General features: G+C 33.0%; 3 protein-coding genes, 1 long non-coding RNA gene and 1 pseudogene across 8 annotated transcripts in view; 3 read left to right on the top strand and 2 right to left on the bottom strand.

The window, feature by feature from the left end:
- The first annotated feature begins 6,118 nt into the window (after window positions 1–6,118).
- LOC146925895 (uncharacterized) lies at window positions 6,119–7,190 on the top strand (annotated as a pseudogene).
- A 5,287-nt stretch (window positions 7,191–12,477) lies between these two features.
- On the bottom strand, window positions 12,478–13,457 carry LOC146925894 (uncharacterized). The gene is made up of 2 exons (XM_085703813.1): window positions 12,744–13,457; window positions 12,478–12,483 (listed from the first exon to the last, which is right to left on the bottom strand). Exons 1-2 carry the CDS (start codon window positions 13,455–13,457, stop codon window positions 12,478–12,480), a joined length of 720 nt encoding a protein of 239 aa, XP_085559939.1.
- A 20,322-nt stretch (window positions 13,458–33,779) lies between these two features.
- LOC146925893 (uncharacterized) lies at window positions 33,780–37,589 on the bottom strand. Its single transcript, XM_085758306.1, has 5 exons — window positions 37,142–37,589; window positions 34,968–35,021; window positions 34,802–34,864; window positions 34,597–34,665; window positions 33,780–34,438 (listed from the first exon to the last, which is right to left on the bottom strand). Exons 1-5 carry the CDS (start codon window positions 37,457–37,459, stop codon window positions 34,178–34,180), a joined length of 765 nt encoding a protein of 254 aa, XP_085614432.1. The 5' UTR covers window positions 37,460–37,589; the 3' UTR covers window positions 33,780–34,177.
- An 18,640-nt stretch (window positions 37,590–56,229) lies between these two features.
- LOC146925892 (uncharacterized) lies at window positions 56,230–57,358 on the top strand. The gene has a single exon (XM_085708054.1). The coding sequence runs from the start codon at window positions 56,230–56,232 to the stop codon at window positions 57,238–57,240; it is 1,011 nt and encodes a 336-aa protein (XP_085564180.1). The 3' UTR covers window positions 57,241–57,358.
- A 14,247-nt stretch (window positions 57,359–71,605) lies between these two features.
- LOC146925890 (uncharacterized) overlaps window positions 71,606–72,089 on the top strand; it is a 5,468-nt gene continuing 4,984 nt past the window's right edge. For all 5 annotated transcript variants that reach the window (XR_015033974.1, XR_015033971.1, XR_015033972.1 and 2 more), the window contains exon 1: window positions 71,606–72,089. This exon is cut by the window's right edge. This is a non-coding gene — a long non-coding RNA (uncharacterized LOC146925890).

Raw genomic sequence — 72,089 nt, 5'->3', positions numbered from 1 at the left:
GGGAAATGTCAAACAAAATAGATGTATTTCATTCAAATATTTAAGAGCAGTGTAATTCTCATCTAAACACGTTTAACCGCAGAGTTTTGATGAAATTTGTTGCATTATTAGTGCTGTTATGATCTTGAGTAAGACTATATTGACAACACTTCTCATGTTTACGCAAGGCCGATCTAATGCATTTGTAGGTTTAAAGTGAATTTGAATTGAGGTATTTTAACTTTGTTGACTAAGAAACATAAAAATTAGAAATCTTAAATGTGTAATTTTATTTGATGCATGTTGAGTATTAAACATGAGTATCGCGCGTTTGAACATTGAATTAGAAGGTTAACAAAAAAAAAAAAATTGGTATCAAACTTGCAAGATGAACTACAAGTTTACAACTCTCCATTTCACCAAGTTAGACGCAAAAATGTTTAAAGAATCTGAGTCACAAAAATATATGTAAAGCGAAAAAGATTTGATGGCCTAATGTAAAGCCTAAAAAATTTGAGGGTCTAAAACACTTGCTTTAACGGCAACCCCTTGAACCGGCCATGTGTTTATCAACCAAACATGCAATAAACATAGCACTTAAACTTATTATTAAGAAAAAACAATAATTTTGACTTATGACGAACCAATAAACTTTATTTCAACTCTTGAGTACTGCATTTCCCAATATGTATAAATCTTTGCAAAGAGATGGAAAGAAGATAAATCAACAATAAAAATGAAGAAGTTTAATTGTTGGTATGAGCAAACAGTGGAAATTTCAAAAAGCAACAAAGGTCAAGTGGTATAGTAGTAATGAATGTATGTATAGTACGTAGGTGTATAGTGATAAATTGATGCGATACAATGAAGTGAAGGGAAGCGTCGTCAGGATGTCGTCAAGGAAAAGATTGTTTGACTGATATTAAGTCTGAGCCATTGCATTATATCAATATGCATGAGTGATGATGATATGATTGTACAAAAACTACAAATCTTTTTCTTTGCTTAATAGGCATTGTGCAGATACATTGAAATAACCATAGGGGAAACACCTGATGCCAGACCCGTAAATCAGTGCGCATAATGCTGCTGAGATAAATGATTTCTTTTTACAATGCTAACAATTCTAATTTTTTACTACCTCCGTCCCGGTATAATTGACCTACTTTGGTTTTTCACACAGATTAAGAAAAGTGTATAAATAAAGGGGAAAGTGGAATATATTGTATTGGGAATGATAAAAGTAGTATTATTTAGTGTTATATTGTATTGGGAATGATAAAAGTTGTATTGAAAATTGAAATGGGTCAGTTATTTTGGGACACTTTTTTTTAGAAAATGGGTCAGTTATTCCGGGACGGAGGGAGTAATGGGATAATAGTCACTTTGCTCCCTGAATGTGTAATAATTAGTTACTTTGGTCCTTCAATGTACCAAAATTTCAAAATAGTCTATGATTGTACACTTTATTGAAAGACTAATCTGACAATATTAATGAATCATTTTAACATTAGGGACTATTTTGAATAACGAAGTGCACAATCAGGGATTATTATGAAATTTCGATACATTGAGGGACTATTTTGATTACTCATTACACATTCAGGGACCAAAGTGATTATTACCCCTTTTTTAATTAATATAATTGTATTTTAATATTATCTTTTATTACCCCATTGGTTCCTTTAGAAAAATGATGGATTGTATTGGGATGACACTAGTTTTTTTTGTAAGTAATCTGTCGATCGGAATAAATTCTCCTTTTTAGAAAATAAATGGAGTTTTTGAAGTTGGAACTCCGACCCTTGTATATATATTATGTAATATCTCTATTAACTGAGTTAAACTTACGGGGACAATGTTTTTGATGACATTGTTTTTACCTCTTTTTAAATCAATCGCTCTCTCTTATCTGAATAATTTATTTTAATGATTCATCTATCATTCTCTCTCATTTTTTTTTGAAAGAATCTAACATTCTCTCTCATTTAAAATACACTAATATCACCAAATACTAATGTCGTCCAAGTATTTTTCAAAAAAGATGTGGTGTTTCTAAATTTGATAAGAAGGTAAGTAAAATATTATCAAAAGTTATTTCAATTAAAAATTGAATTTCTTATTAAGAGAGATTTCTCTCCACTTCTCTATCAAAGGGTTTCTTACAAAGAGATACAAGGGTTACAAGAAATTAGCATTTGACAAACTCTTTAAGAACAAACTTTAATTTCTATTTTTTTCCCGAATCTTTTCACGTGGCAAGAGACTCAATGATTTCTCTATCTAAGGTGTTACAATTGTTTCCCAAACCTAGTTTCAATACCAGAAGGAATCAACTCTTAACATTTGATTTCCTAAGGATTTTATCTTTTGGTAAACCTTATGTTTGTCTCATTCTCGCCTCTAAGGCACCGACCATTTCTCAAGAGTCTCTTTTGGTTCCCCAAGAATCACATCTCTCTCTCTCTCTCTCTCTCTCTCTCTCTCTCTCTCTCTCACCCAAAACCCGAGCCTTGAATTTATACAGTTTGTTCAGCCCTTAAAACATGACGATTAGGAAAACAAAAATATCATGCGCTCTGCGATGCAAGTCATTCCCCCGATGTCGCGAGTTAGACAGTGGCTGGACATCCTGCAATGCTTCGGGTTTCCGCGTCGTGAGATAGTAAGAACTGGAACATTTTCATATACACACGAGATTTTAAGGCATATCTAACAATATCAAATGGATTAATGTGCCCCGGCTCAGCTGATTGACACATATAATAGGACTAAATTGGGCTAATGCACTTCTGACATAAACTATGCGACCTTGTGGGTCTTCCAAACAATGGCTTATGATGCAAACTTATAAGCTAGCCGGACAATTTCTTATATAATCATTTTTATCATAAAAAAAAATAACAGAGATGTAATACACAGCAACACCACTTTGTTTTTTTACACACACCAAAAAAGATAAATGGCTTAAACTGTTCTTTTGCAAAACGATGTTTACTTTAAAAAAAATGTTCTTCATGTGAAATTTGATTTCACGATAGATGCAACAACATTATACTCGTGTGAAAATCAATGCAAACACATACCACATAAATTAACTTCTATCAAATGTCTTCATAAACTTTGTCAAGTAGAAGTTAAAATATCAATCTAATCAACTTGCATATGAAGTGTATACCACTCAACCATTTATGCAAAGAGTAATGATTTCCGTACAAGCATTTTCAGATAACTTTTGGGACAATCTTCTTCTCTCTTTCTATTGGTAGAAAATAATAAAGAGAAGGAGAAAACGAGAGTAACACACACAATGAGAGTATGATAGAGAGAGAGAGAGAGAGAGAGAGAGAGAGAGAGAGAGAGAGAGAGAGAGAGAGAGAGAGAGAGAGAGAGAGAGAGAGAGAGAGAGAGAGAGAGAGAGAGAGAGAGAGAGAGAGAATTGTCAAATGCTGTCCCAAAATGGGTGTATAGAGTATTTTTCACAGCTCACAAACTGTGGTCTTAGAAATAACAAAATGTGACCTTACATAACAAATCAATTATCAGCATAACAATTTTAAATAGATAACTTATTGGTCTAAGTCCCTTGATTCTTGAACATTTATGTTACAATAGTATCTCTTGATTCTTGAACATTGATTTTGTAGTTTCTTTGCTCTATCTTAAAGTTGGTTTTTAATATTGATATATTTGTTATAATAGTTTAGACTTAGGCCCTCTACTTTATGATGTATTAACACTTACACATTCATATTTTACATGAGTGTGTAAACCTTTGTTAAATACATGAACCTACTTTAAAGTGGAAACCATATTTTACAAAGGTTGAGGTTATAGTGTGGTTTTAAACTATTTCAAAAGTATTTTTTAAGTTCAAATCTCATAAAGACCAATTTGAATCAATTCAGTGCAAATAAAATGGTTTAGGATCATTTTGAATCTATTCATTTAGTTCATTACTTAACACATACCACATTTTGTTACACACAGTTCGTCAAGTCTAACTTTCCTCTTTTTCCAAAAATTAATGTAATGATATATCAAGTTCAAATTTCATCCTATGTATTTCGTCCATTTCACAATCAAGAGTGAATATTTAGTAATTATTATGCTTATACATTCAACTATAATAATAAATGTATTTCTGAAACATATATTGATCCACACATTGAATCTTTGTTCAAAATTGATTGTTTTCATGGAACTAGGAAAAAAAAATCCACTCTCTCTGTCCTCGTGTGACTGTTGATAAAAAGGTTATTCATTTTTCACATACTTTTTTTAAAATTATTTACCATGACAAATAATAATTAAAATCTTGATATCGTTATTAGATTGTGCACATAAAGACGTTAAGAATTAATTGGAGTCAGAAACAAATGGATTCACCATCAACGTGGGTAGTTTCACTAGCCTTTGTGGTATTATTTAAAGTTTAAATATTAAATATTAAAAATTTATTAAACATGTAAATATTTTTAATCTACATTGTTTGGCGTTCTTTAGAATGTTGTCAAAATGTGCAATACAATATAGGATCTTGTTGAAGAATTTGTAGTTGATTGGATGTGCTCTTTTGAAGATATAAAACATGTATATTCGATTAATGTCCAAAATTGTATCCCATTTCATTATAATTGATATAAGATTATCTATAACCTATGTGTTAGAGTTTATATTTAACATGATGCAATGATAAAATCAAATATATATACCAATTGAAGATTGTTGTGGTTGGTGACTAGGATGAAATTGACAATGAGTCTGTTACTAGGTGATCATAATGAGCTGAAAATTAAGTTGAAGAAGATATTGCACGAGCTTGGTGCACTAAACAATTTTCCTAAACCAAATTTTGCCTTGGATGATTCATCAAGTTATGAGCATTGTTGTTATGTAATTTAAGCTTGTTTATCTATTTTGATTAAGACCATTATGTTTGGTTTTGTAATGTCATAGCCATTTGAATTTTGTTTAGTTATTTTAATTTATCGGGCAAGGTTATAACTTCAACGTAGACAATCATTTGTATCATATGGTCTTTTTTTGTGTTTATCGGGCAAGGTTATAACTTCAACGTAGACAATCATTTGTATCATATGGCCTTTTTTTGTGTTTCAAATGTACCCTTTGTCATAATATGTTAAGTCCCTACCTTGTGTCAAGTACAATGTAGTAAATTTTATCATATTAATGATAACCTGTGTCAAGATGTCTTTATCTATTATAACAATGTTTGAGTTTAATAGTGATATCAACTATGCTTGGTCTATATTCAAACTAGATATATTAGTTATTCAATGAATTTAAATAGTAAAATGTTCCTTATAATTCAGACCGGATGGAGTACCAAAGAGATGGATTGAATTTGTGCACCTTATCTACGTTGTATTTATTTATTTATTTATTTATCTACCACACAATTCACCTATGTATAGGTCGTGTAAATCATTGTTTTCTTATGAAATGAGAGTGTCTTTGATTGGTTGCAATTTCATCCCACAACAATATATTTACTACAATTAACTACAACTAGCCAATGTGATAAAAAATCACAACTAATATACGTCCACAGTAAATTGTTTTTCTATACTACAAAAGAAAATACTTATTTACCTATCAACAGAAGGTGACATAGTTATCTATGTTGAGCTGACATCAATCAAAATCATTCATTTGTTTTCAACTATCTATATTATATCAATAAAATAAATAGTGAAAGACAAATTATTTGTGTCAATTTATCATGGTAACTCTATCCATCGTTTTTTTATGGGTAATATCTTAGGAGTTGGTGGTGTTAGTGCAAACTTGTACAAAAAGTTACATTTAAAATTTTGAGAGGCAAGAATGCTATTCAATTTATAAATGATAATTTCATCTTGTCACTATTCCATTTTCATTAGTTGTAATTCTTTACACTACCATATTTCTTAACAATGTTAAATATTCTTTACAACAACAATGAAGTTCATATACAAAAACCAACATATGTACCTTTAAATCTTCAATATTTTTAAACTTTTTTTGTGCCTCAAAGTCGTTGTATAAGAAAAAAAAACTCGTGACTCTATTTACATCAAACATGTTATATACATAACCACATAAAAATAGATCAATAAACCAAAAAAGGGTTATGATGAAATTAGAACAACACCCTTATCTTCGCAGTGCTTACAATATTCAACCTTAATGAAACAATTAACAACCAAAAAACCAAAAGAAACCGTGAACTTTACCAAAGATTGAGTTTTTGATGATAGTGTATCTTTATAACAGAAAAAAAGTTTAGGAAAACATTTCAAAATTATACAATAAAGTCACAAAAAAAAACAAGTTAGAAGAAGGATTTATACTAGTAAACCATATCGAAAAAGGGTTCTAAATATAGTTGATGCTCTAAGAGAAATTGTCACTACCTTGAAGTTTCATAGAGCAGCGTGGAAACAAGCTAGTGATAAAGAGCAACAACAAAAGCATCGACAACAACACCAATAAGAATCATCATTAATAGTGTCTTCTGACCAACTTTCACATGTTTTCAAGTTATGACTTTGAGCAAAATTTAAGGTTCAAGCATAGGAGGAATCATAGGATTTATATATCATGCATAAACAAATTTTCAAATGATTTTCCTATTCTTATTTTTCTCATATTTTACTCTCACTTTCAAACTCTCACGCATAACCTATTTCTTCATCATTTTCTACAACTTATTTGGTTGAAAATTCAAATTTTACCTTTGCAAATCAAACTTTAGGTTTGAACTTTAGTTTACATAATTTCAACAATTTAGATGGAACCTTTTTACTTAACAACAACAACAACAACAATAATAACTCTTCATTTTGTTCTTACTCGTCTCAAACATGATAACTTCTTTCACTTTCCTTAGCAAGTGATCATGAAGCTCCTTCAATTAATGTAATATCAAAAAAGGAAGATATAACATTAGAAGTTGATACCATTAAATCAATGGTTACAACTAAGCTCAATGAAGTATGATCTCATTCAGTCGTGGATGGTGAACTTATGGAAGAAATGTGATCATTATGAGAACAATATCAAATGGAGTGGAATAATACCAAGAATTTAATTACAACAACTTCATGGTTAAATGTCTTAATGAAAATGGAACATGATGCATATGCACCACAAAACGATGATTCATGTCATGTTTTTTATGAATCATAAATTTCCAACTTGGTTGAATGGACAAGAAGAAAACTGCTTAGAACAGTGGTAAGATGATCACTTCATAGAACTCAATCCTCAGCTTACCTTGATAAGTTCAACATAAATTTCATAACTTTTAAAAATAGGGTTAATTAAGTTTTTAGTCCCTATAAATATTCACAGTTTTGTTTTTAGTCCCTACAAAATAAAATCACACTTTTTAGTCCCTGTGACATTTTCCTTAAGCATTTTAGGGACTAAAAATGCTGATGGAAAAATTTTATATGGACTAAAAATGCTGATGGAAAATTTTACAGGGACTAAAAATGTTGATGGAAAATTTTATAGGGACTAAAAAGTGTGATTTTATTTTGTAGGGACTAAAAACAAAATTCTGAATATTTATAGGGACCATTTACTCAATTAACCCTTAAAAATAAAATTTTGTTTAAGGAAGTTCTCTTTTGTTGTACTTTTGTACCAGTCAAAATAAAAGGTACAAGACAATACGTGCAATTTTGTTTAAACATAATATTGAGAAAGGATTGTATATCTCTTAAATTGTGTGAATGTGTACGTTAGAATTCTCAGAATTATAAAAGTAGATTTGCCTCCTATAAAATGAAAATGTACAGTATCATAAATATAAAATACAAACATATAATAATTACTTGAAGCATATATAATTTTTATGCACACTATACTTTTTCTTACATTTTTAATTAAAAAATATATAACTTATATGTATACTATATATATTTTAAACGATATCCGTCAATTCAAATTGGTAGATTACATCATAACCAAATACAATCATGTACCATGAGAATCGAATTATAATACTATTAATAATTAATTAATTAATAGTTCTATTAAGTTACCTGTTGATGTGGTTTTTAACCAACTAGGAGGCCTATGAACTATTTTTGTGTTCAATTAAAGTATTTTATTTTTCATTTGGTTCATTTTATTATAGCTATTGAGTCGAATGGAGTTATTCGCAAGCTTGAATCAAGTCAAGTTCAAGTTAAAAAGAAACAGTCGAGTTTCAAGTCGAACTAACTCTTCTTTAGTCGGGTCGACTCACTTCCATCCAATTTTCAATCCTATTTTTGGATCCGTCCTTAAAGACAATCACACAAATCAAAATACCAGCAATCAATATATGCAAATATTATACAGTATTGGAAAAAGAAAATGCAAAGATTGTTAGATTGCATGTAATGATATATGAATGATGTCAGGGCAATGGGTCATTCTAAGGTCAATAAGTAATAATGCATGGCTGTTAGATTAGATAGGCCAAAACCAGCTGTATTGCTAACCAATTAATGCAGTGAGATTTCATTTGGATTTCCGCTCCAGATGCTTGATAGGTCCGCAAGTGAACGGAAATATCGGTTTTAGTATAAAAGATGTCGAATCCCACAGAGACCAATGTCAAGTACCATTATCTATTGTCACATTGTTTATCTAAGGCGATGCAAATTAATTTGCTTGCAAAATTGGGAAACTAACTTGTTTTTAAATACTTTTAAAGACAAGAGACCGGAATATAATTCACGTCGACCGTGAGTACTTGTTAAGTTATATTTTATTATTGTAACATGACAATATTTTCGCGCGTAAAAAGAATTAAATTAAAGGGGTCGTTAGCTTTCGCATGTACGACACCGAATTTCGACTTTATAATCTATTCGACCGCTTTCGCGTGTACGCCTTACAACTTCAAAACTCCGTTTGAAAACTAATCAATTTACGCGCGAAAAGTTATTTTTAGTAGAAATTTTAATTTAAAGGTACCGCGGCTTTCGCACGCCCGTTACCAGATTTTAAGCTTATAACTGTCAGCTTTCGCATGCACAGTTACAATTTTAAAATCTCTTTTTGGAAATTAGTAATTACTAAATTAATTATAAAAACGCTTTCGCTGTATTTCAAAATCAATTTCTGAATTTTCTAGGTCAGATACAAGTTTCACTCTTTCGATATGAAACAGGTATCACGTTATTTCAGCTTTCGCCGTAAATATTCATCGTTAAAAAAGCAGAATTTTTAGACTTAAAAATAATTTCTGTTACAATTTATAATCATACAATTTAACAGAGTACCATTGGTACGACGTTCATCACATTCCGGACTCTATAAAAATCTACTCAGACATAGTAATTATAATAAACATGCTTTTGTTTATAATATTCATCATCATTGAAACAACAGAGAATTAAAACAAACAAATATGAATCAATATAAGCAAAGTGGACAGAACCTGTTAATTGATGGAAATTGGATATAAACAGAGAAAACCACAGGAATCAGCTACGGTCCAAGAAATCAGCACAAATCCAATTCAAATGATCACTAATTTGAAACCTGCAGCAACAAGGATTTTGAATTGAATGGTATTTTTTTTGGTTACAAAGCTAATAAAAAGGAAAAAGAGAAAGCAAACAAAAAAAGAAAAGCCTAAGCTCTATGGAAGGCAACTCCCATGGCGTCGCTTTTGATCACAGGGAGGAGAGCAGCTGGAGAAGAATCATGGATTGTAAAATCTTCATTCGAATTAGCACCGAGCTTTGCAAAAAAATCCGCACATTGATTTCCTTCTCTAAGACAATGTTGTATGGAGAAATTCCTTGTAGACAAAAGATCCTTGATATCTTGAATTAGAACAGCATAAGCATGATAGGTGGGAGCATGCTTGGTGAGGAGATGAATAGAGGGCATAGAGTCTGAATAGCAAATCATCTCTTCAATACCTGAGTCTATGGCCAGCAGAAAACCACGGTGTATTGCTGTGAGTTCGGCAAACAAAATATCTGAACTAGAAGCAAGATGACCAGAGAAACCTTTAATGAAGAAGCCAGCCGAGTTTCTAATGATACCACCAAAACCAGTCCGAATAGGAGTTCCTAAGCAGCTTCCATCGACGTTGAGGACCATACCATTAAAGTTGCTGCTGTTCCAGCGAACAAAGCGATCAGGTTTGGCGACGGTTTCAGCACGCAAGGCGGAATGAATTGTCGCAACCGTATTTTGAATGTGGAACTTGATGCGGATGGGAGACCAGGTATCAACACTAAGATATGTTTGATTTCTATGCCTCCATGTCCACCAAAGCCCGGCCGAAAGGTGGTTGAATGAGCACCAGTGGCGTGATTTTTAATCCAGATTGGTGCGGCATCTTCTGAAAAGAAATCCTGTTGCATGAAACCGAGTTGGAGCCAAATGTTTTTTGAGTGATTGCAGTCTCGAAGGCAGTGGAGCAACGTTTCTTCTTCATTCTCGCATCTGGAGCAAGTGGCAGATGTAGTAATATTTCGGTGGTGCAGCAGAGATAGAGTCGGGACAGCATTGTGGCAAGCGAGCCAGATAAGGAATTTGAACTTTTCAGGGACTTTTAATTTCCATATCCATGTCCAAGAAGCCATATGAGGAGGATTGTTGTTGGGAACTGAGTTACTAAGTAGCCAAGAGTAACCAGACTTAGCCGTATAAACTCCATTAATGTTATCTTTCCAAATGAAAGCATCTTGGACTCTATCATTGAAAGTGGGGTGATAATTGTTAATGAAATCAGGAATAGATTCGGGGAGAGTGGTATAGAGAACCTGTGTGGGTTGAACATTTTGAGTGAAAACGTCTCGAACCGTAAGTTGAAGATCATGAACATCTATGATGGGGACAAGAGCGCCAATGAGCCCATGGGGGCTCCAATGGTTGAACCAAAAGGACGAAGATCCTGAACCCGCTCTCCAAACATAACCATGACGGAGGATATCTTTAGCCTTGATGATGGAGGACCAGGTGGGGGAGGAGTTGCTAGTAGCGGTGGCATGAAGGATGTTCGACCCTGATGTGTACTTATTGGAGAGAACGTTAACCCACAATTTATTTGTTGATTGCACCATATCCCACACCAGTTTTCCTAGTAAACTCGTGTTTGCATCTCTTGCAGTTCGAATGCCTAAGCCGCCAACACTCTTTGGACTACTAACTTTCTTCCAATTCACCAAATGGATTCCTTTATTATTCGTGCCTTTCCAAAGGAAATTCCTATTTGTCTGATCAATGCTATCACAAATACTTTGGGGGAGCCAATTAATTTGCATATAGTATGTAGGAATGGAAGAGAGAACAGAAGATACAAGAGTCAATCTACCTGTTCTTGTTTAGAAGTCTGCTTTTCCAAGCTGCCAACCGAGATTGCATTTTATCGATGATGAAATTGAAATCACTTTTCTTAGGTCTGCCTTGAAGCATAGGGAAACCTAAGTACTTTCCAAGAGAATTTGTGCTTTGGATTCCAGAGATGGAGGTGAGACTATTGATTTTTCCCTGAGGGGTACCTGAAGAGTAGTAAGCTCTCGACTTAGAGATGTTGATTTTCAATCCAGATGCTCGGCTAAATCTTTCAAAGAGATTGTGGATGAAGTGAAGCTGAGATCTCTTCGCTTTGGTGAAAAGGAGGACATCATCTGCAAAGAGGAGGTGAGAAACCTGGGGCCCCCTATTTGTAATTTGAATCGGTTCCCATCTTCTTTGGTTGACAGCGGAATTGATGGCAACAGAGAGCTTTTCCATGCAAAGTATGAAAAGGTAAGGGGACAAAGGGTCACCTTATCGGAGACCATGAGTAGGCTTGAAAGGAGGGAGCTTATTTCCGTTCCATAAAATAGAGTAGCTTGATGAAGAAACACAGTGCATGATGAGCTTGATTGTGATGTCCGGGAATCCAAAATCATGGAGACAGATTTTTAGAAAATCCCAATTAACGTTGTCGAAAGCTTTTTCCAAGTCAAGCTTAAAGGCCACAAATCCCTTCTTCTTTTTGGATCGCTTCATGAAGTGAATTATTTCCTGCAAAACAATAGAATTATCTGAAGTACCCCTACCAGGCAAGAAGCTGCTTTGATAGGGGCCAATAATGTTAGTGAGAATAGGTCTAAACCGATGAACCAATACCTTCATGATTATTTTGTAAGTGATGTTGCAAAGGCTAATAGGTCTGAAATCTTTATAAGTAGTGGGGGGTCAATTTTTGGAATGAGTGCAATGAGAGTGTTAGAGATCTCTGGATCAAAGTGGCCATTTTGGAAAGCAGCTTTGACCATTTTGAAAATGTCGTCACCTACTATATGCCAGTATTGTTTGAAGAAGATGCAATGGAAACCATCGGGGCCAGGGGCTTTGTAAGGCTTCATGGAGTTTAGGGCAGCGAAGACTTCGGGTTTGGTGATAGGGGAAGTTAGAGCAAGTTTCCCCTCGGCATCAATAAGTGGGTGGGCGCCTTCATTGAACGTGCGGTCATGGTTTGGTTGATTACCACTGAAAAAGTTTTTAAAATAGTTTTGGGCCTCATCTTGAAGAGTGTCGCTATCGGAGGACCAAGTACCACATGGGAGCTTGAGACTATGTATGCGGTTTCTTTTTCTTCTAATGATAGTTTGAGTGTGGAAGAAAGCAGTGTTTTTGTCTCCAAATTTGATCCACTTTTCCCTTGATTTTTGGTACCAAAGCATCTCTTCTTGGAAAAAAATGTGGTTGTATTCTTGTTGAAGTTCTTTTTCAAGAAGGGAATGACGAACCGAATCAACTCTTTCAAGATAATTTTGGATACCTTTAAGGCGGCTTTCTATATGCTTCTTTCGTTGGAAAATGTTGCCAAAGACTTCACGGTTGAAAGTGATGGAATTTTCCTTGACTTTATTCAGAGACGCAGAGATGTTGGGGAAATGCCAAGAGTTTTTAACCAGGTCCACATACTCATGGTGATCGATCCATGCAGCTTCAAAACGGAAAGGCCTCGGACCTCTGGCTAACGGAAGTCCACCGAATCGGAGAAGGAGAGGATTATGATCAGAGTGAAGCCTACACAATACCTCTACAAAAGCTTCTGGAAAAGCCATGCGCCAGTCAACATTTGCAAGACTTCTATCCAGTTTTTTTGATATGATGTGGATACCATTGTTGTTTCTGTGCCAAGTAAAACGACCGCCAGTGGTTGTGAGGTCAAGAAGGTTGCAAGCGGTCATGAAGTTTGAGAACGTGGCAGCCCTGTTGTGGTGGAAGATGCCACCTCTTTGATCACTGGGAAGGAGAGTTTCATTGAAATCGCCAATGAGCATCCAAGGTCCATCAATGTTTTGGTTTATGTTCGTAAGGTGGGTCCAGAGGCTAGGTCGAAAGGTGTGGTTAGGGCTAGCATAGATACAAGAGCAAATGGCATTTGCACTTCCACGGTTAACAGAGAAGGTTATTGAGTGGGGGGTAAAATCAATAACATTAGTTGTGATGTTCATGGCTGAGTGTTGAAGAAGCCAAATACCTCAGGAGTGGCCATTTGCTTCAATGATATGGATGGGGGTGTAACCGGTGTTGGTCCAAAAGGAGGAGACTCTACTAAAGGGAACATGAGTTTCGTAAATTGCCATGAAAGTTGGGTTATATTTTCTCATCAAATCTTTCAAATGTCTTTTTGCATTGCTGTTTTGAACCCCTCTGATATTCCAAGAGAGGATTGATACATCTAAGAGGGCTTCCATAACAAAAGACATTGATGATAAAGGAAGGATATAACAATTACGTGACCATGTCTTCGTCATGGATATTTTGTAAATCTTGGTCACTATCAGCAAGGACGAAAGTGTCATGATGGTCCTTTTCTTGAATGTCACGGCTTTGTGTTTCATTGGGGTTATTGGGATCAGGTTCGGTTTGAGTAGCTGGGCAAGTGTTCATGTCGCTTTGGTTTGAAGGTTTAGCATGGATAGTTGAGCTAGGGGTTATATCACAATGGTTGAATTGTTGTTCATGTGTCAGTACATTGCTTGCAGGTGGGTCATATTTGTGAGAATCATTGGTGGCTTTTTGGTTGTTGGGAATTGTTGGAGTGGTTTTTGCCACATAGGCGTTCCTGGTTAGGGATTTATGATTTGTTATTGCTTGCGTATGATTTTGGTTTAGGGTTAAATTGTCATGTTCTTGGCTAGGGCTTTGTTCATGTCTTGGACGCTTTGTTACTTTGTGCATATAAGGGGCACGTGATTGGTCATGGGGGATGGGGCGTGATAGTGCAGTATGATAGGGTGAGCTAGGTTTGTTGGAAACATTCAGGTTAGCTAGGGCAGTAAAACGGTTTCCTTTAGGTGTAGTGGTTTTGGAGGAGAATAATGTAGGGTTATTGGGAATTTTCTTTTTTCTAGTAACAACAAGCCAATCACCATGTAACTCATTATTTTCACCATCATTACTAATTATTTTGTCATCATTAGCTAATGATTCTTGAGTTAAAGTAGTAACTGCCTTACCGTTTTGAGATTCCGGAATTAAATGTGCTTCATTGCTGGTAGGATCTGGTTGTTGCGACTTCTGACTGTCTCCATGGGAGTTGGCTGCGGCTGGTTGTGGTGGGGGTACGGTGGTGTTGTGTTTTTCCGGCGTGGTGGGGCAGTTTCTTCCCAGATGTCCGTAGCATCCACAGTTGGTGCAAATAAGATGGAGTCCCTCATACTGGACTTTGTACCAATGTCCGTTGACCCAAATTTTCCCTACGACCGGCAGAGTGAGGTCAATTTCAACACAAACCCTTGCAAATTTTCCACGTTCAATTTTGAGGGTGTTTGTATCGACTTTGATTGGACGGCCAAGAGCAGACGCCATGGCTAGGAGGAAACTCTCATCATAATACACAAGATTCAGTCCTGGAAATCTTACCCATACGATTGTTTTGTCTACTTTAGCAGTTGGAGAAGCAAATTCCGGCGTCCAGTGTGCAACTGCAAGACAGTGATCGAAGATTAGCCATGGCCCTCCTGTTATGACTTTTTCTTTGTCTGCCGCTTCATCGAATTTCACCATATCTGTTATCGTTGTCCATGATTTCGAAACCTCCTTGGGTTCTCCAAGTTTTTTGTAGGCGCTCTCTCATGGTGTGGTATCCTATATTCTTCCCGAGCAGCTTAACGACGATGGCGTCCTTCCATGGTGTACATAGTTCTTGAAAGACTGATTGTTCTAGGTGAACCTTAGGTAACAGACGATTGCCGTTTTCATGTTCTATGCGGACAAGCTTCTTCTCGATCATGTCTTCTTTTTCACGGATTAGGGTTTCTTGTGATGGTCCAAGCAGTTTGTCACGGAAAGAGATCTTCGGGGGCGGTTGTTGATGGGGATCTGGTGGTTTTTTGGTGGCTTGGAAGTTTCGGTCGCTTTGAGCAGAGAAAACGAACTCTCTCGTTGCACTCATCGCAAAAAAAAGTTCTTGTTTGAAAAATCACAAGTTGTTCTCTAACAATGCTGAAACGAATTGAATGGTATGATATTAATTAGGGACCAGCAGCCAGCAAGAAAACTCAATTAAAATGGTATGTACGTGGCAGTAGCAATAACAATTCCTAATTGGAATTGAAGTAAACAAGTGCAGCAACAACTGGAAAATAATAAAAGAAAAAGGAAGCCTAAATTGGAATGGAAAGGAATGGATTTCGATGAACAACAAAGATATAAAGTAGCAATCGAAATTAATTTGTGAAGTTACAACTTAATTCCAATCTTTGCAAAGTAGACAAAGGTTCTAAAACTGTACGTAGCAAAAAACAAATAAACTGAAAGCTTCTAAAATTCTAAATTGCTGAATTTATCTCTAAAAAGCTTGGTGTCCACAAACTGATTCTTCCAGGTCTATTTATAGGCCAAAAACTCCAACTGAGGTGCCTCTAGTCGTGTCCTTATGGTGGAGGAAATGCAGGAAAATAGGAAACTGCTACTGAACGTGGGGAGACTTTTTCAACTCAACACCATGACGGGCGTCACATGGGGTGACAGTCTTCCTGTCATGGGTTGTGACAGTCTGCCGATCATGGGTCATGACGGCCGTCATGCCTGACTTTGACTTTCTCATCTAATTTGTTGACTTTCTGGTGACTGTGAGCTTTCTTACTTTTTTTTCACCGATTTCCATCATTTTGACGCGCGGCGACCTTTAATCAACAAATACCTGAAATAGACACACAATACCAGCATAACATTGCAAAAATCTATAAAACAAAGATCAAAACATGTATAAGTCGAGCTAAAACAGTAGTGTATTTTACGTGTTATCAATGCTTACCAATTTGATTGTAATCTCAACGGTTTAAAACAAACAAAATAAGTGATCAGAATTTCTCTATCAGATTTCATCAATTATTACATTGGATAAAATATTTTATTTTTGTTGTTTTTAACATGAATATCCCATTTTTTAACCCGATATCTTTTGTACGTAACAGTAGAAACTAATCTATCAACACTGGTAAAAGTGTAATGAATGATGATGCTACACTTCTCAAGAGAATTTAACACTATAGCCTTTCTAATGATGGATTCAAACTTGAGACCTATTGCTTTTCTAAATATGTATTCATTCATGCTTTACACTTATTTACCAATTATTCAACTATACTAATTACTAATTATTCTCATGGAAGTTGAATGAGGAATTGACTAGGATAAAGTTGACAATGAGTCTGTTACTAGATAATCATAATAAGCTGAAAATTAAGTTGAAGAAAATATTGCACGAGCTAGGTGCACCAAACAATTTTCCTAAGTCAAGTGTTGCCCTGGACAATTCATCGAGTTATGAGCATTGTTATGTAATTTAAGTTTGTTTAGCTATTTTGATCAAAACCATTATGTTTGGTTTAGTAATGTCATGATCATTTGAACTTTGTTTAGTTATTTTAATTTATCGCTCAAGGTTATGGCTTCAAAGTAGACCATCATTTGTATCATGTGGTCTTTTTTTGTGTTTCAAATGTACCATTTGTCATAATATGCTAAGTTCTACCTTGTGTCAAGTACAATGTAGTAGATTTTATCACATTAAAGGTAACTTATGCCAATATTTCCTTATCTATTACAACGATGTTTGAGTTTAATAGTGATATCAACTATGTTTGGTCTATATTTCAAACCTGATATATTAGTTATTCAATGAATTTAAAAATTAAAATGTTGCTTAAAATTCAGACCGGTGGGAGTACCAAAGAGATTAATTGAATTTGTGCACCTTGTCTACGTTGTATTTATTTATCTATCACATAATTCACATATGTATAGGTCTCGTAAATCAATGTTTTCTTAAGAGATGAGAGTGTTGGAACAAAATGTGTTTAACATTACCCTTTGAGAGTTTTGATGATAACAAGGTATTAAAAATTGTCAATTGGATAAACTAATATTTGTTCAAGTGTACATGACCATAGACAAAAATTTGACATCTTAAATAGGTCCTGGAAGAACAAAAGAGAGCTAAGGAATCAACAAAAAGGAAGCTTGAAGCATCTGAAGAGAAGTGCTCCTGAAGTCAAAGTGCTCCTGAAGTGATGACGTCATCAGAAGCAAGTTCATCAGAAGCGTCTCATTAGAAGCTGAAGTTCATCAGGAGATGCAAGACTTAAAGCTTCAAAGGTTGTTCAAAGGATTTAAATCTCGTCTAAGCATTGCAGAAGACTGGAAGAGTGAAGCAACGACTATTTTGAAAGGATTTGAAGGCATTGGATGCTTGTTCTTTAAAGAGCGTTGACAAAGTACAATTGTACGAAGTGTACAACCACTACCTCCGCTACTCTATTTTTGTCCCTGCTACAAGACAAGAAAAACAGCTCTGCCTGCAACGATGTTCCTTCACAATTGGAATGGATTTGAAATTGATCCTTCATAGAACAATAACCATATCAGGCAAAAGATCATTGGTGATTGATCAAAGCTTCAAATGACTCTGTTTTGATGTGCTAGCAATTCACAACGTCTCTTTCACACCTCTATATAAAGGAGTGAAGACTTAGAGATTGGCCAGGACTCAACAACAATTTACAAGTGCCAAAACTCTGCTGAAATTGTTCTGTATTCAAAAATTCACTTAGAATTTCTTATCAACTTTCATATCTTAGAAATTCTAGAGTCTTAAGAGTCTGTATCTGATTTGAATTGTGAACACCACTGATTGTATATCAAGTGTTCAACCTCAAACATTTTCTTTGTAATTCTGTTTGATTAGAAGTCTCTTGCAGTTGTGCTTGAACATTAGAAGTCTCTTGATTGCAGTTGTGTTCAGGAACATTAGATATTCATCTTGATAAGAAGATGATGAAATGCAGATGAGGAACTGAGAGAGAGTGAGAGACCCTTGAATTGAAATAAGAAAGAGACTTAATGGATACAATGAAGAGATGAGGAACTAAGAGAGAGTGAAAGACCCTTTAATTGAAATAAGAAAGAGAGACATAATGGATACAACTGTAAAATTAATTTACGTATTTCACTTTTATTATTATTGGGTAAAGAGAAAGTGGGAGACCCTTTGACAATTTTACTTTTACTGCTGAGCCACGTGACTAAAGTTAAGAAGTAATAATGCATGGTTGTTAGATTAGATAGATGGAAACCAGCTGTATTGCTAACCAAGGAAATTTTGCAAGGGCAGTTAATTCCAATTTTAAACATTTAATCGATAAAAAAAGAATTTATTAATTTATTTAATTTTGATGTTGATTCTATCAATTTGAATGAATGAATATCGTTTTGTTTTTGTAAAAAAAACATAGGGTTCAAACTCGCGTCACACACGAGTTAACTTTCACTCATAAAACATAAATTGTTTTGGATGTAAGTTATTATTTTTTTAAGAGTAATGTTATATCTCTAGAAAAATAACATCAAGAATTCTTCAAGAATAAAGAATAGCCAATCACAATGCACTATTTGTCACAATTCAAGGAGGTGTGGCTGAAAAATAGGAAATGGACAAATAAATCATCCAATTAAAATTTGCCAACTATTTCTTGAAAAATTCTTGAAGCTTATTTTTCTTGAGAAGTAGCATTTTCCTTTTTTTAATAATTATTTTGTTGCTTAGTATGATAAAGTATTTATTTTTTAAAAAATAAAATCAATATAAAAGTATAAGTAGGGGTATGCTTATCCAACAACACAAAAGTTTAAAAAAAAAAAAAAAACTCCTATAAAAGGGGTCGAGATTCTCTCCCGTGAAAGTGCAACCAGTTAAATTAGAGTCATCCATTTTTTTTTTGTTGCAAACAATTATGTGCTAAAAAAACATTAAGTGGTTGAGATTGCCACCGGACCCCTTCTAGTTCAATTTTCATGGGAGTGAATCCGGTTCTATATAAAAGGCAAGACAATTGAAGTCATGGCTTAAGGCCTCACGAGACCCTAAAATTGAGAGTAAGTAATTCTATCCTAAAATGAGTGATCGATTTGGAAAAAAAATTATTTCAAAATGATATTTTTTTAGGGAAACATGCACATTTCATTGTTATTAATCAAAATGGTTCTTTTTTAATTTTTAATATAACATTAATTGTATTTTTTAATTATAGCATCTAATTAATACTATTTGCATCACTTTCTATTCAAAGTCCACTAAGTTTTGACTTCTTCAAACACTTCTACGCCTTTCAAACATTTGTCTCAACATCCATTAAAACCGTTTCAAGGATTTATATATGAAATTTTCACCATTAAGGCACACCCACATTCTAAAAACCCTCACGATTAAAAATAATAATCCCGTAGTGAATCATCAAGGATTTTCATTTTACTGGTGTTATTGCGGCCGCTCCAAGATTTCCAAGAAACCTCTTCATCGCATCGCTTTTACCTCCAACAACTTTTTAACCTTCATCGCTTTTATTCTCTGTTTCCTTCTATGATCTCTTATGATTTCATAGGTAGTTGATTCCTGGTTTTCTCCCTGTTGGGTCTGTGTTTTACACCTTGTGGTGCTTTGGCCTGTTACCCTTGTTTTTCCCTTATCCTTTATCTTGTCTATAACGCTTCTGCTCCTGCTCTTTTCTCTTTTGCCTTCCCTTCTTGGCCTTCTTTCTACCCTTGGTTCCTGGTTCTGTCTCTGTCCCTTTTCTCATCTCTTTTCCTCGTTTTCCATCCTTCTCTCCTCACCATGGATTCTCAAACTGAGCAGGGTGTTGTCTCTAACAACATAAACTCTGTTTTTCCAAATCCTGGACCCTCTGAAGTGAACCGCCCCTTCAAAATACAAAAACTCCAACTTCCCCCTCCTAACCAAATTGGTTTCTTTACCTCCTTCCAACAACATCAAGATCCTGGTGAAGGGACCAGTGGTATACATCAAGATGAAGAAGCAGAAAATCAAGAACCTGCACCAAATACAAATTTTTATCAACAAGCAGAAAATTTAGAAGAACCAGATGCAGAGCCTTTTTTCTTTTATCAAGATGTGCATGTCCAAGAGAGTCTTAATCAGTGCAAAAACAGTATTCTTGTTGGTCACAATGTGGAAAACTGCAGAAATACCCCTCTCAGATTTGAAGGTGGAACCAATCCTAGAGGTGCTTGGCTTAGGTCAAGAAATTATGGAAGAAGACTCATTGAAAAAAAGGAGAAAGATTTCTAGAGCAACCCTCTGAAATCTCTCAGCGGAGGGCAATTCAGTCCCATCCCCAAAAGTCTCCTTGATCAGATGGCTGCTATGAAGCTTCACAAAGCAAGCACTCAGCATAATGGCCAAGCACATCACCAGAATACCAACTACAGTCCCTCTACTCAGAATTTTCACACAAACTCTCCTCAATCTCAAAAGGTCTATCAAGGAAAGCAAGGTGGTCTAACTATCTACAAGAACCAGAACAGTCCTATCACTCCTCACAACAACTCTCACAAAAGGAAACAGAACAACACAATCAATATGGAGGTGCTTCATGCTAAGGAAGTTTCACAAGCAACTATTAAGGCAGGCCTTGAAGACAAGGCCAGCCATAAGCAATGAAAATCCTATCTTGGAACTGCAGAGGGCTTGGGAAACCTTCTGCAGTGAGAGCTCTTAGGAAGCTCATCAAAAACACTTGCCCAGACCTTGTTTTCTTAATGGAAACCAGACTTCATTCTACAGATCATACAGCTAAGTCTAGATTAGTGCTTGGGCCTCTTAATAATAAATTCATTATTGATTGTAATATGTCTAATGGAACCAGATCTGGGGGGTTAGCTATTTTGTGGAATAATGTAATCAATATTGAATTTCTGAATGCCAATAAAAATATGATTGATATGTATATTACGTCTTGTAATCATAATATTTCTTATTTTGCTACTGGTATCTATGGATTTCCCTGTTATTCCCAAAAACATATTACTTGTGATATGATTGAAAATTTATCCCTTTCCAGAACTATTTCTAATTGGTTGATTTTTGGTGATTTCAATCTCATCCTTAATAGTTCTGAAAAGTTGGGTGGGAATTATATAGATTTCCATCATACTAGCCTGTTTAATGACACCCTTAATAATTGTGATTTAAGGGATCTGGGTTTTCACGGAACTAAGTTCACTTGGGCTAATAATCATCATGATGGCACTCATATTAAAGAAAGACTTGATAGATTTTGTGCTAATTCTAGTTGGATTTTAACTTTTCCTAGATTTATCAATAGGCACCTTTTAAGGTATGCCTCTGACCATTGCCCAATTTTATTAGAGTTCTATGAAGCTAGTGATGTCTATGGCACTCAAAGACTTGTTAAGCCAAAAAGGTTTGAGCAGCTTTGGGCTCAAGACCAGGAAAGTAAGCAGATTGTTTTCAAAGCTTGGCAAACTACAACAGGTGACAGTGCTCAGAAAATTAAGGAAACACTCAACAACTTGTTTGAGTGGGGCCAATCAAAGTTTGGAGACATCCCTAACAAGATTAAGCATCTCCAAGTCAAGCTTAACAATCTTAAAAATAAGGTTCCCTCTCAAGAAACCATCAACAAAATCAAAGATTCAGAGCTGGATCTGGATAATCTTCTCAAGCAAGAAGAACAATGGTGGGCTCAGAGAGCAAAAGTTGAGTGGCTCAAGCATGGGGATCTAAATACTAAGTATTTTCATCATAAAGCAAGTCAAAGACATAGAAAAAACTTTATCCACTCCATAAAGGATAGTGCAGGCAACACTTGGCAGGATAGTGACCATATTCATGCTACTTTCTCAAATTATTTTAAAGTTATGTTTGATAGTACTGCTACTAATATTAACATGGATATTTTTGATGTAGTTAGGAACAGAGTTTCTAATCAAGACTATAATATCCTTAACAATACTTTCACTGTTGAAGAAGTGCAAGAGACTGTCCAGTCCCTTAAAGCTAATGCTGCACCTGGACCAGATGGTCTCTCTGCACTTTTTTATCAAAAATACTGGGACATTATTGGTTCTGACATCCTTAACTACACCCTAAATATTCTCAATAATGGTGGCTCTACCCATTCCATAAATCAAACTTTTATTAGCTTGATCCCCAAGAATAATTCTCCTGAAACTCCCTCTGATTACAGACCTATAAGTTTGTGTAATGTCATTCAAAAAATTATTACCAAAACCATTGCTAATAGACTTAAATTGATTCTTCCCAACATTGTCCATGATTATCAAAGTGCTTTTTTACCTGGTAGGCTTATAACTGACAACTCCCTTATTGTTTTTGAAACATTTCACTATTTAAGGAAACCTAAGAAGAATAATAATGGCGTTGTTGGGATAAAGCTTGATATTGCAAAGGCTTATGACAGTCTAGAATGGAATTTTATTGAATCCACTCTGATTGCTATGGGTCTTCCCATCAATTTTATTAAGACTATTATGCATTGTGTTAGATCTGTCACTTTTTCTATTCTTATCAATGGCCAACCTACTGATTTTTTTCAACCTAAAAGAGGAATTAGGCAAGGGGACCCATTGTCCCCTTACTTATTCATTCTTTGTGCTGAAGTCCTATCTGGCCTTATTGAAAAAAGTCAACAAGAGGGCAGGATCCATGGCATATCCATAGCTACTAATGCACCTGCTATTTCCCACTTACTCTATGCTGATGACAGTATACTATTTTGTAGGGCAAAACCAGAAGAGGCTACTGCTATCATGGATATTCTCACTACTTATCAGATGGCTTCTGGGCAAAAGGTCAATCTTGACAAATCTGAGATGATCTTTAGCCCTAATATATCTATGGATTTTAAGAAAAGCTTTCAGGATCAACTTCCAGTCAGAATCAGTGATAACATTAATAAGTACCTGGGGATGCCTACTCATTTTGGTAGATCTAAAGAGCAAGATTTTGCCTTTATTATGGATAGAATTTGGAAAAAACTTAAAGGCTGGAAAGAAAAATGCCTCTCCTTTGCAGGAAGAGGGGTGCTCATCAAGGCAGTGGCACAAGCAATTCCTACTTATATCATGAGCTGTTTTCTGCTTCCTAAAAGCCTTTGTGAGAAAATTGAAAGAGCTGTGTGCTCCTTTTGGTGGGGAAGCACTGACTCCAAGAGAAAAATCCACTGGCTCAAGAAAGACCATCTATTTAAATCTAAACATGCTGGTGGCATGGGTTTCAGAAATCTTAGGGATTTCAACTTGGCTATGTTAGCTAAGCAAGTTTGGAGATTCCACACTCAGCCCCAATCTTTGATATCCAAATGCTTTAAAGCCAAATATTTCCCTAACACAAGCATTCTTCAAGCAACTTTAGGACACTGTCCTAGTTATGCTTGGAGGAGTATTTATAACTCCATATGGATTATTAAAAGGGGTAGTTGCTGGAGAGTTGGAAATGGGAACAATATAAGGATATGGGAGGATAACTGGATCACTCAACATTACAACTACAAAGTCCTATCTCCTAAACCAGAAAATACTACCATCTCCTTAGTCAAGGACCTAATTCACACTGAAGATGCCTCTTGGAATTATACTCTGCTCAAGGAAATCTTTTTACCTTTTGAACAAAATATCATTGAGCAGACCATTCTTACTAATACCCAGAACCAGGATGAATTAATGTGGATGGAGGAGGACAACGGTATTTATACTGTTAAGAGCGGATATCAAGCTATGCAGGGGTGGAAAGATCAGTCTAACATGAATCCCTCTTCTAGCTACACTAACGCTAAGCTCTGGAAGAAGTTATGGGCTCTTAATACTATCCCCAGACACAAAATGCTGCTTTGGAGGGTCATTAATAAAACCCTTCCTCTTAGAAGTGAGCTAAGGAAAAGGGGAATCATCTGTACCCCTATCTGCCCTAGATGTGAGAACAAAATTGAGACTTTAGAGCATGTTTTTAAAGACTGTACTTTCATCACCAAAACCTGGTTTGGATCTGTGCTTAATTTAAACATTAAGGAACAACATATTGAAGATTTGAGTGAGTGGATTGTTCACTGCATTCTTCATTTTAAAGAGGAGGTCATTATTCAAATTGCCTCGATTTTGTATCAGATTTGGTCTGCTCGGAACCTTAAGGTGTTTGAGGACAAGAACATACCTGATGTTGAGCTCATCGACAAAGCAGCACGAAGCATCAACGAATTTCAGCTTGCTAACATCTCGAATCAACCAAATCAGCGTTGCTCCCTGGTTTCAAATCAGCACTCCAACTCGCACAGCTCAAGGAAGTGGAAAAAGCCACCGGAAAGCTCCTTCAAAGCCAACTGTGATGCCAATATGCAGCAGAGCGGATGGTGGGGTCTGGGAGCTATCATCAGAGACGCGAATGGCTTGGTTATGGCAGCGGCTACTTGGAGAGTTCCAGGTTAGCTTGGTGAATAAGAAAAGTCCTAGGAATAGATCTTATCTTGGAGGCATTATCCAAGAAATCCAAGCCCTCCAATTAGCTTTTACCACGTGTAGTTTTCAGTATAGTCATAGAAGTAGTAATATAGTAGCCCACAATTTGGCCCAAATGGCTCATTCCGTTCCAAATGCTGTTTGGATTGAGGAGGTTCCTAGTGGAATCAATGATGTATATTGTAATGACTTAGTGCATTAATATAATCTCTTTTCATTTCAAAAAAAAAAAAAGGATTTTCATTTTACTCTCTCTAAGAGTTTCTTTCTACTTTTTGGATTCCAAACGTTTTTCTACTCTAAGAGGTAGACGTTTTTGGACTAAAAGTTGTGATGAAAAACTTTTGACGAATTAAAAGTTGAAGATTTTTTTAAAGGAATTAAAAAAAAACATATTTAACCCTAGATTAAATATGTTTGCTAAAAGAAAATACTTAAATCTATATAAACTAAAGCTACTTCCATGAAATAGAAAAGAAAAGAAAAAAGATAACGGAACAATAGTGTGTATGACAAACTAAAAAGTGTAAAAAACATCATGATAGTACTAAAAAAATACAAAGATAGTTTTCTCACTCAAGATGAAGAGAAATTGTGTTTTTAGCATTTGAGTGGTATATATTTATAGGCCGGAAATATCACTCTTTGAGCGCCCAAAACTTGTTCAAAATCATGTCCCTGAGGGACTATTTTCAAAAACAAAAAATTTTGCAGGGACCAAAAACAATTTTTTTTTACCAGGGACTAAAACCAAAACGAGGCATATTTGCAGGGACTAAAACCATATTTTAGCCTTTATTTTTTTTAAGCAAGCTTTTTAATTAAATTTGACCAGATGTGTTTTTTGAATGTATGCACAATATTCTTAGTGCCGCATTTTTCGGTAATTGGGCTTAATGTTTTCAATTGGTAGTAAAACACATTTAAATTTGAATTCATTGAAATTAATGAGGAATCCTAATGAGAATCAAGCATTCTTAGAATTACTATTTTTTTTATCAAATGAAAAATTTAACAAATAAAAATTGGGAGATTTAACTAACAATTGCCAAATGGCACAATGCACATGTGGATAGCCAAGAGAAAAGCAGCATTTAAGTTAGGTCATCGTAAAACATTTGCAATTGTATATAGTAATATAGTATAGATATAGATAGATAGATAGATATAGATATAGATAATTCTCATACAAAATTAACTATTTAAATGTCTTAACAAGTATCTTGAAAACGACCCTTAACATATCCCTTATATAAATGAGTTTAATTTTTTGTTTTCCATATCTTCCTCTCTCGGCTATATTCAGACATATATTGATTTGTTATGTTATGAAAAACCCCTTATGCTGAACTTGACTACGTTGGTTGAATGAGTGCATTTTATTTTACAATGAATGGGTGCATTTTAGTAACATGTAATTATAAATATTGCATAATTCGAATTCCTTGCAGGTTAAGTTTCCCACATTATTCATACAGTCAGATACATTGTTTGTCTTTGGATCAAAATCGAAGGATGTAGATTTCATGCAGTTTTATATAAACTAAAAAAACCAAATATAAAATTTGCACCATGCAATCTCGGTGTAACCGTGTGACTGCAGGAAATCTGCATGAATTGGAATCCCCATTACATGGCAGTATCTTATGGTAGGTCCATTTTGAGTAAATAGCAAAGAAAGAATGTCTTATTCACACACAAGCATAGATATGCGTGCGTTTGAAGAATGAGAATGTGGGTTTTCATGGAGAATAGAGAATCAAGGGTGTGAAGCACAAGGAGTTGTTTGTGTTTTGCACATTCTTTGAACCAAGGGTTTTGGCATTGCTACGTTTACCCATGTTTTCCTCTAAATTTGACAACGATTAAGAAAGTCTCAAGAATAAAAGACAAAAAAAGTGTGATTCAATGATATCTTTATCATTTTCGTACTTGCTATGCAAATTTGTATAAGCTTCCATGCCTTTTTCGCAAAGTTTCATGCCTTATGGGAAGTGTGAGTTTTTGCATAAATTATGCAACCTTTTTTAGTGTTTTATTTCAGGTCAATTTAAGGAAGTGCTTTTCAATATTCTTCAACATCAAATATGTTTGTTTTTCACGAAGATGGTAATGAGAAGCGTACTTAGATAGATGTGGGTTTTGTAGAGACTTGAGTACTTCTAGAGGCAAAGATGGTTGGTGATTTCGGGAAGAAGCTTTTTAAGACAATTTTTTATGAGTGAAAACTCATTTTCAATCTTTATAAGAAAACTGTAGAGATTATAGTTTGGTCTTGAAGAAAATAAATGTAATTTTTAATCCACGACAACTTAGCTTATGCACGAACGATTTTTATTAAATGAACGGTGGTGGGTAGCTCATTTGGTTGAACAAAGAATTTAAAGGAGTTAAGAAGTTAAAAGTCTAAAGTTTGAATACAAACCAAGGAGAAAATTATAACATCACAATTAATACAATAATATTTGTCTTTTTTTTATTTTTATGAAATGAACAATTTTATGCCGGATAATAATAAAGAAAATTGGTAATTTGGTCATTAACAACAATAAAAAAAAAGAGTGATGATTTGATCGCTAGTCGCTACAAAAGAAATTTTTAAATAATTTCATCTATAAATCATTTATTTTTTGTCTGTCAGTTAAACTAGGACTTATAGACAAGTAGATTTTCTTTAAAATAAAAAAAAAGACATGTAGATTTTGTAGGGACAATGTATATTATAGAGACTGGGGTTTGAACCCCGAACACTTCACTATTCCACAATTAAAATGTGTGAGTTTCAACCACTAAATTGACTAAAAAATATTATAGTTGTTGAATGCTAATGATATATCTATGTAGGATTTTTCTATATCGTCAATGAATGACAAACCATAATTAATATGAATATCTTGTCAACGAGGCATAAAACATAGAGAAATGATATTCTAACAACCATTTTGTGACAACCTATGTGACAACTTTATCTCTCATACTCATATTATCTTTTTACTTTCTCTCTCTATTGCTTTGGTTTCCGTGTCACTATCTACTTTTCCTTTGAAAATTGGTGGTTGTCACAAAAGTTGTTGATTTTTGGTTGCTAGAATATCATTGCTCTAAAACATATATTAATCCAAGGAGTGTTTGAGGTAAGGGAACTTCCACGGTACACCTAATAAATTGAGGTGTTCTGATACTCTTGCTTCATAAGTTTGAGCCTCTTTCACTTAAAAAAAAAAAAAAAAGTTCTAGACTCAAAATTTCCTGCTACGAATGTAACCTTTAAAAACTCCCAGGGGGTAATCTGGTCATACTCTACTTAAGAGATATTCTCTCCGTTTCAAAATACATGTTGCAGTCAACCACTGCACACATGTCAATACACAATTTTGATCATTGATATCTTTAATTATATATAATAAAAAATTATAAAAATTTGATATTTTAAAAATATTCATTGAGACAAATCAAACAACATCTTACATGCTAACATTTGTATTTATGTATTAGTTAAAAAATATGGTCAATGTATGTTATGTGCATATAACACATTGTAAAATTGTGACATGTATTTTGAAACTAATGGAATAAGTCTTAACAATTATGCGCAGAATATATTTTATGTGTACTAAAAAAGTCTACTCGACTAGTCAAGATCCTCTTAATTTCTCAACGAAATTGAGAGCTCAATTTATGCGAGAGATAAAAACAAATGGGATAAAGGTGAGAAACATTTTTTAAATATATTAAGTAGTATGTTACATCAATATCTCGCTTATGTCTATTTATCGCATAAATTTATAAGCTCTCCATTTTTTGAGAAATGGAGAGGATCTCAACTCAATAAAAAAATACATTGTATATGTTACTCTTAAATTTTATTATTGTTTGTTGTTACAAATAATATTTTATTCTTTGTCAATTAACCAATGAACAAAATTTCACCCTATAAAATAAATAAATGAAAATCTCAAGTTGGAACCACGCAAATTACAATATTTCTACCAACTTATTAGTCGTGTTCAGAGGGACGTTACAAATTTTATAAAGTTGGATGGATACATCATTTTCATTTCAAAGTAAAATAAACATTTTTAGTTACAAATTAACAACCTCTAATTATTTGGGAGGAATAACTAATAACAATAGAATGGATGTATTACCTCACACCCATCATGTTTCCCGGAATAAAATTAACTGGAAAATTATCCAGAATTAGTTCATTTCACCCCATTGACAATTGAAATTTTGCGGGTGGAAAAAATATCAAACCGGACATTTTTATTAAGTTATTCGGTAAAAAAATGAATGGGTGTGATTTTGAAGGGTTAAAATTGGGATTTGTATTGGTTTGTAAGGGTAGAGGTATAATTGATGGGGTATGAGATAAAATATTCCAATAGAATTCAAGATCATGTAATCATTAACAACCTTCAAGTTTGTATCCACGCTACTTTTTTCAACTAAAAGTAGCATAAAATTGTGGGTTAAATATGTTTTTGGTCCCTATAAAATTGCGACCTTCTAAGTTTAGTCATTACTTAATTTTAATAGCTTTTTTAATCCCTACAAAAAAAAATTTACTTATAATTTTAGTCCATGCTAAAATAAATTTTGTTTAATTATCCTTAAACTCTTAAATTTTTTAACGATTCTTTTTATACAAGTTTAGAACACTATGAAAGGTTCATTTACTAAAATCTATAATTTTTTAACATGAAATAAATTAAATATGAATTTTTTAAAACGACAAAAGTTTAAGATATAAGTAACAAAAATATGGACGTAGAAATCAAATTTTTGCGATATTTTTTTCGGAGGACCTTTTAATAACGTTCTTAACACGCCTGTAAAAAATTGTTGAAAAACTTAAGAGTTTAAGCATAAATTAAACAAATTTAGATTGAGTAAGGACTAATATTGAGTGCAGAAATTTTTTGTAGGAACTAAAAATGCTATTAAAATTAAGTAAGGACTAAACTTACAAGGTCGCAATTTTGTAGGGACCAAAAACATAATTAACCCTAAAATTGTTCATTAGACATCTAGAAATTACTCATATGCCCATAAAACATGTCGAACGGTAGGTAATTGTCGCTCAAGAATATTGTAAATCGGTTTACCGATTTACAAAATTATTTAACCGATTTAAAAAGTGTTTGAAAGGAAATTAAGTATTGTTCGTTAATTGTCATTGGTCTTATTTTAAGGTGTCTAAAGAGCAATTGCCAAAGTATCAAACTTCAACCTGTAAGCCCATGCCTAGCTTGCGATAGATTGAAATGTGGAAATAAGCTACTAACATGAAAATTGCTCTTCTTCCATACAAATTTGCTCATTCTCACCTCAAACTTCAAAAATAACGCAAGTTAACTCAGGTTGAGTACCAAACGTGAGTTAACTTGCGTTGTCTGCTTCCCTCAAAAAAAAAAAAAAACTTGCATTGTCTGCAACTAGTGAGTTAATTACCGCTGAAAAAAACCTTCACGGGACTTAAGTCCTGCTGGCTACAATTGTTGACCGAACAATAAGCTGCTTTTTTATTATTATAGCTTTTCAACACGTTGCCAAGGGACTTTCTGTTATATGCAAGAACATGCATCTTTATTTCTTTCTTCTTTATTTTTTTTCAAAGTTTTCTTTTTTTATAGGCAAATATACTTCGTTTATTTTTATTTTGCTAGAATGCTCTTTTCAAAAACGTCATGGAATCATTGTAAGTTCAGTTTTTCAAATTAAATTAACATTGGTGTCAATATGTTAGTGTTTGTGTCGATGTTTTATACTTTACAAATTAAATATGAAACTACACTCATACATGTACATTATGATTGATCCAAAAAATTGTTCGTGAGACCTTGCTAACAAGAAGAAACTGTTGTATCTCAAGTATTAGCTATGAGATCAACTACATCGGATAGCCTATCCATAGTGGCGAAAAACTCTTAAGCCTAGTGCATTGGAATGTCTCGGTCATTAAGATCGATAAGTTTCTTATACTCAATTTATTTTACTTAGAGTCAATTTATTTGTGTTAATATTCATTTTTGATTTATTATTTAATGATAATTCTATGTTTACTTTTTCGAACATAAGAGATCAAATCAAAGTGAGAGACTTCAAGAACTTGCATCCACAGGAATATAATGGTGCATTGTCTAAAGGTGTTTCTAGTACTTCTTGTACGTCGGTGGTTGCTAATTCGATTGAAGTGTCTCACTCCGATTTAGGGAAGATTCTTCATTTTGGATATTAATCATAATATACATGTATGAGTTTAGTTTCATGTTTAATTTGTAAAGCATGAAACATCGACACAAACCTGACACAAATAATAATTTGACAAAATGATATGATTGAAGCTCTTGCTACAAAATCCTATGGCCAGCATATCCTGAGGTTGATCAGACCTTGCAAAGCCTAGACATCCCTTTATGTCCGTTCTGGAATTATTTGTTTTGCACTTGCCATGTTATAACATTTCTGTTTTTCTCTCGGTCACATTTTTATGCAACCATTTGATAAAAGATACTGGTATCTCTTTCAAGGCAATTTTTTTTGTTCTACTTTATTATTTATCATATTTTGGAGGATGAGTAACACCGTTGAAAACACATTTCTATTCCAGTGAAAAATCAGCCCTCCCTCTCCAATGTGTTCGAAGTTCGATTTTGTATTCAATTTCATCTTCGATTTTCACAATAATCTGTTTGTGAGACGGTCACAGTGTGTTGATTGGGTTTGTTAATGATTCCTCAATTTGGTTCTCATTTGCTTAAAGTCGGGTTCTTAATTTGAAGAATCATTCCTCAATTTGTACCGTGGTTATGGTGATTTCTCTGGGATTTTATTTTCTTTTGTTTTCTAATCTTGTTATTGTGAATCTAATGCACCTATGCTCATTGAAGGTGTTTATATTGCGTTTGGAATTTTGGATACATACATAAACATCTTACAATATAATTTAGATGTATCTAAACTAAGTGTGAAACATAATTAATCTGAGTTCATTTTATGAACGACGAGTTGAGCAAACACATGCATTCTCTTTCTACCCGGCCTTTAACCAACTACGGGGCAACGGGGCATATAGGCTCGATGCTAGCTCGTCTACCGGGTTCCATAATTCTTTCTACCCGGCTCCAAAAAACAGAAGAGATGCACATGTAATATGATATGTTTAAGACGGTATGTGCTTTTTAGTGGGGATTTGATGCCAATGTTTTATCCTTCTGGAAGGGCCACATTTGTTTTAGTTTTAATTTTATATTTTTTTATGTATAATTTATAAGTTGTTTCCTGGTATTTACAAAAAAAGATACAGGGACGAAAATAAAAAATATGTCTACTTACAAAGACAATTTTGCAAGTTGTTAGATATTTCGTTACGGCTCTAGCTTGTACATGTTGCTGATGGTGGTGAGCACAAAATTGAATGAAATTTCGACGCAGGAATCAATACGGTGGCAATAATAGGGAAAACAGAAAAGAGGGAATGCAACAAATATATTGGAAAGGAAGAAGAGGGGAAAAATGAATGAAGAGGATCATATATTCATGGGAATGAAACAAAATATTTGTGGTAGATGTCATGGCATTGATACCATGAATATTTAGAAATGAACGAAATAAGAAAAATGGAATTGGTTGATTACAATATCAATGTAGAATGCACTTTATAGCCATTCTATATTTCTATGATAACTTTCCTTAAAAAAATATTTCTATGATAACTAATATAATTAACTAGCAACTAATTGTAACCGACTAGTAACAACTTTAATCAATACGAAAGGACCGTACGTGTGTATTTCCTTCAAAAACATTGCTCACTAAAACTTAAAAGAAATATATTCAAAAAGAATAAAATCTTGTACATATTCAAAACGATATGAAGCTTAAAATACACTAGTTCTTGATGACAAGAAGAAAAACAAGTTCACTAACGGATTCATTCCACACCGTTTTGTCATGCATTGCATTTTGATGTGATGCTTCCTAGACTATACAACAGGTCCAATTGAAAACTTGTTTAGTGACAAATATTTGAGCAAATATGTAAGAATAAAGGCTCGGTTTGAAAATATTAACAAAATGATAAAGTTTAAAATATTATTACTAAACAAACCATTTTTGTTGTGTAAATTGTGAAGACGTAAGACACAAATGAACTTTTAACGTTGATACAAGGCATTATTCAAACTCATGATCATGGTTAACTACTAAACAAGTCATTCAAATAACTTGTCTCAATTAATGTCACATGACCTTGGTTAACTATTGAACAAACCATTGAAATAACTTGTCTCCATTAATGTCAAAAAGAAAAAGAAAAAAAAAATCTTATAATCTAATGTGCTCGGCATCGAACATTGATACAACACCAATTCTCGTAATTATATTTAATTAATAATAATTTTCTAGAATTATTATCGGGTTAAGTGTTCAAGTTATGCATCATTGCGACAATCATGCTTCAAAATTCCAATATTGAGTCACCGAAGGTTTGAACCTAAGACCTTATGCATGATTCATTGATCCACTCACTCTCATCTTCATTTAACAACACGCTCATCATGATAGTTGCCAATGAACAACACATTCAGCAATCTCTTTAGTCGATTACCAATTCACAGAAAGTGGTGATTATACTATGCACTTTATTCTTTGCTCACTTCACACTTCTCTATTCCTTTCCCATTTTTCCTTTCATATGATCCATCACATATTTTCTTTTGTATACATAAAACGTGAAAATTAGATGTATCCCCAAAAAGTATGATAACACTGATTTTAGGAAAGCCGTGGTCCCACAACAAAGTTAGAACAGAGAGCAGTTCAATTTACAAGCATGCTACTTTTGTTATTATTATTGTAACGTGCCCTACCAGCTTCATGTTCTAGAAACAGTTATTTCCCCCACCAAATCACACAGTAAAAATTGAGAAAACAAGCAAATCACATAAATCAAATCAGACCAACACAAACCTGCAAAAAGAACCAGAATCTCATATTATCTTAATTGTAAACCACGTAATTACATTTACATGTAAATATTCTCTATGGTAAAGGAGGAAAAATGTTTAGGGGTTTCCCAAAAAGAATCTTTGGACAAAATAGAAACCATGAAAGGAAAAAGAAATTAAACTATGGCTGATGTTGCATGGATCTCTACTGGCTAGTGACTACACTAACACTTCCCTCAGTACCACCATGAATTAAAAATAATAACTTGGAGTGATTTTGACCATGTTAGGGAAGCAAAATGGCTTACCACCAACAATTACATTAGCATAATCTAAGGTTAGTACTTGGTACCAATGCATTAGATCTTAAAAGGCATATTGCAAGCAACGATTGAGATCTACACAGACTCTGTTAATAAGCTTATCTAAGAGAAGTCGAGCTCGTCCTTTAGAGGTAGATTAAGATCAGGCAGCAAGAATTCTCGGTTATTAACATTTTGTTGCGATGATGATGAAGCATTCATTGTAATGACAAATGATTCCTTCTCTTGAACAGTTTGAGACTGAACTAATGTAGATGAACTGCAGGATGCGTCCAGATGTTTCGATTTGTCAACAAGAATAGCTTTTCCAGACACCAGAGAGGTTCTGGCTTCTTTTGTGGCCTTCTCTGACACCAAATCAAGCTGTTACAAGAGATCATAGACATAATTAGATAAATTAATACATCCATTCAATTCAAGTAATCGTTATGCAGAGGTTTCAAACATTGGTATGTAACAGAGAGCAGTACTACTCAATTTTGAAAGTGACAATTAGGAAAAATAAAAGAACAAGGTCTCACCTTAATTTTCTTTAAGCTTTCATTTTTGGCTCTTTCTCTCTCAACTGTGAAATTCATGGATGCCAGTTTCTGTTCAAATTTTCAAAACAAAAAACAATAAGAAATATATCTCCAATCGACAAGGTCTATACTCTATAGTCTATATATATACATGTGTAATGCTAAGAAAAATAAAAAAATCAAGGAAAGTTATACAATATCATACATCTTTCAAATTTCCCCTTTCTTGCAGAAGCATCTTCTCTTCCTCAAGTAGTTCAGGCAAAGACTGCATTCAAAAGCATATATTAAGCATGTAACTCAAAACAGGACACATCAAAATGAATTGCACACACATAGGAAAAGTAAAAAAGATTTCAATTTGTACTTACCCTTTTCTTTCTTACTATCCTTTTGTTGGCAGTGGCTTCAGTTTGCTCATCAACCTGCAAGATACAAAAATATTAAGATATCAGAGCTTAGACATACATAAATCACATTATACCAAGAATCTAACATAATTTCAAAACATTATGAAGGCACGAGTATTGAAAATAATGGCACTCAACCATCACTTATAAATAAATGTAATAATGTAAATAATGTAGGAGAATACTATTACTAGTACTACCCTACCAGTATCTGTCTTCAGAGCACAGTACTCAATGTACCATATTCTATCATAATAATGTTACATTGACCCCACTCCGTACTATACAGTATATCACGTAAATCCCACTAAACTCATAATGCCATGATTTCTAAAATAAATAACATCAACTAATTCTTTTGGCACACACTCTTATGTCCCACTAGTTCATAATAATTAAACTAATCTTTCACTGTGATAAATCAAGAAAGAAAAAAAGACTACCTTTTTCACATTTTTCTTTAAACAAACTTTACTATTAAAGAAAATGTTAGTGATGCATTTGAAAGATAGAGTTTTATCTTAAGAGTTAAGATTTACAAACACTGATAAGTGTTGGACTAGCATAATTAGTCTTTTGTCATTAATACAACATTTTCCCCAATTAAGGATGCTAACAAATAGTTTCTATTAATAGAACACTTTTTTTCTTAATTTCAACTTTATTTTCCTTTCTATAAGGTTTGGTTGAATGATTGCATCACATATTATTCTCATCATAAACCAACAATCTTTGATATGGGATTGTGTGGATTTGTTTTGACCTATGAAGCACGGACACACACAAGACCCGACGCTGACACATCGACACAAATAAAATTTTGAAAAAACGATATAATTAATGTAATTATAAATGTCGGTCTCGCATCGGTGTCTGTGCAACAGAACCAACTTATGTAATACTCCTCCGATCTAATGAATAATATCGGAGGACTATTACATTGGTCGGAGAATGAATGAAACAAAACTAGAGTCTAACATGTGAATGTGAAGTGTGAACGCGTCTGCACGGAAAAGTACAGTGAGCGAGATAACAGTGGATTACATTCACAATTTCATTACACTTTACACAAGAACCAAAAAAACAAGTACAACACAACCACTACTTGTGTGTGGACACGTCAATATTACGAAATTATCCTTAACAATATTTCGACGCTTAAGCAGTTATGACAATAACAGTATTCAACTACACCATTCATTATTATTATACTCATCATTTATTTTTTCAATAAAAAAAATTGTTTATTATAATATTTTTCATGATAAAAATAAAACTAAATCCTACTTTTTTTTTGGGGAATTAGTCACTTTAGTCCCTGAATGGGGAACGATTCGTCAATTTAGTCCCTGAATGCAGATAATATGCAAAACAGTCCCTGCATGGTCAATTTCAGGGACTAAAGTGACTAACGAAGTCTACATTCAGGGACTAAATTGACTAACGGAGTCTGCATTTAGGGACTAAATTGACTAACAAAGTCTACATTCAGGGACTATTTTGCAATTTATCTGCATTCAGGGACTAAATTGACGAATCGTTCCCCATTCAGGGACTAAAGTGACTAATTCCCCCTTTTTTTGTTGATGATGAAATCTTATTTTTCTGATTCACTATTACCAATAATAATTCACAAAAAAAAAGAAAAAATTTAATGTTTTTTTAACAAGGATAAATATTAAATGTTTTCCAATTTTATTATAGTTAAATAAAACTTTACGGACAAAAATACCCTCGGAAGTAGGGTTTTTTCCGTAATTTTAGATTTAATGCGGCGCGGAAAAAACGCGACAAAACTCACAAAAGTCATGAGTTGTGTAAATCCAACTGAACGCTTCCACGGTGGTTCCGTTCATCGGAGATGGCCAAAAACCACCGATCTGATATTCTAAATGACAAAACTACCCTTGTTAATAAAATCGTCAAAATAAAAAATTTAAATGGTATTTTCGTCCAGAAAAAAAATTAAAACTGTCAGAGTCAGAGGTGAAAGAAACCAGAAAAAATAGAATTTTCTTAACTGGTTTGTTTCGTTCAAACAAAACACGCGAGAAGAGAAAAAAAAAACCGGAAGAGAAGAAGATGAAGAAAAAACCGAACCGGAATTAAAAAAAGGATTAGAAACGAAATCGAACCTTAGATCTTGAGGAATGAACCGGTTTGATGAACCGACTGGATGATGCTTCATTACCGTCGGCGAGGGTTACGGCGGTGTTAGCGGTGGCGGTACTAGCGGAATTGGCGGCGGACCAAGAAAGAGGAGTTGTAGGACTTGCTCTTGTGAACTTTACAGCGTGAGTCCGTCGTAGCTTTGAACGGGGTTTTTGAACGTTCCAGTGAACGGTAAACGGTGGATAAAGAGGAGATGAAGGTTTTTTGGTGAAGGAAAGGAGAAAGTTAGCGACGATTGTGTCGTCAGCCATGGCTGTTTCGACCCAGTTATCGTCGTCCATGATGAGAGAGAGAGAGAGAGAGAGAGAGAGAGAGAGAGAGAGAGAGAGATGAAGATGTGGTTGCGAAGAAAAAGGGATTGAGAGAGAGTTTGTGTTAATAAATTTGATGAATTGAATGAATGAAAAAGTTGGAATTGAGAAGAGTGAAAGGGTTTATATATTGTCTTTGTTTGTTGTTGACAAACAAAACTAAAGCCAAAGGAGTTTTGGCTTTGGTGTGGACTGTGGGCCCTACCTACCCCTTTTGTTTTAACGTGGCATTCCATCTACTCTCTTTTCTCTTTGGTATTTAATCTTTGAGCAATGATATTTCAACAACCATTTGATACAACCTATTTGACAACCTTCCTTTTCTCTTTTTTTATTGCTCAAAAATAATGGAGAGAGAAAAAGGAAGAGAGAGAGTAAGAATATAATGTAAGTGTGAGAAAGAAAGTTGTCTAAAAGTTGTCACAAAATGGTTGTACAAATATCATTTCTCTTAATCTTTTTCTTGTTTTCCAATTTTTGGTGTACTAAATCATTGAGTAATGATATTTTGACATCCATTTGATGACAACTTTGTTGACAACTTTGTTTTTCTCACTTCTTATTGGTCAAAAACAATGGAGAGAGAAAAAGGAAGAGAGAGAATAACAACATCATGTGAGTATGAGAGAGAAAGTTGTCCAAAAGTTGTCAAAAAGTGGTTGTCAAAATATCATTTCTCTAAATCATTACACTTGCAAGTCATAAGTGTTGTTCAACCGGTAAAAATGTCGAAATTGTTAAGTTGAATGTTATGATTAGGGTTTGAACTTTGACACATCTATTATATGTGTGTAAATTTACGACTTTGCCATTTTTTTATCTACCAAATAAATGTTATAGTTGCACGCAACTGTTGAGAATAATTCATCGAATTAAATAAAAGATAATGATTTAAGCAGGATCATAACGAATAGTAAAGACCTTTTTAAACAAAATTAACACTAATGTAGGTGAGATTCAAATCTTATTCTATCTTTTGTTAAGTTTGAAGAGATTATTTATCATTTGGTGTTCATGGTTATCTTGTTTCTCAATTCATTTAGTCATTGTCCTATATGTAAGTACAAAATTATAATTATGATAATTAAAAAAGAAGTGTTGAAATTGATCAAGAAGAAGTTCCTCATCTTGTATGTTTTTATTTGTTGTTTTTGTGAGAAGTCAAATAAAATTATTCTTGTAGTTCCACTTCTTGTATGTTTTTATTTGTTGTTTTTGTGAGAAGTCAAATAAATTAATTCCTGTAACCGAAAAAAGAATAAAAATATTCAGGAGATATAAAATTGTTTTTGATGTATTGACTCTGATTTTATTTGTAGAAAAATGATCAATATTAATTGCTCAAGTCAAGAAATATTAATGGCAAGAATATTTTGTCAAAAAATAATACTAATACCATAAGAATAAGTTATTACGTTTTTTGTCTAAAGGATATGTAGATTTTTTTCATTTGTTTTAAATGTATGAATGTATTCTTACATTTCATGTAATGAATTCTTTCAAAAATATGTAAACATTTATTTTAGGAAAAAAATATAACTTAGGATATTTTTTGTTACATATAAGCTAAAAATTCATTTAAGGAAAAAAAATGATGCGACATAAACATATTGCAATAAAAAGAAAAAATAGTGGAGCTCCTAACTTTATTTGCGTATAAATTTAGATTTTAAAATTATTTTTTAAAAATGTTGATTGAATGAAAATTTTGTTTAGTACCGTCTATTAGAGATTGAATCAAATTTTACCTAAAATTTCTCATATATGAATAAGTTTCAAATTTGTGTCCATCGAAATTTTGTGTCCATCGAAGTTTAAAATTTCTCTTGATGAGGAGCACACTCTCAGTCATTACAAATTTTGTGTCCATCGAAATTAATTTTAAACATGCCTTCAATATTTTCAAACTCAATTACTTTATCTCTATAATCAACTGAGTTTCCCACAGAAGAATTCCCGTTGGAGAGGTGATCATCTTTTCCCGTTTCTCTTTTTATTAGCCGATGAAGGTCTGCATATGATCATGAATTTGATGGTGAACTCTAATATGTTTTTTCCGTATCGAGTTGGTAATAATGATTCATTGTCTATATCTCATCTGCAATTTGCTGACGATACGTTGTTATTTGGGAGTAAAAGTTGGGCCAACGTTTTGAGCTTTGTGCGTCATTTTGTATTTGTTTGAGGCTATACTTGGGTTAAAAGTAAACTTCCACGAGAGCTTGTTGGCTGGTGTTAATATCAACGATTCTTAGTTAAATGAAGCGGTTTCAGTGTTAAATTTCAAAATTGGGAAGATTCCGTTTGTTTATCTGTGTATGCCAGTGGGAGGTAATTCTAAGTGGGTTGCTTTCTGTGAACCAGTGCTTAATCGAATCAAGTCTAGACTGTCCGGGTGGAGGAGTAGAAACTTATCTTTGGGTGGACGGTTAATTCTCCGTAAAGTTTGTTTTGTCCTCTCCTCATATCTATGCTATTTCATTCCTCTAAGTCCCTTCAGGTATCATTTCCTCTATTAATTCTATTTTATGTCTCTTTTTTTGTGGGTGTAAGGGTCATAGGATTTTTTTTTGGGTTGATTAGGATTCTGTTTGTTTGAGAAAGAAGGAGGGAGGATTGGGGGTGAGGCGGTTGGGGGAGTTTAATGTAGCTTTGTTGGGTAAATGGTGTTGGAGGATGTTGGTGGATGGGGGGCTTGTAGTATCGTGTAGTAGTTGCGCGGTACAGAGAGAAAGGTGGGCGGGTGAAAGCGGGGTTCATAGAGGGTCGAGTTGGTGGAAGGATGTGGTGAGGATCCGTGAAGGTGTTGGCTTTTGGGAAGGGAGTTGGTTTGAAGAGAATGTGTTTCGAAAGGTGGGTAATGGGGTGGATACATTTTTCTGGACTGATAGGTGGTTGGGGGAGATTTCGTTGTGTGATAGATTTAGACGGTTGTTTGATTTGACAGAGGATATGTGGGTTTCAGTGGCAGATATGTGTGCCTTGGGTTGAGAGGAGGATGGTGAGGCGTGAAAGTGACAACGTCGTTTGTTGGCTTGGGAGGAGGAGTTGGTTAGGGAGTGTTCCACTTTTCTTTTTAACGTGCAAGTGCATGATGACGTAATAGATTTGTGGCATTGACAGTTAGATGGAGGCCCCCATTATTCTGTATGCGGTGTGTATCTTTTCCTTACTAGCTCATAACCGCAACAAGATGGTGCAGTTTCCGACTTGGTCTGGCATAAGGATGTCTTTTTGAAGGTCTCAGTTTTTGTTTGGCGTCTTCTTCTAAACCGATTTCCAACTAAAGGTAATTTGGTAAGGTGCGGTGTTATTGCTACCAACGCTCCCCTATGTGTAGCAGGATGTGGAATGGTGGAATTATGAAATCATTTGTTTCTGAACTGTAACTTTTCCAGCACTCTTTGGTATTTGGTTCACGATTGGTTGGGTTTCTTTTCAGTTGACCCTTGCTCTATTTCATATCATTTTGTTCATTATGCTCATATGGGAGGTGGTTTGAAAGCTCGGCTTTCTTTTATGCACTTGATTTTGTTTAATTGTGTTTGGGTTATCTGGCAGGAAAGAAATGCCAGGGTCTTTAATAATAAGGAAAAAATCTTTGTCCCAGCTCCTATATAATGTTAAGCATTTGTCTTTTTGGTGGTTAAAAACAAAAATTATAAATATATATGTAAGCTTTTATGGTTGGTGGCAGCGTTCCTTTGATTGTTTGAGTGTTGGTTAATAGTGTTTTGCTTGTGATTTTGTGTTGAACTTTAAAGTTTTTTCCCGACACACCTTGTGCTGAGAAGATTGTCCGTTGTGTTGATCAATAAATTTCATTTTGATTTGTTAAAAAAAATTTATTTTATCTCTATACATTAATTTTTTTTTGTTCAAATTAGTTTTTAAACTCACACTTAAATGTTTTTTTTTAACAAGAACTAACATTTTACTTTCACCAAATTCAATTCTACTATTACAAAGTTAATTTATTTCAAATTAATTTTCGTTGAAGTATAAACCAAACACAATTATTGCTGTGCTTTGCTGCTTGGTGCTTACCTTGTCTTGCCAAAAAATTGTCTCTTCAAACAAAAAAAAATGTCAATCATCTTCCTTTTTCTTAGGCTTTGTTTGCGAGTTTGGAGGGGAGGGGAAGGGAAGGCTTCTAGGAGTGGAAAATATGACGAAAAATGGAGAAATCTTTCAAAAAAATTAAAAGTGTAGGTTTTTAGATAATGATAAATTAATGCATATGACTACTATATTCTTAATTTTAAAAATAATATAACAACATAGATTAAATTTGAAGAATTCATGTAAACCCTCCAAAACCCCCCAAAACCCTCCTCCAATACAATTTTTTAGTTCCCCCAAATGAGGAGGGTTTAGTATTATGAAGAAAAGTTAACCCCCCAAAACCCTCCCCTCCCATTTTCCTCTATTTCATCCACTTGCTCATTCCTTTTTTCCCAAGTCTTCCCCTCCCTTCCCCTACAAACTCGCAAACAAAGCCTTAGGGGTGCCGTCTTCTTCTTCAATTACAGAATTCAATTAAAAAAAAAACATGGCTTCTTGAATTAATAAAAAAATACGGCTTCTTGAATTAAAAAAAAAAATAAATCGTTTACAATCTTCTTCCTTCTTGTATGACTCCAACCTGTGTAATTCCAACCTGTTTCATTTCTTTTCAAATTTGACACGAATACAAAATTGATAATCAATTAAGAAACAAACAAAAAATTAAGCAGAAGAAAAAAAAAAGTGATTGTAGGGTGGAATTGGGGTTAGATCTGTGATAAATAGAAGAGATGGTGTTGAAGAGTTATGGAGGAAGAGGTATGGGTCGATGGATGGAGATCAGAGAGAACATGAACAATGAATTGAGAGAAAGGGTAAAATAAGGATTTTAATGCTAATCATGATAGGATAATTCTAACCCACCAAAAACTAAGGATAAAAATAACAAAGGGTGAGTAGGATAGGATTAGAAATAGGTTTAAATTATCCTTTCCTATTGACGGAAGTTTTACCCCACACCCCTACATTTATACTTTGACCCCAACATTTGACTTAAAATACCTAATTTACCCTTTTATTTGTTCACCCCTACCTTTTTTTTTTTGTTGATCTAGTTCACCCCCACCTTTTTGAGATAAAACGTTCACCCCTAACAAGTGCATTACCGAACCCTTCTATGCCAAACATGACGGAAATGTTTCGATTCTCCATGGAAAAAGTTTTGAGTTTCAATTTTCAATTCAATGGCAAACGTTTCAATGAATGCTAATTGATTACAAATGAAGTGCATGTGGACGTAGGGCAAATTATAGTTTTTTGATTGAAAATCACTTGTTATTCATTTTGATATTGTAAAAACAACAATGGATTTGTAAAGCTTTCCGTATACATAAACATGAGTATTCCGAAATTTTGTAGAAAACGTGATATTGGAAATACACCTGGAAGAGGGGCGAATTCATGTTGAATTGAGAATTGTTCAAAGTGAGGGTGAAAAATTAATGTATAAAAGGTTAAATAGCAAAAAGGGTAAAATTGGATTTTAAAAATATTTGTAGGGGTGAAAGTATATGTGTTGGGGTGTAGGGTAAAATTTCCCCTATTGACGCACCAAACAGTAGATTGAAACATGATATGATAGTTTTATGATATCCTGTCTTCCTATCATGTGCACCAAACGGGGCCTTATGGATTGCAAATTTGATGTTTTTTTGACTGAATTTTGAGTTTGATTTAATTGAATGATCACGCGTTGGACTGATTTTTTTTTTTTTTTTTTGGTACAAACGTTGGACTGATTTTTATTAGTACTTACAGTTACAAGGAAAAAAAGGTGTACTTACATAATTACATGTGAGAAGCGTGGAAGATTTAGATTCTACTGTGATTTATTTGTTAAAAAAAGATTCAGGGTAATTTTGATTTGTTTGTTATAATCTGGGTGTTAAATAACAAGAGGCTCCAATTTTATTTTATTTTTCAATCTCCTTGATAACATTTTACATTTAGCACCTTTAAAAAAAAATTACATTAAGCAATTGAGTTATACTTAAAATTAAAAAACAATGTTTGTAAAAAAAAATTGAATATAAATAGGATATTGTAACTCGATGGTGAGATTGGACTATCCAGCTTGATGAGTCTTTAAATAGGATAACGAGTTTACAAAAATAAAAGCCAAAAGCAATATTTGAATTTAAAAAAATGTAAAATATATTAAATTTGCAAAAAATAATAATTTGGGTTTAAAATTAGATATGTATGATATTTTTTTTGTAAAACAAAATTAATATAATATTTTCAAATCTCATGCATATCAATATACGATCATTATGGTCGATTCGAGTAGTTTAGGATGCAAACATAAAGCTGCTCCGTAGGAAAGTACTCTCCGTCTAAATTATTACTAGCATGGACACCCGTGCCAAGCACGGGCTAGAATGTCGTTATATTTTATGGAGGGAATATTGTGATGTATCAAGTGTTACTTAAGGGGGATGTATTGGATTAGGATTCTATGGGATTTTAAAAGACTTTTTAATTATGAAAAAGTCTTGTGGTATTCAATCAAGACTTTTTGCAACTTAAAAAAAGTCTTGTGGTATTCAATCAAGACTCTTTGTCATTTTAAAAAAGTCTTGAGGTATTCAATCAAGACTTTTCATCACTTAAAAAAAGTCTCATGGTATTCAAAATCATTCAAATTTCGAAGGATTATTTAATAAATTGGATTTTGATGGATTTTGTGGGATTTTGTAGTGTAATTTTAACAAGAAAAAGTCTTTCATGAAAAGATGAGATTTCTTGGGATTGTTTTTCATTTAAAAGTTACTATCTCTTTCTTCTCCCTTCTCTCTCTCTCCCCTCCCCCCTCTCTCCTTTCGCTCTTCGTCTCTCTATCTCTCCATTCTCTCTCTCTCTCTCTCTCTCTCTCCCTCTCTCCTCTCTTCTCTCTCTCTCACCTCTCTTAGAAAAACTCAAACGACTTCTCTAATTTCAAATACAAAATGAGGGCTGACACAATATTTTTTTTTGTGAAAGATTTGTAAGGGCTGTCATAATTTTAAATATGTACAATTGAATTTTGTGGGAATAACATTTTTAACAAATAAAAAATGTGTATGGAGAATAATGTGTTAAGAGTGTTTTTTAGTCCCTTAAAATCTTATAAAATCCATAAAATCCTTAAAATTTTAAAATCAATAGTAAAAGAATTTTTTATTGGTTTTATTTTTCTTTACTCAAACGCTAGAATTTATTTGTTCATTATTTTTATCATTCACACTTGTAAGTTTGTTCTTTTTCCCCTAAAATTCATTGAATTCTTTAAAATTTTAAAATCCCATAAAATCCTTTGAAATCCTTAAAAGTCAGTGTGATAAATCCATTAAAATCTTGAGTGTATAAATTCTTTTACATAAAAAGTCTTTTAAAATCTCACAGAATCAATACAATCTCACATAGTTTTTTAAAATCTTAAAGACTTTTTTTTATTAAAATAGTCTTTTAAAATCCTAATCCAATACACCCCCCTAAAATTTTAGATGGAGTTTTGGTTGTATCATTATCACTTGTGTGGTTTCTCTTTATCCAAATTGTCGATCTACATCAACGTAGGCTCCCACAGAAAGCCCAACGGTGGTATCACATCCGGGTTCGACGTTGTGGGGGATCGAGAGTTGTTCTTGGTGGTGGACTACAGACACAAAGATCCTAACTCTTAATGGAGAGATGTTAATGTCTCAAGTGTGAGTTAAAATTCCGTATTGTATGCAAGAGTAGATGTGAGAAACATATAAGTGAAATGACTCATATACATAATGCCTTAAGACTTTGAAAGAAGATAGGATGTGAATCTCACTTCTGTGATTGATCTTAGCTTAATGTGATAATACAATCCATTGTAGGATCCTAGCCTAATGTGATGATTTGTTTCGTTATTTTTTGAGTGTCATTTGTTTAATTTTTCATCTTAAATTTTAGTTTTTGAATGTGATTAGCTTTCATGCACAAAAAAAAATAACCTTTGTCATTTCAAATTCCTTCACTTATGGTATTTCATGGGATCTTGCAATGGAAAAATGTATATGTATGATGAGTTGAAAAAATACATATTCGTTAGACATTTTAAATAGATGTACATATTTTCAATAAATCTAATATTTTGGTAGCATAATTGCCCAGTAATATTCAACTTCTTCAACAAATCCATAAAATCACCAGCAATTCATTATGTTTCCTATCCTCTCACGGATAAAACGCACACTCCTTATTTTTTTTTTTTCTCTTTTCATTTCTATCAAGTTCAAATTCATTTTTAATCTTCTTATCTTTTATAATTTACTTTATCTCTTCTCATGAAAGAAAGAAACAAACACCCCTCTATGAAATTGCCGCCAACCCACTTTTTTTTACCATGTCGTGTCTCTGACCTTATGTGATATCTCACCAGATCACATACATAATAGTCTCACACTTAAGGGAGAGATGTTTATGTTTCATATGTGAGCTAAACTTGTGTGCAATAATATACATTGAGTAACATATAAGCAAGAAAAACAATATACCTAATGTCTTAAGATTTTACGCAAAGATGTGATGTCAATCTCACTTGTGGAGTTTCTCATAGTCAAATGTGATGGTCCAACCCATTGTAGACTCCCTCAGAACTCTAAACATTATAGTGAGTTAAACTTGTGTGCAATAATATACATTGAGTAACGTATAAGTGAGAAGAACAATATACCTAATGTCGTAAGATTTTACGCGAAGATGTGCTGTCAAAATCACTTGTGGAGTTTCTCATAGTCAAATGTGATGGTCCAACCCATTGTAGACTCCCTCAGAACTCTAAACATTAAATTTTTTTTTTTTTTTTTTTTTTTTTAGTTTTTGAATTTCATTTGTTTAACTTTTTATATCAAGTATAAGTTTTTGGATGTCATTTGCTTTCATACAATTTTTTTATCCAATCAATATTATATCAAATACCTCCATATTTGGTCTTTGGGTGAACGAACATGCGAATGGAAAAATACAAATGTGTTATGTTGAATTGAAAAAGTACATGATTATTAAACATTTTATAAAGATGTGGCGTTTTTTTTAACCGAGTCTATTTTTTGGTGAAATATTTAATCTTAAATTTCCAACACTTTTTAACTGACCCATAAAATTGTCAGTAACTCGCTATATTTCCGATACTTCCATGGACAAAACACACACTATTTTTTTCCCTTATCATTTCTTTCATGTTCAAATTTCTTTTCATATTCTAATTTAATTTTATTGTTGCTAAATTTATTTCTCTAGTTTCATGAAAGATGGGAACACAAATTTCCCTCCGCAAAAACACCATTAATCCATTTTTTTAAACCATGTTGTGCCTTCGCCTAACCTTATTTGACTATCAACAAATTACAGACGCATTGAGTCTCACACTTTAGAGATATATGTTCATGTGTAAATTGTGACTTAAAGTTCCACATTATTGGATGCCAAAGTAGACGTTGAGAAACATATAAGTAAGATGACCAATACACCTAATGCCTTAAGGTTTTGGATAATGATGTGATGTCAATCACAATTGTGTGGTTTCACTTAGCCTAATGTGATAGTCCAACCTACTGTAGACACCCTTAGAACTCTCAACATTACGATAAATGGTTTCGATAGTTTTGGGATGCCACTTATTTAATTTTTATATCAAATTTATGTTTTTGGGTGTTGTTCACTTTCATGCAATATTTTTTAATCAATCTCTAAGATATTAAATTCCTTATCCTTTGATCTTTGGTGGAATTTAACCATAGATAAACACTTAAGTGTTATGCTGAGTTAACAAAATATGTGATTAGTAAATTCTTTATATGTTGTTGTGTTTTTTTACCCGAATCTAACTTTTTGGTAAATTAGTTTTTTTTAACGCAATCTAACTTTTTGGTAAATTAATTACACAAAAATCTTCAACTCCTTCAACAATTTCATAAAATCACTTGCAACTTACTTCGTTCTTTATAAGCTCATGGACAATATACACAATTCTTATTTTTTTTAATCGGTATCAGTTCTCTCAATCTCAAATTTATTTTTCATCTTCTAACTTCTTTGATCTCTTCTCATGAAATAAAGGAACAAAAACACACTTTCAGTAAATTACCATTAATCTACCTTTTTGATCATGTTGTACATCGGTTTGACCTTATTTGGCTATGTCACGTAATTACGGACACAGAGAATGTCACACTTGAGGGAGATATGTTATCGTGTAAAATAAGAGTTAAAGTTCTACAATGAAAGAAATAGTAGATATTGAATAAGATATAAGTGAGATGACTCACAAACGTGTGCCTAAATAATTTGGGAGAAATTGTGGTGTTGATATCATTTGTCTAGTTTCTTTTAGCCTAATGCAAAGATACAACCCAATGTAGGTTACACTTGCAGTCCCGAAATTATGATGATTTGTTTTGTTAGCTTTTGAATGTCATTTGTTTAATTTTTTTATGTTAAATATTATATTTTGGAAGTCATACGCTTTCATGCAATTTTTATTTGTCAATGCGATAACTTTTTTTTATTTAACCTCTATTATTTTAAGTTCCTTCACTTTTAGTCTTTAGTGGGATATGACAAAGGAAAAACGTTTATGTGTTATGCTGAGTTGAAAAATACATGTTTATTGTACATTTTAAATTGATGTGACATTTTTAATGAGTCTAATATTTTTGGTAGAATAATTACTCAGTAATATCGAACTCCTTCAACAAACTCATAAAACTACCCACAACTCACTCGTTTTCCTTGTCATTTCTTTCCAGTTCGAATAATTTTTCTAATTTAATTTCTCTCTTCTCATAAAATAAATGAGAAAAAAAAACACATCTCTATGAAACCACCACCAAGCCACCTTTTTTACCATGTTGTGCCTCTGACCTTATTTGACTATTTCATCATATCATAGACATAGAGAGTCTCACGTTTAAGGGAGAAATGCTAATTTGTCATGTGTGAGTAAAAATTCTATATTGCCAGCAAGATTTGATATTTATGAAAATATAAATGGGATGAGTAATATACATATTGTCTTAAGGTTTTGTATGAAGATGCGGGGTTTCTCATTTTGAAACACAATACCTTGGTATATGTTCCTCATCAATATTATTGGACATCCAACTTTAAATCTTAATTTGTGGTTTGAAATATGCAACTGTTAATATCATTCTAGAACTCAATTGAATACCATTTGCTTTGTAGCTTTTTATTTTGGTCAGATTGACAAACCAAATCAAAGCTAATATTTTCCTTCTCGTTTTCTGGAAACAACGATAGAATAATATTGTTAAAGTGCTCAAATGGGTCCAAAGTTTGAGCAAGTATCCCTCGCTCTTGATTTTTTTGGAGATCTATATATTTTCCAAATTATTTGGATAAACAAAGTCAATAAGGGAACACAATGAATAAGTTTGATCTAACCCACTTGTTTTAGCCTGGGACTACTTTTAAGGTCTCGTGTTTGATTCTCTCTGCTGCCTTCATATCAATTTTAAGGTCTCGTATTTTCTTTTCAAATCCATGTATCAATGCTTCATTGATTTTCAATGGAATATTGAAGGATGAACCGGTTGTACGAACACCTGGAATTAACATGTAATTAGCTATGACCCTAGGAAAAAATGGTCAAATTGATAATAGTTTAGAGCCTCAAAAGTATGTGGATAGCAGTTCAATTTCTGCCTCATGTGTATGGAAAATATTCGGCTGAGATGAGAGAACTCGTCTTATGTATCCCACAGGTTTTCCAACTAAGATTAGTCACTGCTAAGGTGATGTAAGCTTTATACCAATTTCATGATAACTCGAAAAAATATCAAATATAAAATTAGTTACCAAACTTAATTGATACATTTAATTAGTATATCTAATAGACATTAAAAATCAATATTTATTATTATTAATAATAATATAATAATGATATTTAAAAATTGATAATTTCAGCAAGCATTTATTTTGTATTATTTTCGACCAAAAATTTTCATCAATAAGTTAATCGATTGTTAGAGTATCCACAATGGACCTCTCCTTTTGGTTGCTTAAATGAGTCTCTATGTACATGTTACTTGCTCTTATAATTAATACTTAATAAGATTTAATCTTTCAAACTCTAGGAGTATATATGTTACCAGAATAACTCAAGGACTTTCTCTTAGTTCGTTCATTTTATTTTTCTTTTGGTTTTCTTTACTTTTTATTTTCTTGTTATTTACTTTTTTCTTGGTTTGGTGTTTGCCCCTCAGCTTTTTGCTTAGCTTTCTTGAGAAGGTTTTGGTCCATCCCCCAACTCCTTTTGTTCTTGTTTCCTTTTATTTATGCATTTATAAAGTGATGCAGCTAGTTCATAATTGAACCCCATTTAACTAAAAAAATAAAAAATCTCTCAAACTCAACACTTCAAAAAATATTAAATGGGTCTTAGTAATAAATAATTGTTGTGCATTTTATATTAAATGTGTAGTTTTTTAATAAATAATAGTTGTTTTCAATAAGAAGTTATTACTTTCAGTTGCTTTAACATGTGCAATATTGCATCTAAAAACCCATAGGTCTAGCCACTGTATATGTTCTACACCTAATTTTCTAGTTCTATCTAGTGGAGGTTCGGTTTAAAATTAACATAAAAAAAAAACACACATTTGTTGGCTAGTGCCCCTTTTAAAATAGATATATTTTGATTAATGTGTATATACACTCTTTACAACTTTGTTTGTATGAGAGGTAGTACAATACTTATATTATTGAGTAAACATGTTTTATTCAAACTATTGATTCTTATAATGATTTTTTTTAAATTACCATTTACATGCTCTTCAAAGTCAAATGAGGTTTGGGTTTTATCATTTTTTAAAAGTGAAAACGAACCAAACTGAATCGATGGTGTCGGTTTGGTTCGACCAAAACTGCATTTAAATAAAAGAGGAATTCCCTCAAAAAAAAATAAAAGAGGAATTTTTTTTCTTCAAATGTTTGTATTTATTTAATACTGAAAATAAAATATATGAAATTCCGTGAGAACACATAATTTAGAAATAAAGTTGCAATAAAAATTTAGATTTTTTTTTTTAGCAAAATTCAGAAATAATCATAGTAATAAAATTCAGAAAAATTTTTGCAACGTAAGAATCTAGAATATGTCAAAAAAGAAACTTAAGAATCCAGAAGAGAAGCTGCAACAAAGAAAAATGAAACCCTAATTCAAAATTCTTATAATGTAACACTAATCCAAACAACACAAAGAAGAAAAATAAACAAAAGCCTTAAAAAGACTAAAATACACACTTATTACATATGATTCGTGGTATAAAATGAGTAAATGACAAATTACCAAAAAAACTAAAGTTTGGCCCTGAGAGTTAATATAGGATGCGCGACCTTGAACTGAATATATAGATACTTTGTTCTCAATATTATAAAGGTCTCTGCAAAATAATGAACACATTGTAAACAAAACCGATAAAAGAAATTTCAATAATGTTGAGTTTCCTCCCAATTAGAAGAAACACAACCAAACTGGAAGGAATTAAAGTCGATTAAACTGAGATATACTTTAGTTATAAATCCGATAAGTTCTTTGTAAATTTGAGGAACATTGAGTAGCAATATGGTCATCCGCAAACAAATATATGGGAAAATAAATATGTTACATTAATAGCAAAAGAAATTTAATGAATAAGATCATATCGTTATATGATGAAAATAATGTCTCAAATGAAGCATTTTCAAAAATGATATATAGTAGACAATTATTTGGAACAAAATATAAATCATGAGAGAATTGGAACAAAATATAAATCATGAGAGAAGATTCAAGATCCCTTTCGTTTATGCCTTTCTTCAGCTTCAAAATCAATTTCTCAACAAATTATTTGATAACTAACATTCTCCCTCTTATTTTCTCATGTACAGCTAAAAATCCAACTATTAGCAATAAAACCCTAAACCATGGTCACAAACCATGATGAAGGGGAACGGTCTGATGCAATCAACAATAAAATTTGATGAAATTGTAGGAACTAAAGGTGTTCTTGATCTTCTTACTGTTCTCAAAACTATTTTTGAAAAATAGTAATAGTGATGAGAATAGGATGGGAGATAAAGATCTGAGCTATTTTATTTCCTTTTTGTGACAAAAAGAATCATTACCTTTCACTATTTTATTTTGGTTTTAATTTGATTTTAATAGGTGAGAAACAATTCAACGATAGTCTTGAATTAGACCAATTGTCAACATTCTTTTTTAGGACTGTTATAAGTGTTGAATAATTTGAATTTAATTTCATTAATTGGCAGTTGATAGTTTCTTGTTTGATTTTTTTATGGGCAGTTTCTTGTTTGATTTGATATCAGGCAATTAAATTTCAAGATATCATTTTGATCATAATAATAAATCGAATGATTTCTTAAAATAGAGGCAGTATATGGAAGTATGTGTTGAGACTGAAATACCAGGTGCTAAGCATATACCATGTAATGGAAATTTGAATTTTTCTAGCATTAATTAGCCTGACATTAATTAGAATGAGACTATAACATGCCACATGTACTTTTGAATGAAAATGGTTTCACTTGTTTATATTGTAGATGTAGATGTAGATTGTAGATGTAGATAAGGATACGGATAGAGATATTGATAGTTTAGCCGAGATTGTTGTCTTTTTTTTTTAATATAATTTAAAAAAAAATAAAAAAAATATGGGTATGAAATAAAGGCAAATAAATATTATCGATGTTGATGAGTGACTCAAACAACCATAAGTATGTGTTTTATCATGCAATTTGTAAAAAAATTAACAAAGAAGTTTGAGTATGTGTTGATGACAGAAATAAATAAATATGGGGAGATAAAAATGGAATGCTTGATTAGGTGATAAAGAGTATTTGATGCATGTGAACTAATTTATCAAATGAAATGAATGGATGAGATTTGATGTTAAAATAATTTATGAGAAATAATATATATCAACGCCATGTTTAGTGAAAATGAGTGATTGACAATAGAAACGAAAAAAACTTAATAAATTAAATCAGTTCTTTTGAATAGGAGCAAATGAAAATAATAAAGAAAATAGTGAGGTTTAGATAAAATTCATTGAAAAAAAATAACTAAAATAAATTTTCTACATTTTCGCAGGGGTCGGTCTTGTTCTACAACATACATGAATAGTTTGCACCACAAAAATGTAAGATAAAAATATAATATCTTGAGAACTATCAACTAATATGTTACCCAAAAATACTTGAGAATTCTCTGTTTTTTTTAAGGAAGAATTCTCTTTTATATGCACAACTTCAACGTTGAAAGAACAAAACATTGACATGCCTTTCACATATCTCTCATTATTAATAGTGGCAAAAAAAAATAGTTTTGGAATGAAGAAATCTGATTCAAAACGTCTTTCAATTACGTCGCTTCAAATTAATAGAAAAATAATGAAATTCATTAAAACGTGAAGCAAACTTTTTCAAAAGGTGTAAATATATATGGGGATGAAAACCCTAAAATTAACAGAGCCGACAGCTAAACCTATAAAAGGGAATCAAAATTCGGAAGGAAAAAAAAAGGTGCCTAAATCAATTTGATAATAATGAAATCAATAAAATTGAATTGGTCAGGAGGTAGAAATATTTGCATTTCAAATAAATGATATTATAAACAATTTGTACGAAAGGAAGATGCATATACAAATGATGAAAGACAAATTGACTATATATAGGAAAAAAACTCAAGACTGGCTAACTTAATATGATGATGTGTTGATTACAATTTGATTGGATGATAATTAAGAATTATGTACCAACATGTAATTGGTACATATCTTGTCATAAGCCGTTAGAACTCGAGGGTATCATAGGATGAATATGTGAATTTGAACAAAATACATGGATATATACAACATGTAGTGGAGTAATATCATAAATTGAATCAATTTTTGAAATTAGAGTGATGAAAAAAATATGTTAAGAAGAAAAGTGTTTCAATAAAATAAAAGAGAGATTTTGAGAATAATTTTAAAATTTTAGTATGAATTCTAAATGATGTGAAAATGTTTGAGACGGACAAATAATATTTATAGGAAAAAAGAAGCAAATAAGTCACATCAATTATGCCATTAATTTAGTAATAAAATTAGTAACACATCAAATAGCAAAAATAATTTGAATAAAATATTCCATTTATTTTTTTGTCATTATAAGCCTTTTAGTCAACTTGCATAATCATGTTAATTACATAAGTCTTGCACAAATCACATCATATGTACCAATTACACAAAACATTAAATGCACCTTTCAATATAAGGATGCCATGTGTACTATCAAAATAAAATAGTGCAAATATATATAATAGAGATGCACATACATGTAACGATGTGTTGACATATCTATCTTAATTAAAAGCTTAAGCAGTCTGATAAGCACTTATGAAACCCTAACCTGTAACGCCCGTCTTAATTATTCGATTATTTAAAAATATATTTATATATATGATTTACGTGATTTTCATGACTGATATGTGTGAATTTTATGATTTATGAAGTTGAATGGGTTATATGATTTATAACTGAATTATGAGGGATATTTTGTTGTGGTGAAGTTGTTATGTTGTTATGACTTATTTTATTATTAAATAAAATAAGATTTGATAAATAAAATAAAAATATTAAAAATTGGGCTGTGTTGTGAGATGAGCAATTAGTAGTGATAAGAGTAATTAGGAGAGATAAATAGACAACAAAAGTTAGAAAACATAATACGTACGTTTTTGGAGAAAAAGGGAGAAAAGTCAGAAAAGAGGAGAACCAGAGGGAGAGCTGCGATTTCATCATAACCAGGTAAGGGTGAGACTAACTTTCAATATTATTAAGGGTATAATTCTGTAGAATGAATTTAGCATGATTAGGTTGAGTTTTGATGAGAATTGGGAATTAGGTTTAAGACCGATTTTGATGATTGAACCATGAAAATATGTTAGATTGATGCAAAATTAGTGTACAGACCTTAGATATTGCCTAAGATGATAATTAGATGCTATTTGGTTGAAAGAATCATGAAGATAGGTGAAAAGTTGTAATTTTTAGGTTTCTGGCCGTACTGACATTCATCGCTCGCACCTGCGAGCAAGAACACTCGCATCTGCGAGCTAGAACCCAGAACTCGCAACTGCGAGCAATGCAACTCGCAACTGCGAGTGACCTGTGAGCTCGCAACTGCGAGCAGAATAACTCGCCACTGCGAGTAAATACGTAGGAACCCAGAATGCACACTTTGCTCGCCAGTGCGAGTGAAGTTACTCGCCACTGCGAGTTAAGCTGTTAGTTGCCCAAAATTGTCCCGATGCGATCCTTTCGCACGTGTAGTCTTGAGATGACCTTAGAAGTAAGTTAGAGAGCTGTTTAGGATGCTTTCATAAGCTCCAGAAGTCTGTTATGGTGACTGAAAATTAGAAGTGTTGCTGCATGAATGCTATAATGATGTTTTATGATATTTATATTGATGTAATTAATTCCTTATGTGAATGTTAACACATTCAAGCGTTGTTAATTGTTGTATGTTGCTGCTGTTTTCTGTTGTCGACTGTTAGTGTCTTGAGGTTGCATGAGTCGGTCTATGTTGTTGGAATTTAAGAAGTTGTCCATGATTATGAGTCGTATAAGTTGTACACGTCGTTGTCTAAGTTGTTGGAAGTTGAGTCCATAGCATACTCATATAAGTTGGTTGAGGGCTTGATGCCCTGGAATGCTTAGTCATTCACATGATTGGTGAGGGCTTGATGCCCTGGAGCTTTTGCTCACTATGTTGGGGGCTTGATGCCCTGAAGAGCCTAATTACGCTCATATAAGTTGGTTGGGAGCTTGATGCTCTGTATTGGTACCAAATGCATTTGCATATCAAGAGGCTCATGATGTTTAAGTTGTCAAGATGTTGTCGAGTTGATAGAGTTGCATGGTCAAGGATGAGTTGTGTCGTCAAGTTGAGTGTTAAGTTGATTATGATTTGTGATGAGAATTAGTAATGGTATTGATAATTGTATTTGTTATGTAATGAAAAATTATGCTAATTGTTAATTGTTGATATGTTATTAATGTTTAAGTTGTTAAATGCATTTTATTGGATTATATGCTTAATGTATTGATTATGAAATCTCACCCCTTCTGCGTATATGTTGCCTCGACCGTGGGTAATGTGCAGGTAATAAAGATTAGAGGCGTTCATGAGTGGACTCTCAGTTGGTGTCTAGGTGCTCTGATACGTAACGGGACGGGGGCTTGCTTTTACTTCTATTCCTTACGTGTCTCTTTTATGAACTAATTTATGAGATTTTTCACTAAGGCCTGCGTGCCAAGACTTTTAAATGTTGAACTATTTTCCGCTGCAATAGTTTAAGATTTTTCATGATGTTGAATTTGAAGGATAATTATTATTATCCATTTTATGATTTAATTGAAGTATGTGACATTCCGTTGTGATCAAAATACTCTGATTTTAAATGAAATTTTCATGTTGGGAAAACGGGGTGTTACAATTGGTATCAGAGCAGGTCGGTCCGTCCGGCCAAGTAGTGAGTCAAGTTGTGTCGTTTTAACAGTTAGGACATCCTTATTGTGTTATTCTAATTGTTGTGTGTTGCGCAATGAAGAAAACTGGAAGCTACAAATCTTATCTGTTATAAGAGAACTAGAATGGCTGGAAGAAATGATGCTGCGATGGCTGCTGCCTTGGAAGCCGTGGCCCAAGCTATAGGACAACAACCAAATGCTGGTGCTGGTGTTAATGCTGATGTGAGAATGTTGGAGACTTTTGTGAGGAATCATCCTCCTACTTTCAAAGGAAGGTACGACCCTGATGGAGCACAGACGTGGCTTAAGGAGGTTGAAAGAATTTTCAGAGTTATGCAATGTACTGATGATCAGAAGGTGCGTTTTGGTACGCACATGCTATCTGAGGAAGCTGATGACTGGTGGGTTAGTCTTCTACCTAACTTAGAGCAAGATGATACGGTCGTTACTTGGGCTGTGTTTAGGAGGGAGTTCCTAAACAGGTACTTTCCGGAGGATGTTCGCGGGAAGAAAGAGATTGAGTTTCTTGAGTTGAAGCAAGGTGAAATGTTGGTGACTGAGTATGCTGCTAAGTTCGTGGAATTAGCTAAGTTTTATCCACACTACACTGCTGAGACTGCTGAATTTTCTAAGTGTATTAAGTTTGAGAATGGCTTACGTCCTGAGATCAAGCGGGCCATTGGATATCAGCAGATCCGTAATTTTTCCGAGCTGGTGAGCAATTGCAGAATTTATGAAGAAGATACTATAACCCATTACAAGATCAGGAATGAGCGGAAGAGTAAGAACCAACAAAATCGTTATAAGCCTTACAATGCCCCTGCTGATAAGGATAGTCAAAGGGTGAATGATGAAAGGAAACCGGGAAGGAAAGATACTAATGCTGAGGTTGTTTGCTACACATGTGGTGAGAAGGGCCATAAGCGTAATGCTTGTACTGGAGAGGTGAAACGATGCTTTCGTTGTGGTAGAAAGGGACATACTATTATAGAGTGTAAGCATGATGATGTGGTGTGTTTTAATTGCAATGAAGAAGGTCACATGGGTTCACAGTGCAAGAAACCTAAGAAGGCTCAAGCTAGTGGGAAGGTGTTTGCTTTATCTGGTACTCAGACGGAGGGTGAGGATCGTTGATCTGAGGTAAATTTTCGAGGACGAAAATTCTATAAGTTGGGGAGAGTTGTAACGCCCGTCTTAATTATTCGATTATTTAAAAATATATTTATATATATGATTTACGTGATTTTCATGACTGATATGTGTGAATTTTATGATTTATGAAGTTGAATGGGTTATATGATTTATAACTGAATTATGAGGGATATTTTGTTGTGGTGAAGTTGTTATGTTGTTATGACTTATTTTATTATTAAATAAAATAAGATTTGATAAATAAAATAAAAATATTAAAAATTGGGCTATGTTGTGAGATGAGCAATTAGTAGTGATAAGAGTAATTAGGAGAGATAAATAGACAACAAAAGTTAGAAAACATAATACGTACGTTTTTGGAGAAAAAGGGAGAAAAGTCAGAAAAGAGGAGAACCAGAGGGAGAGCTGCGATTTCATCATAACCAGGTAAGGGTGAGACTAACTTTCAATATTATTAAGGGTATAATTCTGTAGAATGAATTTAGCATGATTAGGTTGAGTTTTGATGAGAATTGGGAATTAGGTTTAAGACCGATTTTGATGATTGAACCATGAAAATATGTTAGATTGATGCAAAATTAGTGTACAGACCTTAGATATTGCCTAAGATGATAATTAGATGCTATTTGGTTGAAAGAATCATGAAGATAGGTGAAAAGTTGTAATTTTTAGGTTTCTGGCCGTACTGACATTCATCGCTCGCACCTGCGAGCAAGAACACTCGCATCTGCGAGCTAGAACCCAGAACTCGCAACTGCGAGCAATGCAACTCGCAACTGCGATTGACCTGTGAGCTCGCAACTGCGAGCAGAATAACTCGCCACTGCGAGTAAATACGTAGGAACCCAGAATGCACACTTTGCTCGCCAGTGCGAGTGAAGTTACTCGCCACTGCGAGTTAAGCTGTTAGTTGCCCAAAATTGTCCCGATGCGATCCTTTCGCACGTGTAGTCTTGAGATGACCTTAGAAGTAAGTTAGAGAGCTGTTTAGGATGCTTTCATAAGCTCCAGAAGTCTGTTATGGTGACTGAAAATTAGAAGTGTTGCTGCATGAATGCTATAATGATGTTTTATGATATTTATATTGATGTAATTAATTCCTTATGTGAATGTTAACACATTCAAGCGTTGTTAATTGTTGTATGTTGCTGCTGTTTTCTGTTGTCGACTGTTAGTGTCTTGAGGTTGCATGAGTCGGTCTATGTTGTTGGAATTTAAGAAGTTGTCCATGATTATGAGTCGTATAAGTTGTACACGTCGTTGTCTAAGTTGTTGGAAGTTGAGTCCATAGCATACTCATATAAGTTGGTTGAGGGCTTGATGCCCTGGAATGCTTAGTCATTCACATGATTGGTGAGGGCTTGATGCCCTGGAGCTTTTGCTCACTATGTTGGGGGCTTGATGCCCTGAAGAGCCTAATTACGCTCATATAAGTTGGTTGGGAGCTTGATGCTCTGTATTGGTACCAAATGCATTTGCATATCAAGAGGCTCATGATGTTTAAGTTGTCAAGATGTTGTCGAGTTGATAGAGTTGCATGGTCAAGGATGAGTTGTGTCGTCAAGTTGAGTGTTAAGTTGATTATGATTTGTGATGAGAATTAGTAATGGTATTGATAATTGTATTTGTTATGTAATGAAAAATTATGCTAATTGTTAATTGTTGATATGTTATTAATGTTTAAGTTGTTAAATGCATTTTATTGGATTATATGCTTAATGTATTGATTATGAAATCTCACCCCTTCTGCGTATATGTTGCCTCGACCGTGGGTAATGTGCAGGTAATAAAGATTAGAGGCGTTCATGAGTGGACTCTCAGTTGGTGTCTAGGTGCTCTGATACGTAACGGGACGGGGGCTTGCTTTTACTTCTATTCCTTACGTGTCTCTTTTATGAACTAATTTATGAGATTTTTCAATAAGGCCTGCGTGCCAAGACTTTTAAATGTTGAACTATTTTCCGCTGCAATAGTTTAAGATTTTTCATGATGTTGAATTTGAAGGATAATTATTATTATCCATTTTATGATTTAATTGAAGTATGTGACATTCCGTTGTGATCAAAATACTCTGATTTTAAATGAAATTTTCATGTTGGGAAAACGGGGTGTTACATAACCCGCCATTTTGCTTTAACCCTGGCCCACATCATTCTGAATTAAACCTCAACTAATCCTAATTATAACCCTTATCTTGGCTAAGTAAAACAAGAAAAGAAAAATGTTACTCCTTCCGTTTCAAAATATAAGCAAATTTTACTTTTTAGATTCATTCAATTAATGATGTATGTGGTCCATATTATGCACAACATAAATCATTAATTAATGAATCTAAAAAATAAAATTTATTTATATTTTGAAACGGATGGAATATTACATTTTGCATTGTAATTCTAAAAATAATAACTAGCGCTGTCTCCTATTTTTTCGTGAGCCTAACCACATCTTAATCTTAATAATCTTAATCTTAATATATATAAATGTTAAACAGTGCTGATTAACCCTAATCCCGCCACTGTTTAACCTAATCCCGCCTTTTTTGAGGGTTTAAAAAATCTTTATGAAAAAACTCTTTGCAAGGATTCGAACCCACAACATTATAGTTCCATGTAAGCACTCCAACCACTAAGCCAATAATTGTTTTTGTGATTTAATTTTGATTCCACTACCTCATATCCAATACCAAACACCCTCATTAAAAAACTAATTAATCCCTTTTTCTTTCTTTACATAATTGAACATTGAACGTTTCTGAACCCTTATTCCTTTGATCTCAACCCAGAAGGCAGCGGTTTCCATCCATTTCTTCCCTTTTTTCCTTCGATTTATCCTAAAAATTGTGACTGTGATGCATATTTCGTCCATACTAACTTATTAATGGTATGATCAGTAAACTAATTTTGATATAAATGTTATTTTATTCGTTTTGATTTTATGGATTGTGATTGTGTCAGTTTTGATGAAAGTTGATGCTTGAAATCCTATTGTGATTGTGTTAATTTCTTTGGTTGTCAATGCTTTAAATAATAAGACACTTAAGGCTTTAAGTAATAACACACTCATGCTTTAAATTGTAATGGTTACTATTGACACTTTCAATTCCAAATCGTATTTTCGAATGTTTAATAGTTACTTATCTACTCTTTTTAGATTGAATGTAACTTGATTTGTGATATTGAAAATGATTTTAATTTGAATTATTCAATAATATAAATGTAGTATTTATTGAAATCTAATACAAAATACATTTATCCAATTTGATGTTTATGTTGTCAAAAAAATTGAAACAAACAAAAAATACCCGTGCATCGCACGGGTCAAGGTCTAGTTTATTACCAAGTCCAATAACTGGCCAAAGCATTGTCTCCTATTTAATTCATATCAAAATATAATACTATCATGTTATTTCAAATCTTTAAAAAAAAAGTTATTTCAAATCTCATTTTCTAGCAAATTGTAGTTTCATTGAACGGTACAATTTAAATGAGGTGAAATCTTGAATCTAAATCTATCTATGTGTGATTATTCCAATCCAATATTCCATGATATAACTTCATTTTTTTCCTGCACTCTATCAAACTCAATTTTACTATAATATTACTATATAGTTTATTTTCTTCCATCAAATATTTGAACACAACCGTTTCTTTTAGAAATTCCAAAGCATCAAATAAAATTGAAAGTTAATGTTGTTGAAAAATATTAATAAGTCTTTAGGATCATACAATAGAACACTGTTGATAATTACAAAAATGAAAAAATAGGTTGTTGAAAAATATCTGATTCTTCAACTCTTAATAGTCCCGTGCGATAGCACAGGACAAAAGTCTAGTCGTTTAATAAATATAAAACATATAAGTTATGATATTTATTAATTGAAGTGATTCCACATCATTAAATGTATATGTAAAATAATTTTACATTAACAATGTACGCTCTTCAGTCACAATAAACAAAAATTGCTTTTTAGATTCATTAAATAACTGATGTATTTGCTTTATATTATAGACCAATTCGTCAGTTATTCAATAAAATAAAAAATTGATTTTTTGTTTATAATATCGACGTAAAGAATAGACAATTAAACTCATTTCCCCTTCAAAAAGAAAAAAAAATTAAACACATTTTATTTTTTTACTAGCGGAAAGACGGGCACTATCGTGCTCGTCTGTCCGCTCTTTCTACTGCGCTAACGCATGTGATTATTTTATTATGTTTGTTTGTATAATTCTGATTAAAATTTTTAAATTTTAAATATTCTGGAAATTAATGATATATTGATTTATAAACAAAATATTGTCAAGGCATATAACAAAATTATTTTTGAACTCAACATATTTTAGTTTGCCTACATATAAAATTAAGGTCAAATAATGATCATTTGTTGTTTATTCTAATAGTAATTAGTAACATCATATCAGAAATGTGTGTGTTGTGTAAAAGAAACATCGTAAATAAATGTATAAATGACATGTTATGTAAAAGAAACATTGCTATGATTGCGATAAAAGAATATCTTTAAAAACTACATTTTTCGTAAAGTCTCCATCTTCTCCTTCTATTTTCCCTTCTTTAATGAGAACTTTTGTTGAATTTTGCTTAAACAAACCACGACATAACAATCATGTTCCATTACACAAGCCATATCTAGGGTCTATATTTCGCAACAACATCAAAAGTGCACCTTTTTTACCTTTAAAATATGCGGTGGGATACTTCCTTGAGCAGTTGAGTTTAGGAATTCCTGTTGATATAAGTTATGAGTATCCCCTTCAACCTAGTTAAATGACAACAAATTATGTTATCCTCCTGAAAACTAATTGATAATTATGGCATTCAATTTTTTAACATCATCATTTGTAGGTGTAATATGGCTCTTTCGACCATATATGAATTACGATATTACTCCTCGCCTATGAATCACAAACACTTCTCATATTAGATGTGTTTGAACATGTGTTTGATAAGTGCCAAAAAAGTGTTACAAATCATATGTTAAATGGGCATTTTTAGTTACTTGTTTTACAAGTTATCTAAGGAAAAGCAATTATTTGATGTAAATTCACCATTTATGCTTTATATGCCATGATCAAACCAATTTATGAAGGAAAAAGATAAGCAAGGACAAAGAAAGAAGCTCCCGAACAAACTGTAGGACGCTTTCGCGTCCACAATGTCGAATGCAACAATAAGGACGCTTTCAGGATGCTTTCAGGTCGCTTTTCATGTTTGAAGTAGGACGCTTTCGCGTCCTAAGGACGCTTAAGCGTGCCGATAGTTTCAGAAGGCGGTTTACACGTGGCAGCTTTCAATTGGCTCAGAGAAGTTATTTTTGTAGGACGCTTTCGCGTCCTCCCTCGAATTCTGCCTATAACACAAGCTTTCCTTCTCTCTTGTAAAAAACCATCACTATTCCATTAGATATTTTATTTTTAGTCTCTCTCTTAGTTTTAGCTTAGCTTTTCATTGTAATTTCATAGAGAGAAATAGGGTAGATCATATAGAGTGAGAGTGATTTTGGAAGTTGGATTCTTATTCCTTTGTTGAGACATCATAAGGTGTAATGGTTCCTTCCTTTTCAATTCATCCTTGCAAGGCTTCCATGATGATGTGTAGCTAAATACCCTTTGTTGGGATGAGAGGTACTTGATACTTGTAAACATGTAATCTTTTGATCTTGCAAGTTATGGTTCTAGCAATTTATATTCAATATCGTTGTTATTCTTGTGTTAATGCTTTCAATGAGATTCAAGATGCTTTGGACACAAACTCTTGAATCTAGAGCTAGAGTAGCAATCTATCTTAGGTTATTTCATTCTTGACAAGTTTGTTAATCTTTGATAATCACCATAATCAAGAGTTTAATGCTTTCAGATACTTAATCAGGTTGGACACGGTTGATTAAGTTATCCGATCGACTTTGTTATCGTTTAAGGGATTTGGACACGAATGTTTAAACGATACCTTAGAGTTAATTATATCGCTTTGGACACGAAGGATAGTTTAGAATTGATTGTGATAATTTTGGTTATAAAGCTAGAATTCGTATGGATCATTAGTTTATGTGTGATGCTTGGTTAAGGAACTCTACTCCTAACAAGTTTCAAGCCTTATTAATCTCAACTTTTACTTTCTGCAATTTAGTTTAGCTAGTTACAATTCAAACAAACAAGCACTCTTAATACTTGGAATGATATTTGATGTTAAACTATCCTTGATATCGCACTAATCCCTGTGGAGACGATACAAATACTTATCTTGTTTGATGCAAAACTACATACATCAGTGTTGCATCCGCATCCACAAATATAATTACCCTAAATTATGTGATTTTCTCAAATTATCAACGTTATTGGTGTGTCAGTATCCGTGTTATATCTAGTGTCGGTGTTCGTATCCATACTTCTTAGATGTCATCTCTTTTTATGTCCTCTCAGATGGTGGTTTGAATGTAACCAAAAACAAAAGATGGTGGTTTGAAGCTTTCTAGTGTTTCTGTTTTTAGTTGTTGGTAACATGAGTGTGATTATCGTTTAACAATTTTGAATTGTTTAATTGGTTTTAACACTTTGATTTCACTGTATTTTGTTAGATATTGGATGGGGGCCATGGTTATCAATTGTATACATGCAGAACATTTAGAATCACAGAAAAAAGCAATGCTTTTATTCCTTTAAACGACATTGGAATGAGCTTAACGGCAGATGATGTTATTGCCTATTTTCCCTTTATTTAATAATTAAAAAAAACCACAGTTCTCTTTATGTAAAAAAAACCACGCTATCATACTTTGTATAAGCAATTAGAAACCAGCAAAGTCAAATAATTCTTAAAATTAACCGTAAACAATTTTAATCATAATCGCTTATAAACCAGCAAAGTCAAATATATAATTCAAAAAATTAATCGACTTTAGTTGTAACATGAAAGAAAAAGAAAAATAACAAAACAGGTTAATTCTGAATTCTGATGCAGAGGGTTGAGAGAGTTTGAAAAAACTTAACAATGTGGGAGCGAACTATTAACTGTGAGAACCATACTTATTAATATTTAATATAGTGCTAACAAATCTTTTTCTAAAATATTTTGAGTCATAATCTTTTTTTTAGATGATTTAAAGTCTAATCTTTAACATTATTTTTTGCTCACGTTTGATACTAATATTTTTTTAAAGTATTTAAAGTTCAATCTTTAACATTATTATTTTTTGCTCACGTTAGTTACTAATCTTTTTTTTAGAGGATTTAAAGTCCAATTTTAACAATATTTTTTGCTCACGTTTGTTACTAATATTTTTTTAGAGGATTTAAAGTCCAATCTTTAACATTATTTTTTGCTCACGTTTGTTACTAATCTTTTTTATATAGGATTTAAAGTCCAATCTTTAACATTATTTTTTGCTCACATTTGTTACTAATCTTTTTTTTAGAGAATTTAAAGTCCAATCTTTACCATTATTTTTTGCTCACGTTTGTTACAATTGATCAAAGGCTAAGGAAGAGTAACTTATATTAATAAAATAATAAAATAATATGGAAATACTGTTTTTTGTGAAAGTAATAAAATAATATGGAAATATTGTTTTTTGTGGAAGGGATATGAAAATACTTGGCAATCTTTGTCGGTTGTATTGAGGGGAACAACACAGATGTACAACATAAAATCGGCTGATGAAAAAGTAACATGAGTTTTTGTTTTGTGCTAGTTTTTTGTGAGTTTGATTCGTGGTTAATGGAGGTAAAAGAGGGTTAACGTGGACGATTAGTGACATGGATTAGTAATCCACGTGTTATATTATAATTGGGTAACAGTAAGAACAGTTCATGAGGAATTGTGCGTAAGTTTTCTCCTTAAATTAAATTTATTCTTATCTATATGTTACATGTGTTATTTGTATTTAAAATTAAAATTAAAAATTAAGGGTATTTTTGAAAAGAAAAGTTCAACCCAAAAGTGTGCTGAAAGGGGTAGTTTTCTTTATATATAGTATAGATAACGTAAAATAATTAGTCAAAAGGTAACTAATGTTCATTTTAAAATTATTCAGGAAGAGATTTATGGCCAATATAATCTTATCCCATTTTATACCAGACTGTGGGATAGTATAACACCCCATTTTTAATATGGAAAAAATTTAAATGTAATTTTCTTGAATCAAAAGCAACTATATATATTTCTTTTTACAAAAACAAAAGATATTCATTCATTCAAATTGATAAAATACATCAGAGACAATAACATGATCAATATCGCTAAAAACGTAAAAGTTGAATCTGTGAACAAACTCACAACACCCAAGTTAATAGCATACAACGACAAAATGCCTACAAATAATATGATAAAATCTAAATCACAAGAATACTCATGCTTCTGGATCTGCAACATTGACGCCCAAATCATTGATTGAATCTGTGATTGTCTGAAGCTGATCTTTCAATACGAACCAAACGAACACCGCACAACAAAAGATGCGAAATCAAACAACGCCGCACAAGACGACGAACAACACAACGTCGCACTAAGACGACGAAATCACGAAAAAAACATGAAAGAAAAACTTGATGTATGTGGAAATCACTTATTTAGATTGAAAGAAAGGGGAAAAAGATGCTGATGGGTGATTATAGGTCAAAAATTGACCTAAAATCACCCATCCTCGATGAACGAGAGAGGAAGAAAACTTAGAGAGAAGGCAGAGTTTCTCTCACTATTGAATGATAATTTAAAATATCTTAAAAATACTTTAATAGAAACTTACAACTAAGATAGGTTTTGCAACTTAAAAACTTTGGAGTAAATTTTTAAGTTAAAGGTAACTTTAGAAATATTTACAAACAATATTTTTTTTTAAGGAATTTAGAAACACTATTTTTTTAAGAAGGAATTAGCAAACACTATTGGTTTTTTTTTTGAAAGGTCTACAAACACTATTGAAGCTTGAAAGATAGAACATTTACATGAAAATAAAAAAATTTGACTCAGATTTTGACCGGGCTTCAAAACTTTGCATTGAGTGACGACGAGCACTCAATTTATAATCCTTAGTTGAGAATTTATAGAAAGAAGATGATGATTGTGTTGAATGATAATGATCAAGATGATTATGATGATGGTCAAAGTTCACGTGAATGGTGATCCGAGTTAAAATTAAAACCCTCTCTTTTTTCTTTCCTCTCGTCTTTCCTTGTTTTTTTTTCCTGACTTGTTTTTTTTCTAACATGTTAGTGTTTGTGAGTGGTTTATATAAAAATTTACATCAAGTTTTACTATCCTAAACATTATCTTTCATTACTTTTGGTTCATATTTTTAAGTAAATTCATGTATATCTTTTACATTTTTTTAATGAAATTTTACACGGATTTTATAATATTATAACAATCTTCCATTGATCCGTTATAAGTTCTAGATCAATATTGACGACTTTACTGAAGAACGAATCTTACTATATCCTTTGATATTTCCAATTTACGAGAGATCAACACCATGTTAGATTGTTTTTTAATCAAGTAGCTTCTAATCGGACATGAAGAATATTGACGAAGATATGAACTCTAATAGGTTCAAATCGGGAACAAAGATATAAGATCTTCATCAAACCTCCATGAATAACAAAATCTTATAGGTTATGTGACCTTTTACTCATTGTTGTAGCATGTAACTGCATGCCTACGAGGTATGCTAACTAACCAACTCCAAAAAAGTACAAGTTATTTTATCCATATCCCCAGGACATATCTACTCACCACCAACTATATTTACCTTAATTTCTTCACATATTCCCCAAGTTGTATCCCAACTAGCGTACCAACCCGCGCGAAGCGCGGTTCACGACACTTTAAACACTCTCCGATTCAATGACAAAGGCGAAATTAATTTTTAATTAAAGTTGAAAACGACGATAACAAACTAATTCTACATCGCGGTAGAAATTATGTCATAATTAGGTTATTTATTGTTGTCGTCAATTCAAGATAAATACCATTGATTAACAACAATTGCGTGAAGATAAAAACCACAACAACACACAAACACATTAAACTCGCCAAAAGATGTAAATGATTTGTCCCACTATCGAACAAGTCTTCCAAGCTAAAAAAACAAAGGACGTATTACACCAACTTCTATTTATATTGCATAATATGTATAGTTCAAAAGCAAGAATAAAAACGATAGACAAACATCCACTAAAACACCTAATATTTTAATTTTCTTCCAACTCTTCGAAGCTGCTCTAGCTATCTCATCAAACAAGCTATTCAAAGCAAACTCAAGATTGCAGCAAATTTTGTCTCCCTTATGCAAAACGTTATCCGATGCAAATTGAATCCAACAATCTTAGATGCATTTCTTCTTTTCGTCATCGTTTGATGCAACAACAATAGACCTATACATTTCCATATTGTCAAGATCCATCAAAATAATTGACATCTTTTTTCGTTTCTCAAATTAACACGTGGGTATTGAGGTATCCACGAGTATACACGAATACCCGTGGATTTTTGAACTTATTTATTTTTGGTACAAAGAATAACTTTTTTTTAATTACCAAAAACTTCAACTTTTAAATATCCATACATAATCCATTCAAATTTCATAAATCATACCTAATCCATACAAAATGTTGTCCTCGTGAACTTAGCTCAGCTGATTGGGACAATGCATAAAATATGCAAAGTCCGGGGTTCAAACCCCGGCCACCACCAAAAATGCATACAAAATGCATGATCCTTACATAATCCATACAAATTTTTGAAGTAAAAAAAATCCAAATAAACATCCAAATTTTATATGGATTCCTCATACCCGGTAATAATCTTAATATTAATAATATATCTTGGGCTTTGTCTTAACATGGATTCCCTGATTAGGAAATGGTCAAGTTATCACGCTCTTTCCCAAGTCCAATCATCTCTCTACTTCTTCATTTTCTCGTTCCTTTCTCTTGAGCGTTGGTTTTGCGAACTTTCAGAGACAAGTGAGATTATGAGAAATTTTGAGTGAGAGTTGGAAAAATCAGTGATAGGAGAAAGAAAGACCTTTACTTAGTGGATGTGCTATTGATGTGTGAAAATTTGGAATATCATCATATATGGGAAGGCTATTCAGATCTTGCGGGACTTTTGACATAACTAAAAACAAAAAATAATTTCATTTTTTTTTGTATTGTAAAAAGTAATGTTATTTCGGTTCAAAAACGAGCCACAACCACTAAATTAACCAGACTTAAGTGATTAATGAGCTTCACTAAACGACGAATTGTTCGAGAGAACCCGAGTTTGATTCTTGGATGAAACAATTTTTTGTCAGACTATACTTGCCTCATAATCGACTCCAAATTACCAGTAGGCATGACAATGGGGCGAGGTCGGAATGGGATTTGTCTTTCCCATCCCGTCCCCTATTGTCATATACTTATCTACTACCCTACTCATACCCAACGGGGATGAGAAATTGAATTTTGTCTCCGTCTCTGGCAGATTCGAGTATCCCCGCCCCATCCTCATATCCAAAGCGAATCATTTTTTTAAAATACAGAAAGAAGTTTTTCCTGCCCATAAGGCAATGTTATAATGTAGAAGAGAGAGATTGAGGGTGTGAGATGTGGAAGAAGAGAGAAAACTCGGGTGAATGTAAACACATACTGACATTCTTACTGATTGAGTGAAATGGTTTAGGATTTGCGTTTTTATTTATATAAAAAGAGTGATAAAGTAATTTTTAGCATTCGGGGATGGATTCAGGTGAGGGTTTGGGGTGGATACCTATATCCCTGTAACCCGTTTTGTAGCCATGTTTTTAAATCGAGAAAAACCCAAACTCATATCCAAACCTAGTCAAAGCGAGAAATCTCGTCCAATTGGAGTGGGTTTAGACGGGTACCCGCATGTACGGATTTTGGTGTCATGCCTAATCACCAAGATCCATTCTTCTACAAACCAGAGTAGGAAATGGGCCTATTATTAACCCTGTAACCCGTCTAGGGCCTATTCTTAACCTTCAATTTCCAGAGTAGGAAATGATCAAGTTGTCTTGCTCTTTCTCAAGTCCAATCATCTCCCTCTTCTTCATTTTCTCGTTCCTTTCTCTTGAGTGTTGGTTTTGTGAACTTTGAGAGACAAGTGAGATTATGAGAAATTTTGAGTGGGAGTTGGAAAAATCAGTGATAGGAGAAAGAAAGGCCTTTACTTGGAGGTGTTATTGATGTTAGAAAATTTAGAATATCATCTATGGGAAGGTTATTCAGTTCTTGAGGGACTTTGATGACTAAATGAGGTAGAAGAGAAAACGACGTATTTGTTTCGGGGAAAAGCTAATCGAGGCAAGGGCACCTCTATATTTTTATATACTTTTCCACAAAACTGACGTGATGTTTATCTTTATAATTGCTTCGTATATGCTTACGTGTTCAAGAATATGCGGTTGTCAAGATGAGTAATTGTTTACATATGCAAAGTCTTATTCTTGAGAATAATGAATTACATATGTAGATGATATATTTGAGAAATTGCATATGATTAGAGAAATTGCATATATTTGAGAAATTGCAGATAAAACGAATTAAAAAAGTTAGAGATCGGCTTAGTGGTGGATGATATTAGTGGTGGATTCAGTACCAACTTTATATATTATAAAGTTAGAGATCGGCTTAGGAGTCCTTTTAATTTTGGGCAACACTTTTGATAGAAAACTCTCCTTTTACGTATGGATGTAATTGTCTTGTAAATTATTTAGTTGTCATGCAAAACTCTATATAACTCTGACCATCATTATGAAAAGGAACCTTTAATATATTTTTTGAATAAAATTTATGACTTATGCTTAAAAAGGTTTTCCACTTTATTATTTTCTTTCTTTCTTTTAAAAAAAAACATACACAATTTTTAGTGTTAAAATTTGGGGTGTTACATCAATTTCACAAAGAAATCTTAAAAAACTGTCAAATGTCGAAATACAGAGCATATGGATAAATGCTGAACAAAATCCCGAGCATTAAATTCTTATGCTTTTTTATTCTTTTAAGGCGTTAGGTCAGTATACTCAACTATCATTTGCTTGGATAAAATATATGATAAAAAAATCAGGATACAAATACAATTAAACACAATGACAATTTTAAATTGAACCATATGGTATGGTGAATACAAAATTTTGGGGATCAAAATGTTTCACCAACCATTTTTACGAAAAATATCGTAAAATCAATTTATCATTCAATTACTCAGATTATTTATTTTTCGACACAGGTCTGGAACCTGACGCTGTAAAATTTAACACACACGATAAACAAATCCTCTACGATTGTATCAAGCCAAATAAATGTATAGCAGAATATACAGAACATGCTTTATATCATAAGGGTTACTCCCAATTAGTGACAACTTATCATCAATGTGACAATCATTGGACAATATTGCAAGAAACTTGTAACGCAAGAAATCACGAAGGTATTAAATCCAAATTGGATTGTCATCCGGAGAACATCACCTAACTACCTAAACTACGTCTAAAAATCACATCCCTTCAAAACTGCTCTAATCAATTAAAGTTAGAAAGATTAGCCACCTAATTATGTTAAAAATCAAATATAATTTTCTTACAATTTAAACCGCCACTTTTGAAGAGAATAAATTCAGATAACTTGCATATTTTCTGATACAATAGGTATCTATCTTAACGTAGGCTTAGGATCAATAGAAAATCAACTTACATTAATGTTTGGAAACCAAATAAACCAACTTATGGGAATACACTAATTACATTGATGTTTCTATACTGTGTATTTAGTAGGAAACCAGATAAACCATTATTTTAGATTTATTTGGGGTTATACCATTATTAGTGTATATACACTGATTAGAATGTGAGAATATACTAATTAGTATATGATACTAAATAGTATATGGATTATACCACAACTATGAAAATTTTATGTTGTGGCTGCCTTGTGGTTCTGCAATTTATGATGTGGTTAAATATTAATACTAACATGACTGCTGATGCAAAAACTTGACACCATTGCCTTGGATATGTGAATGATAATAAACTTAAAACAATAAAGAAATGAAGTGCAAAAGGAAAAAATAAAATAAATGTGCAAAAGAAATTAAAATGCATGAAAATAAAAAAATGAGATGCAGTGATATAAAATGCGATAAAAATAAAATGCATAGAAAATAAACAAACTGGGAAAAAAACAAAACAGAATGGAATCAAGGGTAATGTGCTTGGCTGAATACGAAAATGGGCTGCAAGCTGGGTTGGTTTATCGGACCGATTCGTGGGTCACAAGCTGGGTCGGGTTAAGAGATGCTATAAATGAATATTTCAACCCAAAAAATTCATTCTAACCTTTTCTTTCTCTCTCTACCACTTCCTTCTCTCTCAAGCGCTCTCTCCTCTTCTCTTATTTCTTCTTCTTATCCGACGGCAAGGTGAGGGGTTCCGGCTGCGGTTGGCCGGCTGATGCGGCGGCACCACCGGGCCGGAACCCTAAAAATTAAATATTTTAGTTTTTTTTCTTGGTCGTTTCTTCTCTACTCCTATTGTTTTCTTTACTGTTTTTTTTTCTCTTTTTTTTATTACACAATAATAAAAAATGTTTTAAACCTTAGATCTAAAAATTAGAAAGAAAAAAAAAGCACCTTTCACGTTTGAATTGTGGTTGTATGGTTTGAATTCGATTTTTGAATGGTTGAGTATGTGGGTGTTACTGGTTCGTGTGATTTGTGTTTGTGTGATGGCCGATTTGGATTTGTGACTGTGGTGTTGTTGGATGTGTCGATGGTGATTTGATGTTGTGTTGTGCGAAAGAATTGATTCTGTGAGTTTG

This window comes from Medicago sativa, chromosome 4 (assembly GCF_051527215.1).
Source record: "Medicago sativa cultivar Bolivia chromosome 4, Bolivia_mono, whole genome shotgun sequence".
In the NCBI taxonomy this organism is placed as follows: domain Eukaryota; kingdom Viridiplantae; phylum Streptophyta; class Magnoliopsida; order Fabales; family Fabaceae; genus Medicago; species Medicago sativa.
This window is presented reverse-complemented; position numbering and strand designations above follow the sequence as displayed.

What these genes read in the sequence shown, in the direction of transcription:
- LOC146925894 (XM_085703813.1), bottom strand. Translation starts at nt 13,457, where the DNA reads ATGAACATCACAACTAATGTTATTGATTTTACCCCCCACTCAATAACC.
- LOC146925892 (XM_085708054.1), top strand. Translation starts at nt 56,230, where the DNA reads ATGGCTGGAAGAAATGATGCTGCGATGGCTGCTGCCTTGGAAGCCGTG.
- LOC146925893 (XM_085758306.1), bottom strand. Translation starts at nt 37,459, where the DNA reads ATGGACGACGATAACTGGGTCGAAACAGCCATGGCTGACGACACAATC. An exon ending in TTCATTCCTCAAGATCTAAG is followed by an intron (nt 35,022 to 37,141) that starts GTTCGATTTCGT and finishes TGTATCTTGCAG; the next exon opens with GTTGATGAGCAAACTGAAGC. An exon ending in AAAGCTTAAAGAAAATTAAG is followed by an intron (nt 34,439 to 34,596) that starts GTGAGACCTTGT and finishes CTCTTGTAACAG; the next exon opens with CTTGATTTGGTGTCAGAGAA.